This window comes from Saimiri boliviensis, chromosome 1 (genome assembly GCF_048565385.1).
Source record: "Saimiri boliviensis isolate mSaiBol1 chromosome 1, mSaiBol1.pri, whole genome shotgun sequence".
NCBI classification, from domain to species: Eukaryota; Metazoa; Chordata; class Mammalia; order Primates; family Cebidae; genus Saimiri; species Saimiri boliviensis.
The window spans coordinates 102,306,410-102,367,357 of record NC_133449.1 but is presented as its reverse complement, the minus strand read 5'-3'; the positions used below and the strand labels follow the sequence as shown (position 1 = coordinate 102,367,357).

Below are 60,948 nucleotides of genomic sequence, written 5' to 3'. Positions count from 1 at the left end.
GGGGCCCAAGGGTGGCAGAGCCCAGGTCCCCATGCTCACCCTCCCTCAGCCCTGCCTTCTCTGTGGATAAGGCCAGCCCAGTTGCTCCCTGGGCCCCTCATGATGCTTCTGACGTGGGGGAGGGGCGCCAGGACTCCTCAGCCTCCCTTCTGTTCCTCCTGGGGAGTGTGTGAGGTCCTCAACGAGGATGGCAGGGTGGGCTTGCCCCTTTCTGGAAAGCCTGGGCCACCCCCCCACTGCTGAAGGGGTGTTCTTAGGACACGGCCATGGCCCACAGTGGCCCAAGAGTGACTGCGGCACAGACACCCCGGGAGCCACGTTCTGAGGCTCTGGGAGGTGCAGGTGAGGTGGGGACCGGTGGGAGGACAGACGTCACACAGCTGGGAGGTTTTCTGCGAAAATAGTGGGAATATATTTGAAAAGACGAGTCACTATGACGTTTACAGTACAACCTCAGGGCCCCTCCGTGCCTGCTTTACGACACTCCAGAGGCAGGAGGCATTGTGAATGGCCCACAGCACCTTCCAGAGAGGCCATCTGGGCCTGATTTGGTCTCTTTCAAATATCAAAATAAAAACTTTTGACATATACATTGCACCCAAGATAAAAACTAAACAACAGAGCAAAACAAACCATGAGTCTTCAAGATACTTATGGAGAGAAGGAAGCTCTCCTGCCTTCTACCCACCTTCACAGACACGGCTGGCTCTGTGAGCGGACATGTGCGTCCTGGGCCTGGGTCAGTCCTCGCCCGAGGCCTCCTTGGCTGGGCAGCGCCTCAGCATCCCCGTCTGGCCACACAGACCTAGGGCTCACAGCCTGGCAGGGGAGGCAGGGAGAGAGTGCCACACGTGGGTGCCTGTGCCCTCCATGCAGCGGTGGGGGCCTCTCTGACCCCATCTGTCTCACCTGATCCCCTCATTAAAAAAAATCAAGGAAGCCTGTATTCACATTACAACACCAAAATAGCACCAGAAACTTCAGAGTAACATTGCAGATAGGCAGAGCCCAGAGCTCCGTACAGCAGGTGGGCTCCAGAGGCGGTCATGGAGGCTGGGGGGCACCGGGAGAACCCGTGGGAGCTGGCACAGGCGCTGTTTCTTCCCAGTTCCATATGGAAACCTGGTTCCCAGGATCAAGGTGCGCTAGAGATGGGCTTTTCTCTGGCAGCACAAACAGGCTAGCACGACCCTGTGGTCAGAGGGAGGAGGCCTGTTGTGCTCTTGGGGGACCAGGCGGCTCAGAACCAGCTCTTCTAAGTGGCGAGCACTGCCTTCCCCTACGTGGTTTCTAAGGTCACTTTGGAACTCCAGCAACAGCAGCAAGACTAAGGGGGAACCTGCCATCATCCCATGGCTGCCTCGACTTACTTCCCTGCTTCGTATGGGGAATGGGAGGCTGTGCAAATCTCCAATTATTGGCTTCTATGGTGTCGGTGCCTTGCCAAGAGGGTACAAGGCTGTGGGTCGGGGGGATAAGGTGCTGTCTCTTCAAGTACTTGGTACCAAGAAAGCAGCTGTGTGGTCTCAAAGGGGCTGCAGTGGCCCCGTCTTTCACCCGCAGCCTTCCAGCAAGAAAGGGCCACCCTGGGCCCTGTTCAAAGTGTCACAACCTCAGCTCTGACATCAAGGCACAAGAAGTCAAGTGGCCACAGAGTAAACCGTCTCAGGGAGCTGGAGCTGGCCACCCCCAGCTCTGCTCCCAGGCTCTTGCTCCTGTAAATTACTCAGAAGGATCTTTCTTTAAAGGGATTTTGAATCCAGTTAGTCTTTGCCCGAAGAGCTGGCTAAGGAGGTCACTCTGGGCCTCGGCGGTCTGGCGGGTGTGTGGCTCTGCAGGTTCAGCACCGCGGACAGCTCTGCCCCTCTTGGGGGGCCTGAGCAGGGGTCGCCCCTGGGGGAAGGCCTTGCCCAGTCTGTCCTTCCTGTGCACATGGCCCGGCTCTGCCTTCCGCTGCTCTGAGGGTGGTGGCCTGGGTTTGTTCTGGCTGTTGAGTTTGGGCTTGGCCGGGAGCACACGGCTGGGAGTTGCCTGCTTCCGAGGGGTCCGGGGGGGCTTGTCAGGGGCCGAGGGGGCTCTCCCGAAGCTCCCCACACTCTCAGTCCTGGCTGCCCCCGGGGCCTGGCTCTTTTTCCTCTTCATGCTGATTTCTCCCTTCTCCTTGGGACCCGGGCTCCCGTGGGGCCCCTGCTCACCAGCTTCCCTTGGCCCCTTGGTGCAGCTCTTGGCCTGGGCTCGAGGCAGGAGCCTGTCTGGTGCCGGGCTCTGGCTGGGGAAGCTAGGCTTGGCTGGGGTAGTGGCTGTCTCACTCTGGAGCTGCCCACTGGCTGGCTGGGGCTGGCTGCCACCGCCCGTCTTGGTGCCAGGGCGAGGGCTTCCACTGTCCTGGGGGCTGGGGCCTGGTTTGGCTTTGGGGGTGTCGGGCTTCATCCCGTTCTCTGTGCCACGGGCCAGCTCCCCAGGTGGCAGGCTCCCCACCGCCTTCCTTGGATGCACTGGGAACTTGGGCGCTTTGCTGGGGGTGGATGCTGCCGACCTGTCCATTGATGAGCTCTGGCAGCCCCCAGGCTTGGTGGCACTGCCCTTGTGGAAGGGGCCTCCAGGACCCCCCTCAGATGCCATGTGGCTTGAGGACACCTGCTTCTGTTTTGGAAGCAGGGTAGGATCTTGCTGGAAATGGTCAGGGGCACCTCTGCCTTGGGCAGCTGGGGCCCTGCGTTTCCCTGAGAACAGGAGGGGAGCCCTCTTTCCCTCTGCATCTTGGTCTCTGGCTCCTGGCCTCGGCACAGATGCCCCCAGTGGAAGAGCTTGCTGGAGAAGAGTCCCAGGGCTGCCTGCAGAAGCCTCATCCTCTGGCCTCTCTGGGGCTCTGTCTGGCTCGCAGTCCCCTCTGCCCTCAGCCAAGGCAGCTGGGTACGGAGACAGAGACGGCGGGGGACACTCCTGGTGGTCAGATGGCCGATCGCAACCCCTGATTGGGAGGGTCCCAGGGTCTGCAGGCCTCTCTAGGGTCTCGGGCCATCCCTTGGTTGTGCTGGGAGCCACCTCCGGGCAGAGCTGGAGCAGGGCTGGGAGGGACCCCTCGCTCAGGGTGGGGCTGTCCTCCTCGGGCCCGGGGGCACTGCCGGGCATGGCCACTTTACGCCGTTTGCTGGGCAGTGTGACCTCGAGGGCCCGGGACTTCTGCCCCGGTGCTCCAGGCCTCCGCACACCGCGGAACGTGAAGGGCTGCCGCTCTCTCCGGGGGTGCTTGTCCATGTGGCGGTCAAACTGCTCCTTCTTGGCAAAGGTGTAGTTGCAAGAGCTGCAGGCGAAGGACTTCTTGATGATGTGCATGACCGTGGCGCAGAGCTCGCAGGCGTAGAGTGGTGTGTGCTGCAGCTCCAGCGGCTCCCGCAGCCCGTGCGCCCCGCCCAGGTGCACCAGCAGCTCCCCGTGCTCGGAGTAGACCCGGGGGCACCGGGGGCACAGGAAGACGCGCTGTGGGCTGTGCACCGCCAGGTGGCGCTGCAGCTTGAAGGGCTTGGGGAAGCGCTTCCCGCAGTGGTGGCAGTCGCGGGAGGGGTCCTTGCAGGCCTGGTGCACCGGGACGGCTTGCAGGAGGGGCTCCCCGCCGGGCCAGGAGCCTGGGGACGGGATGGGAGTGGTCTTGGCGGGACCCGGGAGCAGGGTCGAGCCGCAGGCCCGAGCGGGCTTCTCGCAGGCTGCAGGGCTGCCCAGGTTGGCCAGTGTGTTGGCACAGATGCTGTCTGGTGTCACGGCCCTGTCTGGGTGGCTAGGGGTGCTGAACCAGCCAGGTTTCGCCCTCTGGCTCCTGCTGTCTTTCCCGGCCTCTCCCTCCGGCCCCGAGGAGTCTCCCGGGCTCCCGCCTGTCTTGCCGACGGAGTGCTTGTCCCTGTGGGGTTTGGGGGTGGCTTCCATGATGCCACTCAGAAGCTGAGCAATGGCACTGCTGCCCTGCAGGCCTCTGGGCAGGTCCCCCAGAGACCTCCGCGCCTGCCCCTTGCGGGCGAAGCGGGCGGCGTGCTCCCGCAGGTGCTCGTTGTACATCCAGATGTCGGGCACCTCCTTCAGGCACATGCCGCAGGCCCAGGGCCCCGCCTTGCTCTGCGCGTGTCTCTCTTGCAGGTGCCCCCGCAGCAGCTCCCGCGAACCGAATCTGCGCTCCACGCACATGTAGCAGGTGGGCGGTGGCGCGGGCATGTGTGCCAACTTGTGCAGGTCCAGCTCGCCCAGGCCGCGAAAGCGCTGGAAGCACACCCGGCACTTGTAGGAGGCCCGCTTGCCCTTGGTCAGCCGCCCTCGGCCCTGGGCCCTACCCGCCCCCGTGGCCGCCTCCGTCCTTCCGTTCTGTGGCCCCCGGGAGCTCGCCGTGGCCTCGAAGTCTAAGAAGCTGGTGGTTGGGAGACCTGTGGGGTCTTCAAAGGGTCTCAGAAAGCACAGGTCTCGCATCTGAAACTCGGAGCTCAGTGTCTCCCAGTCTGCGGTCCGGAGCGGCAGCAGGTGGCCATTCCCGGGCAGCCCACTGTCACAGCGTTCTCTCTCCAGGCTGGGGGGCTCGGGGCTCACGTCTCCAAGAGAAGAGGAGGCGTCATTGGCAGGGGCCGGTAGCTCTAGGCCTCTCCAAGCCGCCGGGACCATGTGCAGCTCGGGAATGGCCTCGGGCTGATCGTCCTCCGGGCAACGGGAGGGCAGCTGCTCTGCACTGGCTTCCTTGCCAGGCTCCAGGGCCCACAGGCTGAGGCCGGGGGCCCAGGGGTCAATGCCAGGCACCCGGCTGCTGAGGAACCCATCCAGGAGGAAGGACTCAGGCAGGCCTGCGGGGTCCTCGTCCTCCCATGGATCCTCATGGCACAGGCAGAGGGAGCCGGAGTCGCTGAGGTCCATGGGCAGGCAGGCTGGGCTGAGTGTGGGGCCCTCGTCCACGCTGGGCTGGGTGGGTAGCTGGGGCTCTGGCTTCTCACAGCGCTTCCCGTAGACGCGAGGGTTCCTCTTTCGGGTCAAGCGGCCGCCGGGAGGGAAGAGCTGGGAGAAGGAGACCTCGTCATCAAACAAGCTTGGAGGATCCTCGGCACTGGAGCCGGGGGCTTCAGGAGTGGGGCCCTCAGGCCCTGGGACTCCACCCTGGGTGTCTGGGTTCTCCGGGAGGCCCTGGAGGCAGCCGCTGGTGGTGCTGTCCACTGGATAGCTGGAAGTCTCGGGAAACCCAGGGGCACCCGAGGGGCTCGTGAGCTCCTCCCAGACGCCTTGCTCGGACCCGCTGCGGGCCCTGCTGCTGTCCTCCGCCGGCGTGCTCCCAGACGCTTTGCAAACACCCAATGCCTTGGTCTCTCTCGGTCTCCGGAGCCCCCTCGCCAAGGCTCCCTTCTGCCTAACTGACCGTTCCCCGAGAGCCGCACCGTCCATCCTCCCTGGACGCACCATCTGATCTCCAGGTAGCGTCTGGGCCCCAGGCTCCCCTGCGCACAGAGCCTCCAGGTCAGTCCCCGCAGCACCCTCCATCACCCTAGGCCCAGGCGTGGTCCAGCGAGGCGGCTGCTCCTTGTCAGCCTCAGGCCGTCCTTCCACAGGGAGGCCGTGGCTAGAGGGGGCGGTGGAGCTGGCTGCTGCGTGAGATGGTCTGGGGCCGCGCCCATCTGAACTCACTTCAGCAGAGACTGGAGGAGCGCTGTCCTCCCAGAGCCTTCTCCCTCTCAGCTTTCCTGCTTTCTTACTCGACTTCCCCTTGGAGTGGCTGGCGGAGTCCGCCATGGGCTCTCCACGTCGCCTCCGGCCCTCTCTTTTCTCTGCCTGTTTGGGATGGAGCTCATCTTCCCTGACCTGGTCTGGTCTTGGCTTGGAGGCTGGAGCTTTCACGTCCACCCCATGCTCAGCGGGGCTTGGCGGGTGCTGCTGCTGGCTGTGTGCGGAGCTGGGTGTCCTTAGAACCTCCTTCAGGCCCCGGGCGGTGTGGCCGGAGTACCCCCGAGAGTGGTTTGGTCTCTCCTTCCCAGGTGCCTTGCAGCTCTTCTTCCTGGGGGGCTGGCACTTCTGGGTTGGGGGTCCCGGAGGCTGCTGAGCAGGCAGGGCCGCTGGGCTCGGCTGTGGGGACGCTCCCGGGCGTGGCCGGTGCTTCCTGGCCTTGTGCCGGCTCAGGCCCGGCCGGGAGCGGAAGGAAGCTGTGCAGACCTCACAGGTCACAGGCCCGAGCGCAGCCTGGCCGTTCTCTGTAGACACTGGCTTCTTTTTATAGCGATGAGGCCCCTGTTTGAGGTCTTGGGGACCGAGGGGGTCCCCCTGGGAAGTCTGGTGGGAGGCATTTCTGTGGCTTTTGGGGGAGTCCGACTGGAAGTCACTTGCTGTGCTGCTTGGAGCTGTGGTTACGCCCAAGCAGAGCCCTGTGGAAGGGCAGGTAACACTGGGCACTGTGGCACCACCAGAGTGCCCAGCCTCAGGGGTCCCTGGGTGCTCTGGCCCCTTGCTGCTGGTCCCCGCCTCACCTTCCAGGCAGGTGGGGGAGTCCGACCTTGCACCCGGTGGCGTGGGAGGCACAGTGGGCACAGCTGTGACAGCGTGGGCTTCCCTGTGGCTGAGGTGGGCAGCGTTGCTTGGAGAATCTGAGTAGCCGCTGGGCATCCTGTCAGAATTGGTGTGGGATGGGGCTCCCCTGCTTTGGGGTTCCAGCCCTGGGGGTCCTCTGCCTGCCTGTGGCACATCTTTGTTGAGAGTGTTGGACAGGTCAGCAGCCCTCAAGGCCATGGTGGGGGAGACAGCCCCTGCCAGCGGGGGAGAGGTGGCTCGGCCAGGAGACTCCCACAGCTTCCCTTTTCTGGAATCCTCTGGAATTCTTAAAGTGCTGTCTTCGGGGCTGCCCCTGCCCTGAGTGTAGGCTACGGCACTAATTGAGCCAGGACACTGGGAGGAAGCGTCTTCCAGGGGGCTGTCCTTTCCCTGGAGGATGCAGTGGGCCAAGGCTCCCTTAGGATCACACGGGCTTGTGGTCAAAGGTGGGGGAGCTGCTGGGGGATCCCCAGCCCCAGTATCTGTGTGGGCTGGAATAGCATCTGCCTCTTCCAGAGGTGCCTGGGCAGGAGAATAGGCTGGCGGGTGCTGGGGGCTGGGAGGGTCCCTGCAGGATGGAGATGCTGGCAGCTGCCCCCTCAGCCCACCTTGGGCTCTGGTGGCACTGGAGGGAGAGGTGGGTGGGTCTTCATGGGGCAGGGGCCCGAGGTTGCAGGGCATAGGGGTGGCTGAAGAAGATGGTGAGGGGGCGCAGGCGGCCAGGTCCCCGATGGAGGGTGCTGGACTCTCCCCTGTGGCCAGCAACGGCTTGTTCAGGACCAGGCTGGACGCCCTCTGTAGAGCCCAGCCTTCGGGTGCATTTTGGGTGTCGGCTGCTGTCAAGGCGAGCGTCAGGGACTCCCTATCCGGGGACAGGAGGCTTGGGCGGTGCGGGGCCTCGCCCTGAAGGCTCATGGCTGCCCTAACTCCCTCGCATTTCTCTAGCAGGACTGCACCTGTGGCAGGCCTGGCCAGTGCTGTTTTGGGACTGGCATTGACAGAGGAGAGGTTACCCGCCCCCCCTGGGCTCCCTCCGTTCACTGACTGAAGCCGGCTGGCTCTGCCTTGGACCTGGGTTTTCTCAGCTTGGCCAAGAAAGCCTTGATGTCCATCTGCCTCCAGCCCCAGCTGATGTCCGGCCACTGTGGGGAGAGCTGTCACCTCCACACCCTCCAGAGGGCCCAGGGCGGGGCCACAGGCCACCCTCCCTCCTTTCACAGTGCCCCCTTCCAGATCTGAGGGGTTCCCTTGAGGAGGGCTCTGGGCAGCAGGTGCTGGCTCTTGCAAGGCTGGGATGCCATCTTTACTCTCAGCTGCTCCAGGCCCCAGGATGGAGAGCTGACGTAGGGGGCTTGAGGCTGGGTCCTGGGACCTCCTGCCGGGACGTGTGTCAGACACACAGGCGGGACTTGGCACAGGGACAAACCAAGCCCTCCTGCCCTGGGGGGTGGTCATCGAGGAGGCCCCCGCCGGTGCAAACGAATGACCCTCCAAGCCAGGCCTCCCTGATGCGGGGTAGAGGCGCCTGCCTGCTCTGCCTGCAGAATGTCCCTGGGCAGCATGGCTCTGACTGGCATCAAAAGGCCAAGTGGCATCCAGCGGTGGGGCCCTGTCACCCTGAAATGCCAAGTCAGGGGCCAGATGGACTGTAGGGCTGCCGAAGGCTTGCAGAGCTGGGACCTCTGGGCGGGGCCCGTCTTCGGTGCCGGGTCCTGGGAAAAGCCATCCTCTCTGTTCACAGGGAAGCGGCCGCAGGGTGTCTTCACTTTCTTGTGAGCTGGTGACCTCCTTATTTTTAGGAAACGAAAGCTCCTGGTCAGGGTTGTTCTTTGCTAAACTCCTGGCATCCAGTGGTGGCCCTGGCTGCTTGCTGGGCTCAGGCAAGCAGACACCTTGGGGGGCCCTACTGTCCCCTCCAGGCAAGCAGATATCTTGGGGGGCCCCGCTGTCCCCTCCAGGCAAGCAGACATCTTGGGGGGCCCCGCTGTCCCCTTCAGGCAAGCAGACATCTTGGGGGACCCTGCTGTCCTCTCCAGGCAAGCAAACATCTTGGGGGGCCCCGCTGTCCCCTCTAGGCAAGCAGACATCTTGGGGGGCCCCACTGTCCCCTTCAGATAAGCAGACATCTTGGGGGGCCCCTTTGTCTCCTCCAGGCAAGGAGACATCTTGGGGGGCCCCGCTGTCCCCTCCAGGCAAGCAGACATCTTGGGAGGCCCCACTGTCCCCTTCAGGTAAGCAGACATCTTGAGGGGCCCGGCTGTCCCCTTCTGCCTGGTGGAGTCCAGTCTTGGAGACTCTGGCTTTCTGCACCAGCTGAAAATGGAAGCTGGCTCCCGTGGGGCTGAAAGGAGATCCAGAAACCAGGTCTTCTTGGGCGCAGGGGAGAGGGGCTGTTTTTCCTGGGTGGAAGGAAGCTGGGCAGGGCCATGTCGCCGTGGGCCTTTGCTGAACCCCTTCCATGGTGGCCACAGCTGGTCCTGCACCCTCCCGAGGTGCAGTGGATTCCCCAGTGACTGTGACGTCAGCCGCCGAGAGTGTGTCCTTGTGGGGCATGGTGGCCTGGCAGGTGGGCAGCGGGGAGGGTGCCTCTGTGCCCGTGCTCGGCTCCACCCTGCCCCCAGACTCAGCTTCTCCGAGCTCTCTTGGGGCCCCAGGTGTGTCTTTGCTCCTTTGCAGTTGACTTTCTAATTCGGTGACCAATTTCTGGATCTCCAGTTCGTCCTCAGACAGGTGGCTCATAAGAGCAACGCTACATCCACTTCCCTTCCCAGGCAAAGCTGGGGCGCCGGGGGCTGCTGTCTGTTCAGGGGGACACGTCTTATTGAGCACCTTTCCCCCTGAGGGATCAGGAAAATGGTCGGGCAGCATCGGGGGTACTTCTTCAAGCAGCAAAAAAGTGGGGAACGGTGGGTCTGATGGGGGCTGCTTTTGGGGAGGGTCAGCACATGTGAATGGCACCTGGGGGCCCCTGTCTGCAGACAGGCTGCCGTAGAGGGGTGGGTCGAATCTGTCCAGCTGCAGTCCTGGAAAAAGGGACGTGGACTCCAAGGTCAGTGGCGACGTGGCTCTCTCTGGGTCCATTCCAGCCGTGCCGGGGAGGCTCTTAGGCAGCAGTGGCTCAAGGGAGCCAGCATCCTCGCCGTCCCGGCAAAGGCAGGAGCTGCTGGCCGGTGGGGCGTCCATGGCTGAGGGCTTGGGGTGCAGGTCTTCCAGGAAACAGCCAGCCAGGTCTTTAGGTCCAAGGAACAACTCACCATGGGGGCTGCCGTAGGCCTGAGGCCCCTTTTTGGCAACTGGAACCCCCATGGGGTCTCCGTTAAAACCAGCAGGGTCACAGCCAAAACTGGAGATCTTTGAAGACAGAATGCTGGGTCTGGGGTAGGCAGTACTCGAGGGGATAGCCGTGGGTGCCAGAAATTCTGCAGGATGGTGGGCAGGGGGTTCTTCTCTGTTGTGGCAGATGGGGGCCTTTGTGCACCCAGGGCCATCCAGCAGGCTGCCCACGCCTGGCGCTGGTGCACTCCTGTGAGATGCCACGGTGGCGTGGGGTGCCACGTGGTCGAGGCTTCCCGTGTCCTGTGTGCTGGGCTGCAGCTGCTCTGGAGTCCGGAGGCTGGGGCTTCCTTCCACACAGCTGGCTGGAGAAGAACTCAAAACCCCTGTGAGTTCTGAGGTGTCCACGGGTGACCCTTTGACAATTTCAGGCTCCTCGGCCTCCCGGGGGAAGTCCAGAGGTGGGTGGTTTTCCTCGGGGGTCTGGGTGTTGGTGGGGACCTGCAGGGGATCCTTGGGGGCCAGTGAGGGGCCATCAGCACACTTGGGGCCTCTCTCCCTGGCAGCCGCTCCGGCCTCCAGGCTTTGCGGTGGGCCGTGGGCCTCGGAGCTCCTGCTGGGGTCTGGGCAAGGCCTGCCTGGCTCCTCGGGGTTGTGGGGGGCTCTGTCCCTGCCGGCTTCCTGCCTCACTGCCTTCCTGTGCTTCCGCTGCTCTCCGGGACCCTGGGTCAAGTCCACTTCCTGCCTCTTCTCACCTCGGCACCTCCGGCCTCTGAGGCCAGGACCCCGCTGCGGAGGAGGCTGGTCCTCCTCGGACTCAGAGGCGTAGTCGTACTCCTGGAGCCTGCGGTCCCCGGCACGGGCCTGGGGCCTCTTGGCCGCCAGGGACCCCCGCCTGCCCACATGCCGCCCCAGCCGCTGGTAGTGCTTGTTCTTCTGCTGCACGATCTTCAGGATGAGCTCCTTGCCCCAGGCGCCGTCCCGAGCCTTCCTCCTCCTGGAGTCCTTCCTGGGGGGCAGTCGGAGGCGTGGGGAGCTCCTGGTCTCCTCAGGGAGGGTGGCGGCTCTCCGGACCTGGGGCATGGGGTCTGCATGGCTCTCGGGGGCCTGCGTTCTAAGGTCCCGGGGACAGGGTGGGGGCCGCTGCCCATGACTGCCCTTCCTCCTCCTGGGCCTCAGGGCGGCTCTGCCACCCCCACCCAGCCTCTCTGCTGCACTGGTGTCCAGATCCTTCTGGAACAGCTTCAACTGCTTCCCTCTTCTCTGCTGCCTGCCCTGGCTGGGCGCGTCCACCTCCGTGGGGGCCAGACCCAGGGAACGTGTTTTGGGCCTGCCTCGGGCTGGGCAGCCTCTGTCCCCAGGGCGGGGAGCTTGGGGGTCTGGTGTGGCTGTTGGGAGTGGGGGTGGAGCTTTGTTCTCCAGAATCACCCCCGCCTTCGTCTTAGGGGGCTGCCCAGTGCTGGGACCTCTAGGGCCGGAAGGCTCCTCGTCTGTGAAGACGTCGATGAAGCTGCTGTCGATCTCGGGGTTGTCTGAATGGTACTCCATGCCGTTGAGCGCCTCGGTGATGAGGCTGTCCAGCTTGGCGTCATCCTCCATGTCCAGGTCCGAGGCAGGGAGCGGGAAGGGGGTGGCGGCCAGGCTGGGTAAGAAGCCCGTTCTCAGGGGGTCGTCTTTGCCCTCGGCCTGGACATCCTCAGCTGGCAGGAAGGCCTTCGAGTGGTTGAGCATGTCGGGATGTGCGTCGGCGGGGACTCTGTGGGCAGTGGTGGGCGAGGGGAGCCCAGGGGGACCTGGGGAACGCTGGTGGCCATCCTTGGCCCTGGCCAGGAGCAGGCCGCAGAACTGCCGGTGTGCCAGGAAGGCTGCCAGGCTGCTGTAGTTGCGGTCACACTGTCTGCAGGTCAGCAGCACATCCAGCTGGTCCAGGCTGGCGCTGCTGAGGGAGAAGTGCTGTGCGGGGTACAGTGGTGGCACGCGGGGGAAACCCTGAAGCCCTCCCCGGCCCACCTCGGGGCCCTCGTGGTGGAATGGGGTCTCCTCCAGGCACTGGAAGGTACCCTCAGCTCCCAGCCCATCTGCAGGGAAAGGGAAAGCCTTGGCCGGCTCTGGCTGGTAGTGGGTGGGGAGGGAGTGGGGCGGCTCCGGGGATGGGAAGGGGCTGCCCGTCTCCTGGGGGTGAGTGGGTGGGTGGAAGAAGGCCGAGGGCCCGCGTGGGCCGGGGAGCTGGCTCTCCTCTGAGCTGGGGTTGGCCGGGCTGCTGGACATCGGTGACAGTGAAGAGCACGTGCTGCCGGCCGTGTTGGTGGCCGGTGACGGCAGTGGGGACTCGCTGGGGGAGGCTCCCACCACCCTGGGTGGGGGCAGGCTGGGTGTGCCATGGGGTGAAACCTGGGGCTGGGCCACCCCGAAGAACAGGGGCTGGGCTCCGGGGTCTGTCAGCCCATTGTAGGCGAACAGCACCGGGGAGGCGTCCGGGCCACTTCTCACGGCTGCCAGCTGCTCCCCGGGTCCCGGTGTCTTGCCAGCAGTGCTCAGGGCTCTGTGGCTGTCCTCCTGCCACTCAGGGGCCCCCGCAGGGAAAAGCAGCTGGCTGGGCATCTCCATTCCGTGGGGGCTTGGCCTGGCGGTCGGGAGCGCCTGGGGCCATGGCAAGGGTGCACTCTGGGGGAGCCGGAGCCGCTGGCCTGGCCTGGGCTGGCCATTGAAGAAGGCACTCCTGGTGGCAGCCAGGGTGCCCTTGGCAGCTGTGGGGTAAGGGGCTGCTGTGGGGTCCCACAGCTGGGGCAGCCTGGGGGGTGCGCAACCTGGGGAGGCCAGCTCAGTGTCCAGAGGCCCTGGGCTGGTGTCCACCCGGCTGGCTCCGTACGCCTGCCCTGGGAAGCGCCTCTGGGGCAGGGAGCTAGGGGGTTCCCTTGGGCTCCCCAGCCCATCCTGGGCTGAACGTGGTCTTTCAGGAAGGATTTTGGTCAGGCTCTTGTGCAAACTGTCGGAGAAGGGTCTCGGGGCCAAGGGAGCAGCTCCAGGCGGAGACAGGGCACCACTGAGGTTGCTGTGGGGGTTGACGCCACCTGGCTGGCCCTGGTAGCAGGAGAGGGGTGAGGGTGCAGACTGGGTGGGCAGGGGGTAGGCTGGGCCGGCACCCACGGCCTCTTCCGGCCATGCTCCCCGGGGCTGGTGGCAGGCAAACAGCAGCGGCCCGTCGGTGAATGCGTGGCCGGCCGCGTTCGCAGGGAAGGGTTTAGCACCAGCCCCGTGCAGGGCTGGGAAGGGGAACTGGAAGGGAGCGCCCGCGGGGCTGTCGCCGGGCCTGCTGCCTGTGGGGATGGGCTCCGACTCGGCAGGGGGAGCCCTGAAATTAGCACCTGGGAAGCTATTCTCAGCAGTGGGAGGCCAGGAGTCGGCCCCACTGGCCTGGAATTCAGGATAGGGGCTGGGCTGGAGGGGGCTGGTGCCCCTGCTCTGGGGGGGCCCTGTGGCTGGGGGCCTGGGGGTGGCACTCGGTGAGGTATAGTTGGTGGAGGTAAAGCTGGAGGGTGTCTCCTGAAAGCAGCTGTGGAAGCCGAGCTCTTCAGCAGTGGGCTGGGCCTCGGTCCTCGAGAGGCCGGGCCTGAGGGGAGCTCCCGTCCCAGGGCCCCGGGGGGCCTCCGCCTCTGGGGGCTGGGCAGCCTCCAGCGGTGGGTTCTCAGGCATCTGGTCCAGGGTGGCCTTGGCTCTCGAGCTGGCGATGCTCAGACTATAGTGCTTTGGGGGGCTGCCATCTGCCTTGCCCACCAGTCTTGAGGGAGCCTGCAAGGGGCTCCTCCCTGGTGGGGTCTGGGGGCCGCCCCCCTTCCTGGGAGTGCTGCTCAGGGCCTGGCCTCTTAGGGGTGGGGGCTGGGGCTCCCCATCACTGGCCTGCCTTGGCTGCGCCTCAGGGAGCTCCATGGACTGGGCCCGGCTGCCAACCTCCCTGGCACCCTTGGTAGTCCTGCCGGCTGGGCTGTGGTCCTCCAGTGGGGCCTGGGAGGGGCGTCCCAGGCTGCTGGCAACGTGGCAGGGCTGCAGGTCTCCTGTCATGGTGGGGGCTGGCGCTCCTCGGGGCCGTTCCCCTGGCATGGCCCCTCCGTCCTGGTGCTAGGGGTATGCAGCTGTCCGAGGGGCGCCCCGGGGAGTGGGCTGGACAGCCATCCTCAGCCCTCGGAGGGTCCCAGGGAAGCCTGTGCTCATGGTCCTGAGTGGAGCCTGAAAGGAAAGGTGAGGGGTGAGCCGGGCGGAGGGGTGGGTGGCCCCGTCTGGGCAGGGAGCTCTATGGGCTTCCTGGCTTTCCAGGCAGGAATGGCTGAGCCGGACGCAGTAGAGGTGGGGTGTGCGCATCACAGAGGCTCCCAGCCTAGAAGGGATGTTCAGCTCAGCCCCTAGGAGAAGCAGGCAGGGAGAGGGCGTCCCACCAGATGGAGCAGCCACCCTTCCTGTGTCAGGGAGAAGAGGGCTGGTGGGGGGCGGGGGGGGCGAGCGGAGGGAGAAAGGGAGGGAGGGAGTGGGGTGAGGGGTGAGAATGCCTCAGGGCATCCATCAGCGGGCTGTGGAGAGGACAGGCCCCTCCTCCCGACCTGCAGATGCTCCCCAGGGAGGGTCCCGGGAGTGTCTAGGAGGGCCCACCAGGTGGGTGCCTGCACCTGCCATGGGGAGGGCCTGGCGGCCGGAGGCAGGGGATGAGGCAGTAGGGAGGAGGGGCCTGTCCGATTTGGGCCTAGGTCTCCAGGGCGGGCAAGGCTCCAGCCTGTAAGCACCACACCACAGCACGAAGAAGAGTCATGGTGGGTGGGGGTCCCGGGGGTCCCTTCCTCCTCTGCCACCTCCACTGAGGGGCCTCCTGTCCCATGACCCTGGGAGGAGGGTCCCTTTCCCTCTTCTTGGCTCCAATGCCAGGGAACAAAGGCCTGGGGGTCCTTGGGGCAGGACTCATGGGTGAGGTTTGTTGAATGAATAAATGATGCCGACAGCAGCAACAGCAAGGCCGGGCAGCCGAGCCCTTTCCTGCACTGCCTCCCTCGTGCCCACGGTGGCTCAGAGGTGACTTGGTGATTGTCGCTCTGAATTTATGGGGAGGAATCCATAAACAGAGGAGTGGGGAACCCACTGGAGGCCTCAGGCAGTGTAGGCGGGGTCCTCCCAGGAGGGCCAGCTCCTGCCCTGCACACCTCTCGCTCTGCACCGGGCTTAGCTGTGTCCGGCGTGGCTCAGACACCCACTGGGACCAGGCTGTTGGGGGTAGGAACAGCAACAGCCAGGTCCCACATGAAGCCTGGGTCCCATGGGCCAGACCCCCTACCCACGGCTACAGTCCTCCAGAAGGTGATGGAGGAGGAGGGGGCTCAGAGTGGGGACCTCAGCCCAGAGGGAGCATCAGAAAGGCTTCCTGGAGGAGGTGGCTTTCACTGAGTCCTGGATGGTGGTGAGGAGTGCTGGGAACACAGCTGTGCCCAGTAGCTTTTAACAAGGGCAGGAGTTGGTGTGCTTCCTTGAGGTCTGCTGGCTGGGCGGCCACCGTGAGGAACCCCAGGGGACACGCCTGCCTGCCCGGCTCAGGGTTGTGGCTGGAAGCCCTGCTTGGCAAGCCCAGGAGAAGGCTCTTGGGAGGCAGTGGGCAGGCCCAGTTACTGTCCTGAGAGGGAGAAGAAGGCCGGGAGGGTGGGGGTGGGCCTCAGGACCAGGGCGCCTCCCGCCAGCCTGGGAGCAGGCTGCTGCCTCTACATACCTGGGGAGTCAGGGGCCCCTCAGCTGGGACGCCGCACAACTTCCTGAGGAATGAGAATTTCTTGGCTGCAAAGAAAATGGAAAGCATGTCAGGGCCGATGTGGTGCTTGGCTCTGGACCATGAGCTCCAGGAGCCAGGCGGGAGTGAGGGCTCCTGGGCAGAGCCAGCTGCAGCCTCAGGGCACCAGGAAGCCACCAAAGGCCACCGGGAGATGGGCGAGCTCCTCCCTGAGGTCAGTGGGCAGCTCAGCTGGCCCAGGGGACCCTGGAGGGTTTGGGGGTCAGCTGGCTGCCTCAGCGGCAGCTCTGACGGTTCTCTTACGTTTCTTTTTGTGAGGCCTTTATGGATGCAGGCTGTATTCACGGGGCTCCAAAACCTGAGACTTACATATCGAGACATTGCGGCGAGAATGCTGCCCCTCCTACCCCTGCCACGATCTCTCCCGCCCCTGCCACGATCCCTCCCTAGTCCCGCTGGGAAAACCAGAGGAGCTTCTGGTGTTTCCCTGCGTCCCCTGGTGCAGATACCAGCATACAGGACCGCACACTCCCTGTTCCTCCTTCCCTGAACACAAGATCGTCCGCTGCCTGCACGGTTCTGCACCTGACTTTTTCCATCCAAGGACATCTCCTGTAGATAATTCCACAACATTCCATGAAGACGTTTCTGACTCTCTGCCCAGCTGTCCTCCCATCTGGGGCTGCAGAGCACCCAGGCCTCTCTGGATGGACACTGGGCCACTGCCTGCACTCGGCCCTTAGAAACAAGACAGCAGTGGCCACCACATGGGCCACAGCCTGTGCTCCAAACGCTGAGCATTGGCTGCGTTTGATGTCTGGAGGGAGACTGTCCAATTATCAGTCTCTGGGATGGTTTTAAAATATAGCCACACATTCTTTAACCCTCCTCCCTTCAAGAGGTGGAGCCTCGTTCTCTCCACTTGAACGTGGCTGAGCTTACCGACTCACCACTAATAAACAGAATATGCTGGAAGTGGGGGCGTTTGACTTTAAGATTGAGTTCTAAAAGGCATTTCAGCTTCCTCCTTGCACACTGAGATCACACAGGTGGGGAAGCAGCTGCCATGCTCTCAGGGCACTCAAGCAGCCCATGCATCTATCCATCCGTGCATCCGTCAATCATCATCCATCCATCTACCTATCCATCCACCCACCCACCCATCCATCTATCCATCCATCCACCTACTTACCCATCCATCTATCCACCCACCCACCTATCCCTCCATTCACCCATCAACATCATCCATCCACCCACCCACCCATCCATCTACCCATCCATCCACCTACTTACCTATCTATCCATCCATCCACCCATCAATCATCATCCATCCATCCACCCACCCACCTAGCCATCTACCCATCCATCCACCTACTTACCCATCCATATATCCACACACCCACCTATCCCTCCCTCCACCCATCAACATCATCCATCCACCCACCCACCCATCTATCTACCTATCCATCCACCTGTCAATCATCACCCATCCACCCACCCACCCATCCATCCACCTACTTACCTATCCATCCATCCATCCACCCATCAATCATCATCCATCCACCCACCCATCCACCTACTCACCCATCTATCTATCCACCCACCCACTTACCTATCCATCCATCCATCCATCCATCCATCCATCCATCCATCTACCCATTCATCCACCCACTTACTTATCCGTCCATGCATCCACCCACCCACCTACCTATCCATCCATCTACCCATCAATCATCTATCCATCCACTCACCTACCCATCCATCTATACATCCATCCATCCATCCATCCATCCATCCATCCACCCACCTACCTATCCATCCATCCATCCACCTACCCATCCATCTTCATCCATCCATCCACCCATCCATCCATCCATTCATCCATCATGAATCACCTACCCATGCATCCACCCACCTGCTCATCCATCCAGCTACTCACCCACATACCCATCCATCCATCCACCCATTCATCCACCCATCTATCCACCCACTTACCCATTCATCCATCCACTCAGCCATTCTCCCATTTACCCATCCACCTGCCCATCCACCTATCCATCCGTCACTCACCCATCTCTTCATCTACTCATCCATCTATCCATCCATCCATCTGTCACCCACCCACCCATCTACCCATCCATCCACCCATCTATCCACCCACTCATCCATCCATCCAACACCCACCCACCGACCCATCCACCCTTCTACCCATTCGTCTGCCTATTCATCCATTCATCCATCCACCCGCCCATCCATCCGTGAGTCCACATGTGTGTGGGATGCCGTGTCAGGTACTGGGCACACAGTGGTGTGACAGATTCACAGCCTTGGGCTGACCAGAAAGTGAGTCAAGAAATGGCTGCAAATGAGGAAGTTGCAGCCCAGAGAGGTGGTGTGACGGGTCCAAGGTCCCATGGCCGACACAGCCGCGCTGAGATGTGAAGGCAGGGCTGCCTGTGACTGTGCTGCTTCCGTGCTGAACAGAGAGCGGCCCCGCTCCACCGCCTCCACACCCTGTGCCTCTGTCCTTCCCATCCCTGGGTGGCCCTGCCTCTGTGGGCCTTGCCTGTCCCAGTCCCTCTTTCCTGTGTCCCAGGATGGCAGCGATGTCTGCCTGCAGCACGCTGGGGCACTCGAGGGCCTGCTGCCACCTCCCACTTCAGGGGCACAAGGACGTAGTCCTCCGACCTGGGGTGGACCTGGGGGCAGCATGTGCCCCAGGCCTCAGGTTCTGGCCCTGTCCAGGCTCTTGGCAAAGCCCCTTGGTGCCAGCCATCGGTGTGGGTTTCAGCAGGCCGGGTCACTTTGAAGTCAGGAGATTCTATCCCCCAGATCTAGGGCCAGCCCCAGGGAGACCCCAGAGGAGTGTGAGTGGCTCCTTTTCTCTCAGAAACAGGAACTGACCCCTCTCTAACTGGCCGAGCGCCCTGGTAACTCAAGAGCGGGTTGGGCTGGCTCTGGCCGGGGGTGTGGGGGCCGCCAGTGCCTGAGGTGAGGGGTGCCCCTGCCTGGGCTCCTGCCCACACCTCTGCTCCACACCTGGCCACTGCTCCCAACCCTCTTCCCCTCACCTCCTCTTTCAACCTGCTCAGTTTCAGCTATGGCCTCTCCACCCTTAAGAGCCAGGAGACTGCCCCCTATCCCCACCCCCGGCCCTTCCCCCCCAGCCCCTCTTGGGGCTTCTGCCTGAGAAGCTCCCTCGGGCTGCCCTGCCCCTCCTTTCTGCCCTCCAGACTCCTACTCACTCATGGCCCACCATGCAGGGGGGCTTTGGGGCTGGCTCTGCCTGGGCTTCACTCTCAGACCCGGTTCTCCCTGACTGTGGGATCCAGGCCCTGTCTGAGACTGTTTCCCCACATGTAAAATGGGGATGATCAGAGTCCTGACCTCACAGGGTGTGGTCAGAGGGTTAAACAGAACAACGCAAGCCGCCTTGTGAAGCACACAAACCAGCACACAGTGAGTGTCCCATAAACACTTGTTCTGAAGCATGGCAACCCTCTTCCAGGAAGCCCTCCTGGATTGCCCATGGTGAGAACTCCTCGGGCATGTGTTTCCACAATCCTGCAATTCTCAAAAGGTGCCTGTCCTTCCACATCCTGGTGGCCGTCCCCTAAGCACCGGGCCTGGGAGCCCTGCACACTCGGCTACCCTGTCCGATTGGGGCTCCTGGCTTCAGTTTCCCCTACTGTAAATGGGGGTTGGATCCAGTGGGTCCTCGAGCCTGCGACACCCTGATGTTAAAGCTCACAAAGCCCCACTGTCAGGCAGGCGTCCTGATCAACCCACTGCCCCCGTCCCTGTGAGCAGCCCCAGCCCTTTCAGTGGCAGCCGTCCCTGGCATGGGGTGGGTTTCATTCTGCTGGCTGATTCTGCCGTGTCAGGGCTGGCCCCTGCCTTCCCCAGCACAGGGACCAGCTCCCCTGTCTTCCCGGCCCCTCCATGGGGAAAGCAGAGGGTGTGAGGCTCCCGGTGAGCGGGGAGCTGTGGGAGCGCTGCCCTTTCTTCCCTCGTCTTAGTGTGGGGCTGCAGCCTGGTGCACCGCCCTGCCTTCCCCACACGTGACCCCTGCGTGTACCCCCTGCTTTCTGGACATGGCACCAAGGAAGGATGGCATGGCTGAGAGCTGATCCTGCAGTTGGGGTCTGCCACGGCGTGCTGTGTGGCCTCAGGCCGGCCTGCACCTCTCTCTGTGCCTTCCTCCCTTTGGCGAGCCCCACAGGCCTCTGAGCCCTGCCTGGCTCAGTCCCAGCTCCAAGGCCCTGGCACATGGGGCCTTCTAGGGGACCTGAGCAGCCGCTCTGGTGATGTGAGCCTTCAGGAAGGGCTAGCCTTGGGTGAGGGTCTCTCTGGCACAGCGTCAGGGACATTCCTGGCTGTTGGAGGAACACTGAGGAGGCGGTGGAGTGCTACTGGGGACTCATGGTACTTTGGGAGATGGGGCCAGCACAGGCGTCAGGGGCAGGGGTGGGAGGCTGCCGGGGGTCAGGGAGGCTGCCGGGGGTCAGTGAGGCTGTGCACGTCTGAGCCCTGTCTACACCCACTCCCAGGGCCCCGCCTGTCCCATCCTGGACACCAAACAAGGGCCAAGACATATGTGACATGGGGTGGGACGGGGCTGGGAAGAGCAGCTGGATTCCCAGGCCAAATGGGGAAAATGAGGCTCAGAGAACCTGGCCAAGGCTACGCGGCAAGCCTAGGAGCAGAGCTAGGGGCAGGACGGAGCCTCCCATGCTGCGCCCTCCCAGCTGTCCTGGAGGCACCGGCCCATCCAGGGATCGGCTTGGTCCGCTCTGTCGGTTCTGCTGCCCACCGGGGTTGAGCCTGTCCGAGCTGTGTCACCCTGGGCACCATCCCCTGCTGTCTGCCCCCCCTTCCGTGGCTTGGCACAGCCCCTGCAGCCAGCTGGCCGCTCCCCAACGGGCGTGAAGCACAAAGCCAGACGCCATGTGTGCCAGCGCTGCTGGGCAGGGGCCTCCTGTCCCAGGTCACCCGAGACAGTGAGGCTGGAAGCAGGGAGGAGCTCGGCTGTGCCCACGGCCTCCGGGTCCCGGCCTTTGTCCTGAGCACTGTGTCTACCCATCACACCCGTCCGGCCCCATTCACAACTCGGGCGGGCAGCCAGGCTCACCCCAAACCCCGGCGGAGCCGAGCAGCCCCGGAAAACGCCCAGGGGCCTCTGCCTGCCGTCCTCGCCGCCAGGGGCTGTGCTGGTGCCGTCTGACGTTTATTTCACAAACATTCTCCTTTCCTTTTGCTTCAAACGCTGCCGCTTTGCCTAAAAACTATCTGTTACCTGAGTGCTCAGATAAACCTTTGCAGGTAAAATTATATCTGAGATATGGCCCGGAGGCACGTTTAAGAATACGGTGCGAATTATCAACTGCATTTATCTTAATTACTTTGGGGGAAAGTGGAGGCCAGTGATGGAGGGGCTGGGGAGCGGTGTTCATCCCGCCTTATCGGGGTACACATTTGAGATCCCTTAACAGGAGACAGATAAGGGGCACGTGGGGAAAGAAGATGATGTTTTCGAAAATGACAGGGAAGCGGCTGGGGGGCGGTGGGGATTTGTGCTGAAAGACGGAGCCCTGTCACCTCCTGAAATTGCTGAGAGCTGGCACACAGCAAGAGGCAGGCAAGAACGGCAGCCCTCCGCTGCCCCTCTGTGCCACAACGGTCAATATTCAGGGGATCATTACCCAGAAGGAAGCCAGGACCTCACCAGTGGCCAAGCCCCAACCCAGCTCTGCTCAGTCTCCTAGACAACCCTGCACATCCTCACCAAGATGGGCCTTCAGCTCTAGCTCCAATGCCACCTCCTCCAGGAAGCCCTCCCTGACCGCAGAGCTGTTGCTGTTGGTCCTGGCTCTGTAGATGGTATCTACTTGCTACTGTCCTCACTGCTGGCCTCATACAGGCAGGGGCCGCAGGTCTGCTGCTTGCCTTGGCCCTGGGCCTGGCAGGGAGTTGGTGCTCAGGACCCTGAGTGGGGTCCAGCTCGGGCAGCTGTTATTCCTGGGGTCTCCGGGAGCTGCTCCTTGAACCTGGGGCTCCAAGCTAGGGTAAGGGACCAATCTGGGTGGGATGCAGGGTGGGGACGGGCCTCCTCTGTCAGCACACGTGGACAAGGGTACACACTTATGCTCATCTGTGCCCACGTGTGAACACGTGCTCATCCTTGTCTACGTCCACACACGGGCGCACGTGCACACGCACATGTGGGCTCCCCTGCCAGGCTGTGGGGGGCTTTGGGGGCTCATTTCTACAGGAGGCTCCAAGAGCTCCCTGGCACTGGGAGGTGGAGGCGCTGTCCAGCAGAGCTGAGCGTGTGGCCGTAGCATGCTGCCTGGAAATGACTCTGGAGACACAGCCTACCCTCTAAACGGGGATGCTCTGCCAGACCCCGCCACGCTAGCTGCCTCCATCAGCGCGTGTGTCTGAGGTCCTTCTCTCCTGGCCAAATGTGTAGGAAGCAGGGCCACATGTGGGGGCATGAGAACCGTCTGGGGGCCGCCCTGCCAGGCGTCTGGCATGGAGGGACTGGACTGGGATTCAGTGGCCCCAGGAGCCTTCTAGAACAGCCAAGGTGAATAAAGCTAGGCGGGTGTCCCAAGGCTGAGGCGGCTTGTCCAGGGTGCAGAGGCGGCAGGCGGTTAGAACCACAGCTCCAGAACCCCCTTTAAAAACCAAAGATGGGGGCGCCTTTCTCTCACTGGCTGGCCGAGCAGCCCTGCTTGGATTTCTGGAATGAGGATGTTTGAGGGTGCCTCGTTCCAAGTGCCCACCTTACAGATGGGAACAGTGGCTCAGAAAGGGCACAGGCCCGCCCCAGGCCACACCATGGTGGGGCCTGGGCTCTCTTGGCTTTGAGCCCCCTTGCTGTGATGCTCAGGGCAGGGTGGTTGGGGGCCTTGCTCTTGGTCCCCCGGGGAAGGCAAGAAGATGCCCTCCAGATGCCAAGCAGCAGCTCTGGAAAAGGGCAGGTAGTGCCCAAGTCTGCCTTTCTTTTGGAGCTGTCAGCCCTTACCCCGTCACAACGAGAAGGATGCTGGGTACCAGGGAGACTCCGGGGAACCCCAGGAAGATGCCCTGAGTGTGCGGCTGTCCCCAGGCCCTGGGACAGGCAGCTGCTCAGGCCCGAGCACCTGCCGGGGACGAGCGTGGCTCTTCCTCCTCTTCCTCCACAGGATCCTTCTGCAGGCTGGGCACCATGGAGGAAGCCCCACGATGGTGAAGGGTGCGAGGCCCTGCCAGTTGTGATTTTGCGGGCTGTTACCATCCCTCCCTAAAACAACCGATCACCACGTGATGGCTGCTTGTTGATTATAGAAACCATAGTTATTTTCCATGACTTTCCCAAGAAAGCCAGCATGCCAGTTCTCATGCTAATGGCGGTGCTATCTGAAGGGGTCAGAAGCTTCAGGCCAGGTCCAGAGCTTGCCCTGGAGATCCTGCCGACGTCACACACCGCTATGATTGCAACCTGTGTGTGAAGCTGGTCTGGGCGGGAGGTCGGACGGGAGACCTGGCTGTCTCCTCATCTTCCAGTCTGGGGAGTTCCAGCAGGCCCATCTCACAGATGAGGACACCAAGGCTGCCAGTGCGTACATGAACTCTGAGCAGCCGCCCGGACTCCCCTGTGCCGTCAAGTGACCTCCTGAGAAGTTCGCCTCCTCTGGCTGAGGTCTCTGGATGAGAAACCCACGTGGGGGTCACCTGGTCCTCCTGCTGCCCCCCACACGTTTAACAAGCTGTCTCCTGAGTGACATGATTAATGAGCTCCTCTGAGGCCCGGTGGCTGTGTTAATTACTCTCCTGCCTCCGTGGGGTTTGGAATCATATCAGCCTCCTTTTTCAATTAAAAGTGATGATAATTTTGCCTCCTAAGGACAGAGGATTAGTGAAGTGCCCGTGGTGGGAGCTGGGTGGGACGGGGTGTCCGCACTCAGGCTCTGCCGTGCTGGGAAGGGAGCCGCCCTAGGAGGGGCTGGGCTGCGTGTCTGCTGCCCTGGGTTGAGGAAGGATGCTTATGGCCGTGTGCCGCGTGTGGGCTTTCAGGCAATCGGTCCCGGGAGATGCCAGGCTCAGGGCTACATGCCCGGACGAAGCCCTCGGTCCCTGTTTGCAGAGGAGGAAACGGGCTCGTGTCCGTCCTGGGCTCCAGGGCACACGGCTTAGATGTGGGGCTGCGACGTGTAGCCAGCTCTGGCCACTGCCGGGCTTTCTCCCTCCTCCTGGACAAGCTGGCTGCACGTCCTCCTGTCCCTGGAGGACATCCTGTCTGGGTGACCACCTGGAGTGCCAGCTGTGATCCTGCAGACGCTCTGCAGAGGGGCCCGAGTCACCTGATTCCCACTGTGCTGCCATTCCCAGGCTGGGGGCTTGGTCTCAGTGTGCTCAGCTGGAAAATGGGCACAGCACTGCCCCAGCAGCACAGGCCTTGTGGGTCCCCAGGATGCCTCGCCTTCCTCCCTCATGCAGCTGGGGACGGAGTCTTGCTGAGGATTGAGGAGAGGCTTTGGGGAAGGGCCCTGGCTCCTGGTGGGGAAGTGGGGTCAGCCTTCGGTGGTCAGAGGCCCTGATCGACAGCTGGAGTGTGCTCCCGGCCTCTCTCCAGGGCCCTTGCTCGGCTGTGACCAGTACTGGCCGGACAGACTCAGATCCTGGAGGGTCCCTGATGTCCCGGGTGCTCAGTGGGCCAGCACTGCCTCGTGAATCCTCTCAGGAGTTGGTTCTGTTCCTCCCCATTGCTCAGATGAGAAACTGAGGCTCAGAGACGGAAAGGGACTTTTCCAAGGCCACACAGTGGGAATCGGCCCCTGGGACAGAAGTCTCTGTGAGGCTGGTACAGAGCCTTTCTCTGTCACAAGTGTCTTTCTGAGGCTATCCGGGCCCTGGTGCGGCTGGCCCTGCTGTCCCCACTTGCTCTGTGGCCTCAGCTGGTTTCTGGGCAGCGGGAATCCGGAGGCCTGGCTGACTCGTAGCTCTGAGAAGGCTGGGCAGGGTGGCAGTGGATGTCTGGGTGGGGCTGTTCTGCATGTGAACCACAGCGGCCTGGCAAGGGGTGGCCTTGTGCCATCTGGGCACTCAAGAGCCTGGGGTTCCTTGGGGTGGGGGAAACTGCCCACCACTGGCACTTCTTGGGTTTGGTCCATTCCTGAGAGCAGGAGGCCATGGCCAGGACAGAGGAGGCCTCTACAGTGCCAACCTGAGGCCATGGGGCCTGCGTCTCCCATGGACCTGCCTGCTGTGGGTCCTGCCCTCAGGTCACAGCTTGCTCCCAATCTAGGCCGGCTCTGCCTGGCCTGGGGGCCTCAGCCCTCACAGCTGCCTCCCAGGAGGCTGCCGCCACCCTTCAAATCCTGGCTCCACAGTATCCAGGGTCTCTGGTGCCTCAAGTCTGTGTCCCCGGAGCTTTTCTGGGTGGAGGTAACAAGACTGCCCTCCTCCAGGCGCCCTTGAGGCCAGATGTGTCCATCCTGTACCCACGTTTGTTCCCGCTTCCTGACGCCCAGCTGGTGTCTGTGCTGGGGGCCAAAGCGTGGGAGTGATGGGATCTGTGGCCGTGTCCGACCTGGAGGCTGTGGCCTGCATGCCGAAGCCTGGGAATGAGGGGATCCGCGGCCGTGTCTGACCTGGAGGACCGTGGCCTGGGGGCCGAAGCCTGGGAATGACGGGATCCGTGGCCACGTCCGACCTGGGGGCCTGTGGCCTGGGGGTTGAAGCCTGGGAATGAGGGGATCTGTGACCGTTTCTGACCTGGGGGCCTGTGGCCTGTGGGCCGAAGGCTGGGAATGAGGAGATCCGTGGCCGTGTCTGACCTGGGGGCCCGTGGCCTGGATGCCGAAGCCTGGGAATGAGGGGATCCATGGCTGTGTCTGACCTGGAGGACCGTGGCCTGGGGGCCGAAGCCTGGGAATGACGGGATCCGTGGCCACGTCCGACCTGGGGGCCCATGGCCTGGGGGCCGAAGCCTGGGAATGAGGGGATCCGTGGCCGTGTCCGACCTGGAGGCCCGTGTCCGATCTGGAGGCCTGTGGCCTGGGTGCCGAAGCCTGGGAATGAGGAGATCCGTGGCCGTGTCTGACCTGGAGGCCCGTGGCCTGGGGGCTGAAGCCTGGGAATGACGGGATCCGTGGCCACGTCCGACCTGGGGGCCCATGGCCTGGAGGAGCGGCCTGAACCCAGGTGGGGGCTCTGGGCTCCCAAGGTCGGACTCTGTTCTGCCTTCTTGTGGATGGGAGCTGCTGCAGGGAGCCAGCCCCAAGGGCCTGCAGCCTCCAGCCATCCTCCAGGGAGTCCCTGACGTGAGGGTGTAGGGAACGCCCGGATGCTGAGGGTCCCAGACGTCTTTGCCGCACGGTCCTGGAGGTGTCAATGGCCCGGCGGCAGCAGAGCCCTCCTCCTCACCCCTCTTGGTGAAGGCTCAGGGTCACTGTCTCTGAGCGCCTCCTCTCCCCTCCTCCACGGCACCTGCCACCACACACACACAGCCCTGGGGGCTGGCCCTGTCACCCTCCCTGTGGAACGTTGCGGAGCCTGCGGAGACCCCTGCGGCGCTGCCCAGGTGCTGAGGCTTGGAGCCCAGGAGCGGGATCTCTCTGGGTCCTGCACCTTCTGGACCACGGCTGTGGTCAGCACTGCCATTATCACCCCATTTCACAGCTGAGAAAACTGAGCCGAACGCCTAGCTGGAGGCAGTAGCAGGACTGACCGAGCCCTGTGGCAGCGCTGCCCCCAGCCCTGCAGGACACCCTCTGAGGCTCACTCCGACGCAATCACTTCTCCAGAGGTCTGGGTCACAGGCGGGCAGGATGGCGGGGCCTGGTGGGGCTGTGCAGGGCCGCCACACAGCCCAAGGCGCCCCGCTTTCAGAAAACACGTCTGTGCTGGGAAGGCCACGGGGCGCTGGGCCTCGGCCTGCCTGGGCGCCTCTGCCGGCCTTTCCCGAGCTGGCTCCTCCTCCCGCCACCGCTGCCTCCAGGGCCCACGGGCGGGCGGGTGTTTTGTGGGATAAGGGAAGGGAGGGGCTGAGGGAGAGACAAGACAGGCCTGTCCTGGAGAGTCACTGCCCAGGCCACCGCTTCAGCACCCAGCCGTCTCCGGCCACTCTGCCTCCTGGGTCCCGGTCTCTCGTGCACACCAGAATGCCACTGCTTGTCCCATGTATCACTTGGGTGTGGACACCCAGATTTTAATTGGCTTTATGCACCACTGTGCCCCTGTGCCTTGGATAAGGCAGAGACATCGCCCAGATTTGTTCAAGGAGGGAGCAATGGGGACACCACATCGCTGGTGCCTGGCCTGGCGGTGCCATGGGGGGCCTGGTCTCCCGGTGACCCTCCCACTCAGGTGGGGGTCGCAGGGCTCCCGAGCCCACAGCTGGATAAGCACCCACGGCTGCTCGGGCCCTGGCTGGCTGAGGCTGCCAGGAAATGCAGCATGGCAGCAGGTTTTCTGATTTTTCAGGAAAAGCCAGAAATCCAGCTTTTCAAGTGAAATCTGCCCATTTTAAAACTTTGGCAAGAATCCATGTAAAACAAGTAACTGCTACGTGGGCCGAAGCCACAGAGGCAGACTGGCCCAGGGTTTACGGCGTGTGAGCTCCCTCTCCAGGCTGTCCCCACCCCAACGAGGTCCCCTGGTTCACCCGCTCATTCTTTCGGGGTTATTCCGCGAGCACTGGGACGTCGCTGCGGAAGAGACAGACGACTGCCCTCCCTGCTCCCACTCCGGCAGCACACAGGTATCCGAGAGGGCCCAGTCTGGGGCAACTTCAGGACAGAGCAAAGGTCCCTGACACTATGGCTGGGTCTAGGCTGCTGTGCCTAGGAAAGGTCAAGGGTTTCTGGAACCACCATTGGAGCAGGAAAAGCCTTTGTTGACAAAGACCCTGTGAGCTATGCGGCAGGCTCAGAGAGGTGAAGCGAGGTGCCCACAGTCACACAGCAGGCTGTGGAGAGGGCAGCGGGAGGGTGAGCACCGGGCAGCTGGGTCTGGCTGTGTGGAGAGGCCTGCGTGGCCGAGTGGGGCCGGTGGACGTGTGTCACCTGGGGCCTGGGACTGTACGGGGGTTGGCACGGCAGGCTGGGCCTGGGTCGGGGGGTCTGGCGGGCTCGTGATGGAGGGTGGGGCTATATGCTGACCCCTGCCTCCCCACCACCTCTCCGGACCCCCACCCCCTTCTCCAGAAGGAGACAGAGGCAAAACCAACAGGGACAGGGACCCCAGGTGCGCCCAGCAGGGCAGCGGCCCCCAGCTCCTTCCCAGAGCCTTTGGCCTCCCCTCCCAGGGGGCAGAGGGTGGCAGCCCCTCACCCAGTCTGTCCACAGACAGCAGCTGCATCTGGACTTGCTGTCCCACACTCTGTCAGGGTTCCACGAGCACCAGGGTTTTGTCTCTTCAGGGAAGGCAGGGCAGGCGGCGGAGGCCCTGCGAGGCCCCTAGGAAGCTGAAGGACAGAAGGAGACCCCAAGCATGACCCGGTTCAGCTATGACAGAAGAAGAAACCAGGTGGGGACCTCACACACACCCTACAGATAAAGAAACCAAGCTCAGAGAGAGTGAGACACTCGCCACAGACACAGCGAGAGTGCCCAGGCCCTGAGGACTTGGGCTGGTGTCTACCCTGCGCCACCTCAGGCCTCCACCATCTCCTGCCCAGAACATTTTGACACCGGTCTCCAGCCTCCCAGGGCTCCCTCCACCCCATTCTCCCTGAGGCCGGCCGAGGGGTCCTTCCAAACACACCTGAGTCTGCGTGCATGTGGGACTGCCACGCTTGTACCCCTGCCCGCTCACACCCCTGCCTGTTCACACCCCTGCCCACTCACACCCCTGCCCGCTCACACCCCTGCCCGTTCATACCACTCACACCCCAGCCACTAACACCCCTGCCTGTTCATACCACTCACACCCTGCCCACTCACACCCCTACCCGTTCATACCACTCACACCCCTGCCCATTCACGCCACTCACACCCCTGCCCACTCACACCTCTACCCGTTCATACCAGTCACACCCCTGCCCATTCACACCCCTGCCCACTCACACCCCTGCCCGTTCATACCACTCACACCCTGCCCACCCTCACACCCCTGCCCGTTCATACCACTCCCACCCCTAGCCACTCACACCCCTGCCTGTTCATACCACTCACACCCCGCCCACTCACACCCCTGCCTGTTTGTACCACTCACTGCTGCCCATTCACACCCCTGCCTGCTCACACCACTCACACCACTCACACCCCTGCCTGCTCAGGCCCCTGCTCACACCACTCACACCCCTGCCTGCTCACAAGCACACACGCCTCCTGGCCTTGCCCCCACTGCCCCCACCACCTGTTGCTCCCATGGCCCCTGCTGCCCCCACCACGCCTTCTCGCCGCTCCCCCTGGACCCCCGCCAGGGCTGTGTCAGGCTCTAGAGGCCGCGGCCCAGACGCTGGCTTGCTGGGGTCTGAGAGGTCACCCCACGGAGCCCTCGCCTGCGCCTCTGTTTCATCGTCTGTGTGGCACCTTCACCCTCTGAAGCTGTCACTGCCGAGGTCAGGTGGAGGGTGGGGAATAGCGAGGTGTGGGCTGAGGTGTGTCCCCCAAGAGCAAGTCCTAGCCCCAGCACCTGCGAATGTAACCTTATCTAGAAACAGGGTCTTCGCAGATGCCATGTGCTAAGAGGAGCCGGGCTGGATCACACGGGCTCTGCCTCCGAGACAGGTATCCTCAGGAGGGGCCACAAAGGAAAGAGACAGACGCAGGAGGAGTCTCACCCAGTTGGAGGCAGAGGGGCCGATGCGGCCACGAGCCGGGAATGCCTGTGGCCACCAGGGGCTGGAGGAGGCGGAAGGGACCTTCTCCTGGGACTGAGCAAGGAGCTGGCCCCGCCCACATCTGTCAGTCATCAGTCGCTGCTTCACCGTGACCTTTACCATGAATGTGTGAACGTCACTCTGAACTGCAGGATCCGCAGTGGGGCTTCCCTGACTTGATAAATCACCTTCCCTCCCCCACTCACATCCCGCCCATCAGCAGCTCCGCCTTCTAGAGGCCCGCCTTGCCCAGGACCTGCTCTGAACCCCTGACTCTCATCTCCCACTGGACCACAGGGCATCCCCTTCCTGGGTGCTGTGCACGTGCTGCCCTGCCACCTTCCAGCAGCCAGAGCCGACCTGGAACACCTGCGCCAGGCCCACCCCGCCCGGAGCCCTGCGACACCTGCCCCGCCCCTGCCGTGGCCGCCGCACCTGCTGCACTCGGGCCTCCGCTCACAGGCTGCTGGGCGAGGCCCTCTGACCTCCGTGCCCAAAGCTGCCTGGACGCCCTGCCCGCGCGTGGGCCCCGGCCTGCTTTCCTGAGCTTCGTTTGCATTTTCCTCATGAGTGCCGCACACACGTGAACACGTGTGTTTTGTGTCTCCATTCAAAAAGCGTCTGTGAGGGCACACGCTGATGTATCGTGAGTGTGTGGAGTGTGCACGGCATATGAGGGGAATGTCCCCCAACCTGAGCGGCCAGGACCCGTCCCTGGCTGGCGCCCTGCCCCTGGGAGGGTCTCCCACACTCCCAGCAGCTGCCCCGAGGACTCAGGTGATGGTGCGTGGGGTGCTGGGCACAGGTGGTCCCTCTCTCGGGCAGGCTGGAATCTTCAGGGACGGGGGGCAGCCTGGGCAGCCTGTGTGGCACCGGCAGTAAGCCTGGTAGAGAAGATTCCAGAAGGAAAGATGGAGAGACCAATTCAGCCCTGCGAAGTCAGTGCTGGCGGGTAGTGAGGGGCCGGCAGGGCCTTCCTGAGCCTCGCGCGGCCTGCTGACCCCAATTCTGGGGATGTCTCCACGGTGACAGCCCTTCCCTCTCATTCCTCTCCTCCCAACTTTGTTTCATGAAAACTTATACCGCCTTTGTTCCAAAAAGTACAAAAGGGGGCCGGGCACAGTGGCTCCCGCCTGTAATCCCAGCACTTTGTGAGGCCAATGTGGGTAGATCACTTGAGGTCAGGAGTTTGAGACCAGCCTGGCCAATATGGTGAAACCCCATCTCTACTAAAAATACAAAATTGGCCAGGCATAGTGGCACATGCCTGTAATCATAGCTACCTGGGAGGCTGAGGCAGGAGAACTGCTTGAACCCGGGAGCCTGAGATCGCGCCACTGCACTGTAGCCTGGGTGACAGAGTGAGACTCCTTTGCAAAAACAAACAAAAACAAAAAACCTCTAAAACCAAAAGCAGTAAGGGGACTTAGGGAGAACGAGGCCTAACCACAAGAGGCTGAGACACAAACCACAAACCAAAAACCCTACAGGACGTCTAAGCGCTGAGCTTCCTGGCCACCAAGGCAAAAAGGGAACAACACACAGTGAGCTTGTCTCTTCCATGACCTGAACAAGGGGCCGTGAGTGCCTGTGGGTCAGACGCCTGCACTCACGCGATGCGGCGGGCACATGCATGAAGGTTCGCCCGAGTCCGTGCACGTGGCTTCTTATGCCCCGCCTGTGATATTGTCTTAATTTGCACAAACGTGTACTCAGAGGCAGAGTGGGCACCAGCAGGGCTCCACAGGAGACGCCTGCACACCCAACTCACAGGTGGCAGCATCTGAGCACCAGCAGGGCCGTGGAGTCACCACCCTGAGAGTAATCGAAACCTGGGCCCACAGGTGGGACTTGCGGGTAGGAACCATCTCGAAATGCATGCCAGCCTGGAACCCAGGCTCTGCCACACGCCAGCCATCTGGGCAAATGACTTGCCTTTGCCCATGCCTCAGTTTCCCTTGCACAAAATGGGGACGAGGACACAGCCACACAGGGTTGAAGTGAAGATGAAATCAGATGTCTGACGCGCAGGGCCCTGTTTGGTGTCAGGCACCTGGTGAGTCCTCATTGAGAATGACCCATCAGGATACTGAATTAGGGGTTATCCGCCACGCTACAGACACAGAGAGTAACGGGGATCTGGGTCCGCCTTGTCCCTGTACAGCCCTGCTCCTTCCTTGGCATAACACTGAGAAGAGGGGACCGTGAGCCCTCCATGACGCCAGCTCCCCGCTCAGAGCTGCCTGCAAGTTCTGGCGACAGGTTCCAGATGGTCCCTGTAAATGTGGAGGCAGCTGAGACAATTCCCGGTGACTCCGGAGCTCCCACCTGGGGGACCCAGCCCAGCCTCGCCTTGCCCTTTTGGGAGCCCTGAGCTGCAGCCACCGATGAGGGAGAGCTAGCCTCAGTCCTGGGACGCAGAGGGTGGAGAGAGCGTTTTTTTTTTTTTTTTTTTTTAAAGTCACAAATACATATGTACACATGCACACCAGCCCCGCTGGGGACGCCAGGCTGTCAGGACACGAGGGGTGCAGGTTCCCAAGCGCAGCAGGGTGGCGGATGGGACCCAGGAGTGGTGGTCATGGCAGTCAAGGAGGTCAGAGAGGGCTTCTCAGGTAAGCACCATCACCAACATCTCAGGCGCAATCTCCTGGTCTTTTAAAACATATGTTTATGCTGATTTTTAAGGCAGAAAGATTGTAGGAAATGAAAGAAAATGTCCATTAAGGGGGACCTACATGGCACTGAGCCACCTGAGGGGCACTGAGCAGCTGTGACGCAGAATTCGGAGACCTGGGGGCCAACGGGGGCAGGGGGGTGCCAACCCTGTGCCATCCCTAACTGAGAAGGCAAACACTATAGCACTCGGGGCACGATCCCATCTTTGTAAAAAAGCCAAGAAAAGCCACCTCTGTGCCCAGGCGTGCACACATGGAGAGGACTCTGGCCCTTGGAGGCAGGGGCTGCAGGCGCGTGGGAGCAGCTGTCTTCTCTTCTCACTACTGACCCCTCCACATTTAAGTCCCTCACGCTGTGCAGGGACAGCTTTTGTAATGAGAAGAAGCCAAGCATAGGTCCTTCTGAGAAACTCGAGATTCTCTGCTGAGGTGGAGACAGTTGGCGCAGGCCACCTGGACCCTGGCCGTGCAGCCCCGTGGCAGGGAGAAGGACAGGAAGGCCACAGGGGGCAGTGGGGCTTCCCAGCGTAGGGGCACCGCATGGCATTCTTGGATAGCAGGTAAACTGAGGCACATATACAGGGCCATCCTAAGACACACGCCACACACACAGCTGCCCTGGGGCACACGTGCATACAGATGTACACACAAGTGCACACATACACGGCCACCCAAGACACATCCACGTTTCTGCCCCCCCGCCCCATTTCCCGTACTCAGCTCTGAGCCCCACCGAAGGGCAGTTTCCTGGGCAGTCCCACCTCTGGCGAGGCCGCACAGGTTGTGGGGCCTGGCTGGACACCGTGGCTCGCCGTGGCGTGGTCAGCTCCAGGCTGCTCCCTCCCGGGCCCTGTGGAAAGTTGTCCCTGGCTCCCGTCACCTTCCAGCTTTCCCATCTCAGCTGGTTTTAATTAGTTTCCTTCAAAGTCCCCAAAAGCAATTCAGCCACGTTAGCGCTCACCAGCTGCCAAGACGCTCTGATGTGTGTGTGTGTTTTGGGGGCGGGGGTCCGGAGGACGCAGAAACCATCTTGAGTTGCTAACTGCAGAGGCCTTTCCGCTTCTGAGGCCAAGTACTGCAGGGCTGGAGGCGTTTCTGGCCTGGGCTGTGGGGCGGGATGGGCAGGGCTTGGCAGGGCAGGCTATGACCGGGACAGACGCTGTGGCCCCACTGAGCAGGCTCAGAGTGCCGGGAGCCTGCACGCCCCATGTGTGCTTCCTGGGGTACTCTGAGCACCCACAGGGTCCGCGGGACCCAGCTGCAGCCTCCACTCTGCTCTCAAGAGGGTTTGAAGAAAGCTCCTTGGTGTTCCCTTCCCTGGGGGCCTGTGTCCACTCTCTTCCCAGCCCCTCCCACCAGAGTCCCCTCCAGCCCCCAAGGCCCAGATGCAAATGCCCCTGTGGCTAGGTGTGGATGCCAGGGAGGCAGTTGGGCTACAGGGCACGCTGGGGAAACCCATGGCCCATCCCGAACGGCAGCAGTGCTGGGCCCCACCTGACTGTCGCAGGGAGACACCACGGGCCACGTGGCCACTCACCCCTGGTTTCCAAGAGAAGCTTGGATATTCTCGTATGCTTCGAATATTTAAAAAAAACAGCAGTGGCCAAACCACAGTGGTAGCTCAGGGGCTACCTGTGTGCCAGCCTCACCCTGTATGAGGCCACACCCCAAGGCTCAGGGCTCAGACGCTCTTGCTCTGCTGTCGTCCTCCTTTCTAGCCCTGGCCCATCCTGTGGCTGCCAGTGTTCCCTCTGTGTGGACATCTGCTCCTTGCCTGCCCGCCACCAGCCTCCCGTGTTGACAAGCACTCTGTGTGGAGCTGACCTTCCTTGCCTTGTGCTCATGTGTTCCAGGGGGCTGACGCCCTCCCTGCCCTGTTAGACTGAATCCTCATGCCACTGTTTGGGCACCTGGATCCAGCTATGCCTGAAGTTCCCCTGCACAGCCTGGCTATGTGAGCCAATAGATTCTCCTTTCTGCTAAGCCTATTTGGAACTGAAGCTGAAAGGTGTCCTGACCAATGTGATCCCACGTGGGGACTCACAAGTGACCCTGTTAGGTGCTGATCTTGTCCTGGGTCACTGTGCATCTGCACTGGCTGCCCTAAGGGCCTGACTCAGCCCCGTGGCCCCTAGCTACCTTTCTCCTTGTAGTCCACGCTCACCGCTCTAGGCGGTCAGTGCCCCCTTCCTGCAGCATCCCTCTGTGCCCGCCGCATGCTCACCCCTGTAGGTGGTCAGTGTCCCCTTCCTGCAGCATCCCTCTGTGCCCGCCACACGCTCAGCCCTCTAGGCGGTCAGTGCCCCTTCCTGCAGCGTCCCTCTGTGCCCGCTGCACGCTCACCCCTGTAGGCGGTCAGTGTCCCCTTCCTGCAGCATCCCTTTGTGCCCGCCGCATGCTCACCACTCTAGGCAGTCAGTGCCCCCTTCCTGCAGTGTCCCTCTGTGCCCGCTGCACACTCAGCCCTCTAGGCAGTCAGTGCCCCTTCCTGCAGTGTCCCTCTGTGCCCGCTGCACGCTCACCACTCTAGGCGGTCAGTGCCCCCTTCCTGCAGCATCCCTCTGTGCCTGCCCCACGCTCACCGCTCTAGGCGGTCAGTGCCTCCTTCCTGCAGCATCCCTCTGTGCCCACCGCACGCTCACCACTCTAGGCGGTCAGTGCCCCCTTCCTGCAGCGTCCCTCTGTGCCCGCCGCACGCTCAGCCCTCTAGGCCGTCAGTGCCCCTTCCTGCAGCGTCCCTCTGTGCCCGCTGCACGCTCACCGCTCTAGGCGGTCAGTGCCTCCTTCCTGCAGCGTCCCTCTGTGCCCGCCGCATGCTCAGCCCTCTAGGCGGTCAGCGCCCCCTTCCTGCAGCGTCCCTCTGTGCCCGCCGCATGCTCAGCCCTCTAGGCAGTCAGCGCCCCCTTCCTGCAGCGTCCCTCTGTGCCCGCCACACGCTCAGCCCTCTAGGCGGTCAGTGCCCCTTCCTGCAGCGTCCCTCTGTGCCCGCCGCATGCTCAGCCCTCTAGGCAGTCAGCGCCACCTTCCTGCAGCGTCCCTCTGTGCCCGCCACACGCTCAGCCCTCTAGGTGGTCAGTGCCCCTTCCTGCAGCGTCCCTCTGTGCCCGCCGCATGCTCAGCCCTCTAGGCGGTCAGCGCCCCCTTCCTGCAGCGTCCCTCTGTGCCCGCCACACGCTCAGCCCTCTAGGTGGTCAGTGCCCCTTCCTGCAGCGTCCCTCTGTGCCCGCCGCATGCTCAGCCCTCTAGGCGGTCAGCGCCCCCTTCCTGCAGCGTCCCTCTGTGCCCGCCACACGCTCAGCCCTCTAGGCGGTCAGTGCCCCTTCCTGCAGCGTCCCTCTGTGCCCGCCGCATGCTCAGCCCTCTAGGCGGTCAGCGCCCCCTTCCTTCAGCGTCCCTCTGTGCCCGCCACACGCTCAGCCCTCTAGGCGGTCAGTGCCCCTTCCTGCAGCGTCCCTCTGTGCCCGCCTCACGCTCAGCCCTCTAGGCGGTCAGTGCCCCCTTCCTGCAGCGTCCCTCTGTGCCTGCCGCATGCTCAGCCCTGCAGGCGTTCAGTGCCACCTTCCTGCAGCGTCTGTCTGTGCCCACCCCCAGCAGAACATGCACTCATTTGCATATTAGCATGTCCGTCTGTGGGCACTCACCCCATACTAGAACCTTCCGGCTGTTCTGAGGCCTCCTCGTTCTTCCTCTGCAACCTAGGCACAGCCATGACGGCTGCCCCATCCACTCCCCACTGCAAGGGCCCAACAGAACATGACCAGAGGGATGTGTGGGTGGCCGACCTCAAACCAGTCCCAGTTTAAATCACACACGTGAACAACTCACTCACGCTGCTGAGTCGCTCACAGCACACGCCCCGCCGGCAGCCCTCAGAGCCAGTCTGTTGTGCCTGTCAAGGCTGGCTGTGGTTCTTGTTGAAGTCCTTACACGCAAAACGACCTGGCGTCTAGAACTTGCTTTAAAAAGCACAGCAAGGATAAGCATGCGGGCAGAGACAGCTGAAGCCAGAACGCCCAGGGGTCAGCACCGCCCGCGGCCCGTGCCGGGGGTGTGTGGCCGTGACAGATCTCTTGCTGCTTTTGTGTCTGTTTAAAAAGATTCACCATTAAACTGTAAACACAAAGGTCCTGTGAAACAACTGTCCCCAGAAACACCCCAGCTGCTTTTCTAAGGATACCGCAATGGCGGGGGCACTGACAAGCGGAGGGCTTGGCTCTGTCCACACCGTCAGTGTTAGGGAGGAGAGGCCTCGGGAGCACCAAGCCACAGAGCAGAGCAGGTGGGCAGGGCGCTGTCCCTTCTTGCCCACCAGGAACCCTTGAATTTGCTTTTGAACCAGGCTGAGGAGTGTCCTGGTACTGAGGGGGGGCACCTGAGCTGGGCACGGGTTGGGGGGCAAGTCCAGACAGACCCAGGGCTTGGCCTTTGGGGAGGCTGGAGAATGAGAGGAAAACCATTCAAGTTATGGGTTCGGAACAAGTGCAGGATGGAAAGCGTCCGTGGTCAAGACAGAAACAAATGCCACAAACTGTGGCTGCCGAGGGCAGGAGGCCGGGCTCCCTGTCCCAGCACCTGCTCTGCCACCCTCGCCGGCCCCAGTCCCACCCTGCCTGGCGTCTGCAGACTTCGGCCCGGATGGCAGCTCACAGGCCCGCTGCTGACCCCCAGGCCCAGAGCCCTCTGCTGTGTTTCTGTGGCTGCTCCCGAGACAGTGGTGGGAGCTCTGTGGGGCCTGGGAGAGCGGTGGCCTGCACAATTCCACCACCATCTAAACGACAGTGCATGTTTGCTGCATTCAACAAGGGCAACACGGAACCCAGAGCCGCCAGAAACCCACCCGGAGGATTTTAACACAACCATTAATAATACTGTGCTGAAAAATGAGAAGTCCAGGGGAAAGGCTCCCCAGCGGGGAGGAAGACAGCAGGGACCGTCCTGGGCGGGCAGGATGCATGGCCACCCTGGGGAACAGGGCCCTGGCAACGGACGGACGGGAACGTCCAGCACGGCCACTGGCCACAGGCTTCCGGCCACGCTCGGCCTCCACCCAAGATTCTCTCCTGGACTCCCCGATCCCTCCCACGCCTCTCCTTCTGAAGTTTCTGGGCCTTGTAAAGTTAAAAGCCCCTCAATGCACATGTGTCTCCCACGCATTTGCACCCTGGTGCTCAGGCCTAGGTGCTGCCATTAGCTGCCTCGTCTTCCTGGGCCGGGCCACCCCTGCGTGGGGCCTTCCTGTTCCCAGCGGGCTTCTCAGCTGAGAGAGTCAGCACAGCCCAGGGAAAGCCTGACTGGTGGAGTGACCATGGGCCAGCCGCTGCCCCAGCCTGGCCTGCCTCAGTTTCTCCACTGGTAAGATGAGGTGCATGAGAGAGTCCGGTGGGAGATGAACCCAGCTCAAAGGACCTGGATCCAGAAGAATGCCCAGAGGCAGGCGGGGGCTGCGCCCCATTCTGTGCCCCCAGATCCTGGCAGGGCTGGCCTGGCATTTGAGAGGGCCCTGAAAAACCGGTGAGGGTGGGGCAGATGCAGGTCAACTGCAGAGAGGTCTGAGCTGCAGCCAGCGTCCAGTGCAAGTCTCTACTCACAGAGGGAAAGCGAGGCGCCTGCAGCGACACACCGTCCCTCTCCACAGGGCCCTTCAAACACAACACGGCCTGGGGGTATCCTCTCCCCATGCCCCCACCTGTCTGATCACCACCTTCCTCTCCCCACGCGGAGCCCCCACCTGTCTCATCACCATCTTCCCCTCCACTGCACTCCTGTGTCTTCACGGTCCAACCGTGGTGCTGCCCACAGCACTCAGCATCCTGAGCATAAATGGGGTCAAGTTCTTGATCCACCTGTTTGCCTGGGTGAATCTGCTTCCTGCACTAGACGGGACAGTCTTGGACAGGGAAGAGTAGGACAGGGTCACCACTGTGCTTCTGGTGCCTGGCACAATGCCTGGTGGACTGCAGTCACCATCCACCCATCCATGCACTCACCCATCCATCTACCCACCCACCCATGTATCCATCCATCCATCCATTTACCCACCTATCTATCTACCTATTTATCCATCCATCCACCCACCATCCATCCACCCATGCATCCATCCATCCACCCATCCACTCACTCAACCACCGATCCATCTATATATTCACCCATTCATCCACCCAGCATCCATCCATCTACCCATTCACTCAACTATCCACCCACTTATCAACCCATCCATCCTTCCATCCATCCATCCACCCATCCATCCACCCACCCATCTATTCACCCATTCATCCACCCAGCATCCATCCATCTACCCATTCACCCAACCATCCACCCACTTATCAACCCATCCATCCTTCCATCCATCCATCCATCCACCCACCCACCCATCCACCCACCCATCTATTCACCCATTCATCCACCCAGCATCCATCCATCTACCCATTCACCCATCCATCCTTCATCCATCCATCCATCTACCCATCCATCCATCCATCCATCCATCCACCCACCCACCCATCCATCCACCCACCCATCCATCCACCCATCCATCCATTCATCTATCCACCCACGCACCCACCCACCTATTCACCCATCCATCCATCCACCTACCCACCCACCCATCCATCCATCCATTTATCCACCTATTTGTCTACCTGTCTAACCACTGGTCCATCCACTAATTTGTTGATCCATCCACCCATACATGCATGCATGCATCCACCCACCCATCCATCCATCCATCCACCCATCCATCCATGCATTCATTCCTCTATCCATCTGTCCATCAGCAGGACTATAATCTGGGTCTTGGGCCCCCAAGTGCTCTCTTCTAGCCTTGGCTTACTGCAGGGCTGAAGGTGCTGTGGGATCTTGGCGTAAGCAACTGCCCTACCGTCCCCTACTGCCCAGCCTCAACCAGAGAGGCCTTGACATTGTCAGGCTGTACAGCACAGCGCCTGTGGCACTGTCTACACTGCTTCGCATGTCCCAGTGCTGGAGAAGGGACAAGCTGTGCCTCTCTTGCATTTACTGTTGGTCATCTCTGGGTCCCATGGGAGAAAAACTGTATTCAGCCTTCTGGGGTCTAAACCCACTTTTCTGTTTGAGATTACTGAGTGTCCAAGGGCCTCATGAGCCAGAGCCAGGGAGAGGCTGGGGTGGAGGGAGCCAGGCTTGGCCTCGTCTTTTTCCTGGAGTGGCTACTCCTGCATCCCCCTCCAGTCCGCAGAAGCAACCCCTGGCCTATTGTTCAGCAGAGCTGTTCTGCGCCCCTACCGTCTCCTGCCCCTGGCCACCCCAGGCCCTCTGCTGAGCCTCCAGTGATAGTAACCATTGTCTTGGGGTCACTGAAGATGCTCCCAGGTGATCCTGTCAACAGGCTCTGAAGAGATTCTGCCCATTTTATCCAGAGGTGGCATGACCTGCCCAGAGACAGACAGACTGCCGACCCACGGCCTGACCTTGGGTGCAGTCCCAGCTTGCCCTCAGCCTCTGGAATGGGGCCTTGCACTGCCAACCACCAGCTGACCCATGCCTGTGGGGACAGAGCTGGCTTTGGTCCAGCCGCTGCCGCTGCTCTGTTTTCACAGCTGAGAGGATGGACTGATGTGAGAAGTTGGGTCGCAGGCCCCAGGAAGGCCGTCGGGGCTCCATGGGCTTAGAGGCTCCGGAAAGCAGGGATGAGAAAACCGCTTCCAAGACCCATAGCAGCTCCGGGCCTGTGCTCCTTCCTCGTGTGGTCAGCTCATGGGAGCAGCAGCAGGAGCTCTAACAGGTGTGAGCCGGCAGGGCCTCAGTCTCCCCCTCTGGAAAATGGAGCCACTGTCCCAGCAGGTCGATTTTGCAGCAGGGCTTCCAGCTGCCAGGCCTGGGCAGAGTTCGTTGGGCTCAGCAGTTGGGGTCACAGGACACTGAGGCTCCAAGGAGGGCAGATGAGGTCCCGTGTGAGCTAGGGCAGAGCCAGAGCTCGAACTCAGGTCTGCTGACCCAGAAGCCCCACTCCTTGCTGGGTGACCATCCCCCTGTCCCAAGGGCTGTCAGGTCTGTGCCTCCCCAGTGATGGCATGATGGTGCATGCTGCTGATGGACAGCTGGCCCGGACACTGCCCTCCTTCACCCACATCCCCACCATGCTTCAGCTGGTCCTCACTCGCCCTGTGATGCAGGCATGATGGTGGCCCCCATTTTCCCAGTGAGGAGTCCAGGCCCAGGAAGTGGAGAGACTCGCTTGGGGTCCCAGTGCTCCTGGTGTCCCTCTACCTCTCCAGGGATCTGCTTTTCCTGAGATGGCCCCAGCCCTGGGTAGAGCCATGGGGAGGGAACAGCAGGCAGAGGGGCTGCTGTCCTGGCTGCTGTCCCGGGACTCCATGCCCCCTGTGTGCCCCCTGCGAGATCAGGCATTGGCCAAGGAGGAAGGACTGGGAGCTCCATCCAGAGCAGAGAGGGTGCGCAGCTGGCTCAGGCTGCTGGTGTGAGGCTAGGGGCAGGCCATATGTGGGGGCTGCAGCTCATACCTGGCCCCAGCAAGGTCGTTCTGCTATTGAAAGTGTGTGGTTTGTGGTGATTTTGAGCAGCTGGAAGGCACCACAGATACTCATTTCTGGCTCATGTGACAAGGTAGTCTACGCCCCCACCCAGCCCACCCATGAGAGTGGCTCTGTTTTGCCTGACGCTCACACCTGGGCTTCTCACACAGCCCCTTTCTGCCTGGCCCAGCGGCCATCTGCCTTTGTAACCTGTGGGCCCACAGGCCCAGTTTAAATTCCAACACTATTATCTTGTAGCTGTGACTCTGGGCAAGTAATTAAATGTGGTCACAGTCCCATCCAGATGTGGAATTTATCCTTGTCCCCAGAATCTGGCTGGCCCCGGACTTGCTTTGATCACTGGGATGCAGCGGAAGTGATGTCAGGTGAGTCTGGAGGCTTCCCCACCATATAAGGGAGCAGAGGGGAGTGAGGGGCCCAGTCCCAGCCCCAGCCCCAGACAACCGCCAGGCACACACACAGAACCTGCTGGGCCCAGTGGGCCACCTGCCCAAACCGCCTGCCTACCAAAACCGCCTGCCTGCCAAAACCGCCTGCCTGCCAAAACTGTCTGCCTGCCGAAACCGCCTGCCTGCTGAAACCGCCTGCCTGCCATACTGCCAGGCACACGCAGCCCCTGGGTGGCCAGGCAAGACCTGCAGAAGTATGGCAGCCAACCTCAGATTCTCAGAACAGAGGAAACCATTGCTGTGTGAGCCTCAGGGGTGGGGCTGCTTGTTACGCAGCAGTTGAGAGCTGCCATGGTTAATGTCTCTCTGCTGTGTTTTCTTATCTGTTAAACAAGGTTAGAAATAGACCCCTGGGGTGAGGGGGTGTTGCTGCAGAGATGAAAAGAGGCAGTGCAAGTCACAGCAAGGGCTGACAAGTGACTGCCATCCTCTGCTTTGTCCATGACCCATGAAATTGGCACTTTCCTCGGATCTGCCCTGACCTTTGGTTACGAATACCAACCCAGATGCCCTGGGCTGCTGCAAAGGATCCAAATCCAAGTCCATCATGCTTCCCCGTGTATCCCTTCATCTGGGCTCATGTGTCACCTCACCTGTGGCTCACATGCCCTTTTCACCTACGGCTCAGTGTCCCCTCACCTGTGGCTCACATTTCTCCTCACCCATGGCTCACATGCCCCCTTCATCTGTGGCACACATGCTCCTTTGTGGCTCACACATTCTCTTCATCTGTGGATCCCCCATCTGTGGCTCACATGTGCTCTTATCCATGGCTCATGTGTCCTCCTTCATCTGTGGCTCATATGTTCATCTGTGGCTCACGTGTCCCCCTTAATCTGTGGCTCACATGTCCCTTTGCCCATGGATCACGTGTCCCTTCATCTGTGGCTCACACCCACATCTGTGGCTTGCATGCCCTCTTGTCCATGGTTCCATGGCCCCATGGCTCATTTGTTCCCTTCTTCCGTGGCTCACATGGTCCCCTTCATCTGTGGCTCACATGCCCCTCTTCATCTGTGGCTCATGTGTCCACCCTTCATCTGTGGCTCATCTGTTCCCATCATCTGTGGATCATGTGTCTCTCATCTGTGGCTCACATGCCTCCCTTCATCCATGGCTCATGGTATCTTGTGTGCATGGCCTGAACACAGTGGTCAGGAGTATGGTGGAGCCCCTGACACCACGAGCCTGTGCCCTTGATGGGAGGCTGTGAAGCAAGAGCTGAGTTCCTCTCTTGACCTCGACTCTCACTCCCAGGCATAATCTCCAAAGTGTCTGGGATGCAGAGTCAGAGGCCGTCCAGGGTGGGGATTTCCAACATTCTAAGGCACTGACACCTGCGTTTAAATGACCAGAAGAGGACACCTTACAGAGGAGGATCACTCTCTCTCTCCTCACCCATATATCTACGTGTCTCTATCATATCTATCTATCCCTTATTAATCTCCATCCATCCATCTACTGCATGCACACGCACATACTACACACATCAATATCTATACAAATATTCAGATTTGGATTTATATGACGGGGCACAGACTGCTAACATTGAGATATATGACTTTGATAAAGATCAGGGAGTTAAAGAACTCCCTGAGAATCCTGAAATTTACCAGCCTCATTGATCTCCTTCCTCAGCCTGTCTTCCCTAGCAGTCTTCTTAGCTGTGATGAGGGCAGGCAGACCTATGTGACAAAGGGAGGGAGATGATGAAGGAGGAAAGGCACTCCCAGGCCATGAGCCCCAAGTGGGGCTGACCCTGTCCCAGGTCCCATGGGGGTGCACGGCCCAGTCTCACCAGCTGGGGCACCATGTCCATCCCAAGGCCATGGTGATTGCTTGAGGGTAGGCACAGGGTCTGCCAATGAGAGGCTTCCCTCGGACCTTTGCTGGAACTTATAGAAGGTGATTTCGCTGTGCTGGCCGGATGGAGGCCTTAGCCCTGGGGGCCACTTGGCCTCCCTGCAGGAGGGTGTCTTGAGTTTGGAGCTGATGTGTAGAAGAAAAGCAGAGCCAAGAGATGAAGAGAGACACCCACTGGCACTGTCTGAGAACCTGGATTTAGCTCTCCCTGAAGCCCATCATTCCATGGACTTTTCAGTCTCACAAGCCGGGAGATTATTGTGCTCTATGAGTTGTTCTTCTGTCCCTGGCACTCAACAGACCCCAGGCACAAGCACCTGGAGAGCACAGCTTGACCGTCACACTGGGAGTGGGGTTATGGGGAGAATGGACGCAGAGTAGACATGACTGAGGGTCCCAAGTCTGCCCTCGGACCTCAACTCTGCCGCCTGCAGGAAGCCTGAGCACGTGGCTGGGAGGGCCTCACCTGCAGTGGGATGGCTCCAGAGTTCACCTGGGGCGGCCCCGGGTTGGAACCCTGGGACAGGGGCAAAAGATGGGCACGGGGCCTGCCTGAACACAGCATGTGCTTTTGACCCATCCAGGCCAGAGTGTGGCCTGATGTGTGTCAACATCCCATGCCACGGACACCATGCGTGGCTGTAGCTCTTACAGCTGGGGAATCGCCCAGCACAGAGTGAAGGGTCACACTCTAGAGCTTCTGCTTCCAAGTTTTAATCCCCTCTCCTTGCTGGTCATGCAGCCCTGGGTGAGCATTTAGCCTCTGAGCCTCAGGTGGGAATGATGGCATCGTAATGCTATCTACCCAGAGGGCTTCCCTGAGGGTGCCTGACACCAGTGAACCTAGGCAGGTCAGAGCATGGCACCTGGCATGTCATACCCACAAGTGGCACACCGAAACCCAGAAGCATCAGATATAGAATTTGTATTGTACATACTTGCAATTATATATTATTTATACAATAATACATATTACAGTTACATAAGTATACATATAATAATATCTGTGTATCTACCTACCTATCCATCCATCCATCCATTCACCCATCATCCACCTACCCATCCACCTGCCCATCCATCCACGCATCCACCCACCCACCCACCCATCCACTCACCCATCTATCCATCCACCCACCTATCCACCCATCCATCCACCCATCCATCCACCCATCTATCCATCCACCCATCCACTCACCCATCTATCCATCCACCCATCCACCCACCTATCCACCCATCCATCCACCCATCTATCCATCCACCCACCCATTTATCCATCCACCCATCCACCCACCTATCAACCCATCTATCCATCCATCCACCCATCTATCCATCCACCCATCCACCCACCCATCTATCCATCCACCCATCTATCTGCCCATCTATCCATCCATCCACCCATCTATCCATCCACCCATCCACCCACCTATCAACCCATCCATCCACCCATCTATCCATCCACCCATCTATCCATCCACCCACCCGTCCACCCATCTATCCATCCACCCATCCACCCACCTATCAACCCATCCATCCACCCATCTATCCATCCACCCATCTATCCATCCACCCACCCATCTATCCATCCACCCATCCACCCACCTATCAACCCATCTATCCACCCACCCACCCATCTATCTATCCATCCATCCACCCAACCATCTATTCCATCCATCCATCCATCCATCCATCCATCCATCCATCCACCCATTTATCTATCCACCTATCCACCCACCCATCTATCCATCCATCCATCCATCCACCCACCCACCCATCTATCCACCTACCCACCCACCCATCCACTCATCCAGCCACCCATCTATCCACCCATCCACCCATCCATCTGCCCACCCACCTACCTACAGAGCTCCCTGGCTGGCTGTCCAGGGCCATAAGAAAAAGTTCCTCTTGGCTTCAACTTTCTGAAGTTCTCCCTACAGAGTTCACATGGAAGTAGAAGGGTCCTTGGGGTTGATGCACTCCTTGGGGTGGGGGGCACCTGAGCCAACCTGAGGCTGAACTGGCCAAGACATGGCAGATACCTGGGCCTACCACTGGTATCGCAGCAAAGCCCAGATCCCAGGGTGGGAAGGCTGACACGGGCAAAGCTGTTGCTGGGGCCAAGGCAAGGAAAGCTGCCCCAGAGAGCAGGGAGGGACAGGGTGAGTGAGTCCAGGTTGGTACAGAGGTTCGGGTGCCTGCCCAGTGGTGGGCCCAGGTATCTGTGGGGACCATAAGAGAAGGGCCGCATGAAAGCCATGGTGACAGGGCTCTGAAGTGTCCAAGGGGGACTCCACATGCTCTGATCACACGCTGAGAGGCCCTGAACTCCCTGTTTCCTCAGGCCCTGCGTCTTTTACTCTCTGAACACCTGGATGCCTCCTGGCCTCCAGGGCCAAGAAAATGACAAGGTACCCCCAGCATTCAACAAGCTCACCAGCCGGCAGAGCAGACACCAGGCCTGACCTGGGGAGGGGCTGGGAGCGCAAGCCCCGCCTCACACCCCACAGGCCTGTCCTCTGGGGCCCCTGGCCATGTGGACCACGTGCGCCTCAGTGCTCACAATGTGATTGAGAGGCACCCTCAAAGACTGAGTCCAAGAGAAGGTGACATGCTTCACAGATAATTTTTAAAAATCCAGACCACATGCTAACACTAAACTACTGTGGCTATGCTGGACTAAATGAAACGTATCATTAACGCTCATTTCACCTCCTTTCTCATCTAAAGCATCTGCGCAGCTGAAACCACTGAGGCTCAAACCCTGCTCCTCCCCGACAGCGCTGGTGTAAATCTGAGCCCCTCCCTCCCGAGGCGCCAGCTGTCAGGGTCCCCGATGACCTCTCTGGACACATGTCCACCTGCTGTTGGAACTGTGACCGCCACTGCCACATGCCACCCTGGCCTCTGGCTTCCAGACCAATTCCCAGCCGCGCTGGTTGCCACCCATGTCCTGGAGGCAGGACTTGTGACGCCTGGGTACAGGTGGGGAAAGTGAGCGTGTGAAATACCTTGACAAAGCTCACAGCTCCAGGGCTGACCCCCACCTGAGCCCCTGCGCCTGCCTGGGCAGCTCAGTGCTGGGATGAGCCCACCCCCGCTCTTTCCTCCATGGGCTCCTGGGCTCTGCCCACCCTGGGCCACAGGGCACAGCAGGGCCTTGGGTCCCAGGCACCTCCCACCTACGGCAGGCCCCCCGCGTGCCCTGTGGAGACTCTAATTATTCCCCAGGCACTGGTCCGGCATAAACACAGCCCAGACATCCAAGGAAAGCAGGCAGCCGGCGCGGACAGCCTTTCCCAGAGCTAAATGCAGCTCCCAGCTCCGGGCAGGTCCTGAGTGCTCAGCTAACAATCAGATGCCATGGGCCCTGGGCTGACCCTGCTGTGGGCATGCTCCCACTCACTGGGAGTGACCGCTTGGCCAGGCATGGAGGGCGGCTGGCGGCCTTTCTTCCGCTGGGAGGGCACTCCGGGGCGGGCGAGGCAGGAATGCACATGGGCTGGTCCGCGTTTACAATGTATTTATAGACTGGCCACAGCTGCCAGCCGCGTGGTACCCACGAGGTCAGCTTCCTGCCAGGCTGTGCAGCCAGATGTTTACTGAGATTGCAGAGACCAACACACCCACACACGCCTGGACTTATCCCACATCCACGCTCCGTGGCCTCTCTGTGCCAGGGCCTGGCGGGCTCCGGGGCTCAGAGAGCTGGTGACAGTCACCACCCTCAGCAGGTGTCACTGCCTCAGGGACTTGGGGCACATGGGACTTGGGACCAGCAGGGCGACTCAGGACCAGCATGCAAACCATAGATTTACAAGGGGGAAGAGAGGTGGGGGAGGGCACCTGCCTGGGAAGGGAGTCTGTCTCAGAGGAAAGGCAGGGTGATGCTAGAGGTGGGTTTTGAAGGGTGAATAGGAGTCTTCCAAGAATTCCAAGTAGAGGTGAATAGCATGAGCAGAATGATCTGGTGGTAAGCACGGAAGTGGGGTGTCTGGGGACAGCAGCAGGTGCCTGAAACATAGCATATAGGGATGAAGAGATGAGGATTTACAAAGGTCTCAAACCTCAGCGTGGGTAAAAATCACCAGGGCAGCCTGAGAAGCAGGCCCCAGGCCCGGCGCCAGTGATTCTGATTCAGCTGGGAGTCCGCAGCTTAACCAGCCCCTGAGGGGGTCTGACACAGGCCCATTGATCCCATTTTAAGAAACTAACTCTCAGAGAAGAAAGAGGTCCGTGATGGCCACAAAAGTTGGGTGCGGTTTCCTGGAGAAAACAGTTAAGAAGGCTGTCAAGTGTGAGAAGGCTGGGCTGGCGACGAGGCACCTAAACTTGGCATTTGGCATCAGGACTGCAAGGCAGAAGGGCACTCAGAGATGCTGGGAGCAGGCTGAGCTGCTCATGCAGCGGCCACGGAAACATGTGGTCACAGAGTGCTTGCACGGGGCGGGCCAGAGTCAGGATGCAGTACTAGAACAGAACGCGGGCCACTCTGGAGAGCGCAGCAAGGAGACTGTGCACTCACTCATCTTTGTATCGATTACACGGTGGAATGAGGGTGCTTTGTAGATATAATTCATTTCACCTGTTTCTTTACATCTTTTTTAGTGTGGCTGCAAAGTTGCTTGGGTAGCTTGCATTTGTAGCCTGCATAAGACACTGTATCATGTTACACACCCGTATCATATAATACTGTATCATGTTATTACATAACCCATGTTGTCATACATATCTTTATATTAATTACGCTTTATTATATTATGTTGTATATCATATTATACTATATTTTTCTAGCTATTTCTATCGGTGAGCTCTGACCCATAGACTGCAAACCCAGCCTGCACAGGGTTCAAAACACTATTAAAAATGTTGAGCCAAGAGAAGTTACGCAACAGCTCAGCTAGGCGTCTCTTGAAAGCCGATGAGATGTGGCCGCCAACAGCCCCTCCTTTCATCTCCCCTGAAGATGTGCGGGGCACTGGCTGTGGGCCAGACCACACTGCTCCCGCTGCCTCCTGTCCTCCAGCCCCACCTGCCCCAGCAGCCTTCCTACCTGCATAGGTCAGAGGCTCCCACCCTGAAGCATTGAGCCTGTGCCTCTGGGGACCATTCAACCCTTCACTTGATAAAGAGGACACCACGGCCAGAGAGGGATGCCCCTTGCCTTGAGTAGCAGAGACAGCGGACCCTCAGAATCTGTCCAAAATGATGGCCTGAATTCGCTGTTCCCCAGGGCTTTGCCCAGGGTCAGACTTAAGCCTGTGCGTGGTGGGACTTGGGAAATGTGGCCAGCCAAGCGCCGTCACACGGAGCTTGCCCCTCCTCCCAAGCGAGAGGTGGCAGCTTTGAATCCCAGGAGCTCCAAGCCCTGGGTGCCACCCAGCTCCTTCCATTCCCCATTGGTGCTCGCGTCCAGACCTTACAGGTGGTGCCTGTCTATGCCAGCTCAGCACCACTGGGGTACTTTCCACATCTCATCACTCCACTGTGCAGTGGGGAAACTGAGGCTTTGGGGAGCTTGCCCACAGTCTCGCAGGCAGCAGCTGGCACAGTGGGATTCTGCAGCACACCTCCCAGCTGCTATTTTATGATGTGGGTGGAGGGCAGGCGGAGCTGGTCCTATCTCCAGGGCGGCAGCCCGGTTTGGAGAAGCTGGTGCAGGTCATTCACCTGGGCCTAGTGTGGGCGGCTGCCTGGGTCGGGTCTTCTGGGGCTGCTGACCATGAGACGCCAGGGGTTCCGGTTCAGGCAGGAGGACTGTGTCTCTGTGCCTTTGCCTATGCCTCTTGCTTTGCTTGGAATGCCCTCTCCCATCTGGAGTGTTTGGAGAACTCTCAGTCACCTTGCAAAACTCACCCAGCTCAGAGGCACCTTGCCCCCGGAGCCTGCGTTGGCTCCTCACACACAGGACGGTCTCCCTAGTCTACCTGCTGGCTTCTGCCGTCTGGAGGGGCTGCTTGGGGGCAGTGCCCGGTGGTGTCCGCAAGTTGGCACTGTGGTCGTCCCTGCAAGGAAGATTTTTTCTCCAGCTGAGCGTAGCTGACAGCACAGGAAAAGTCAGCCTGCCTAGGAAGGGGACACGGAGGCCTCCTCGAGGGTGTGTCCAAGGGAAACCCGGGTCAGGAGTCGCAGTGGGGGTTCCCAGGCAGAGGGGCCTCCTCCTGTTTGGTTGGAGATGTACTTGCTCGTGGACCCCACGTCAGGTTACACAGTCCGGCCTGCCTCCCCCAACTCCTGATTGCTCCCCACTGGGTGGGCTCTGGGCGGGTGCCCTGACATCTGTAGGGTTGGAACCATGGGTGCTCAGCTGGTGGGCACCCCTACCTATGCCCATGTGAATCCAGAACTGGGGAGGCCCCATAGGACAGGTCCCGGGACCGGCTGGGCCCACGGTGAGACAGGCCTGAGCTGAACCCTGTGACCACCCGCCCTCCGTGCACCCCTCTGCCTGGAGGACACAGGAATGTCGTGGATTTCCTGGAGTAAGGGTCAGTTCAGAGCCAGGGCCTAGTGGTCCCGAAAGGTCTGATTATTTCTTTCTCATTGACACACAACCACCCTGGAAAAAGGCCGGGGGTCCCCGGGGAGGAGGCTGTGGAAGGATGAGAGGCATCGTCTCTGGCAGCGCAGCAGGGCCCCCTCCCCAAGCTGACTCGGCCTCACTCAGGGCTTTGCCAGGGTCCCTGTGAGGAAGACACTGTGCCCTGCCTGCGGAGAGGAGACTGGACAGGAGTGAGGGCTGCACCGTCCTCAGCACTCCAGGGAGGGACAGCGGGTGAGCCCTGAAGACTGCACCACCATTCAAAAACACAGCTTTGGGGTCCTGATGGCCACTCACTCGCTTGCCTTGATTTCCCCACTCAGGCAGATTTGATCCTGGCCCCATTCCCCGTCGTGTGGTCCTGAGCCAGAGCCTCACCCTTGCCGGGCCTGGGCTCCTCATCCACAGAGGCGGGGTAAGAGGTTCCCGCCACGGACGCACTGGTGGGAACGGAATGGTGCTGCTGCCGTGGGAAACTGCCCAGCATCGTGAAGGCCAGGGTGGTGGTGGGACATGGGCTTTCACTCCTAGGAACCCGCCCAGGAGAGATGAAAACGGGTGTCCGCACAGAGGCGGGACACACATGCTCACACAGCTCGATTCACAACAGCCAGACAGCGGGTCCAAGCCAGGTGTGTGACGGACGAGGAGTGTGTGCACAGGAGGCCCACGCACAGAACAGCGCTCAGCCTCAAAGAGGAAGGACGCGCTGACTCCCACCACGCATGGATGGACCCTGACAACGTGATGCCGAGTGACAGAGCCACTCACAAGAGAGGAGGGTGTAGGAACCACGTACTCCGAGTGTCCAGAGAGGACAAATTCACAGACCGGAAGGAGCGGCTGCCCGGTGCTGGCGGAGGGGAGCAGGGAGTGACTTCTTCACAGCCACATGGTTTTTTTAGGGTGATAGAAATGTTCTAGAACTAGATGGTGGTGGTGTTTGTACAACCTTGTGAGTATCCTAAAAGCCACTGAACTGCATGCCTTATGAGAGTGGTTCTGCGACCGAGAGCTTTACAGACGCCTCTGTGTGAAGGGTTCCTCCAGCGAGGGGCTGGGGAAGGCACAGAGACGGCCTTGGCACCCGCTCCCCAGCCTCTGCAGAGGGGCCGCTTCCTCCATGCGCAGACCCGGGTGTGCTGGCTCCCATGCCGCTCTGCTCAGGATCTTAGCAAGCCCACATTCCTGTCCTGCCCGGAATGCAGAGAAGCTCCATTCTGAGGCCTCCCAGTGGGCAGTGCCCGGCTGGCTTCATCCAGGCCTGGAGAAGCAGGCTCTGTTTACGCACAGCTACCTTGGCCCGGCAGCCCCTGAGGAATGCGGAAAACCCCGCTCAGGGACGTTCCCAACGGTCACATTCTGCAGGCGGCCACCGTGCCCGGCCGGTCAGAAAGCCTCAGTGGCCGCTCATGAATGTGGACTCTGTTTGGCCGCTGGCTGGGATGCTAGCCTTGCGAACAGCCCAGAGACAGGACGGACACTGTGAGCAGGCGGCCCGGGGATGGAACGTCCCCCGTCCTGCCTCTGGCTCCGGCCGGCCAGCCAGGAGGGGCTGAGGGTGGGGAGTGGTGGGAGTGGCCCCGGGCACAGCTCCCCGCTGCCCTCGTTCATGCTGGCTGCTCATTCACTCCACTCACCTGCCGCTGGGCTGCCTCCTCTCCAGGGAGCCACTTTGGGGGTGCAAAGAGACTCCAGGGGCCATGCGCCCGGCTTGGTAATGCGAATGGCTGCCCTGTCCTGGCGGCGTGGCTGGGAGGGCTGAGTGAAGCTCGGCCCCAGAGCTCCGAGGCCTTCAAACCTGTGTTCTTTCCACCTGAGGGGCCGCCCAGCCTGATGCGAGGCGCAAGAGCTGGGGACAAGATGGGCTCTTGGCCCCTAGTTCTTCCAGTGCAGGGGACAGAGCTACTCTTGCTGCAAGAGCCAGGTGACAGGGCAGACAGGGTGGCGGGGGCCCCAGGTCCACCAACCGGGGTGGGCAGGTGAGTGCCCAGTGCTCCCCAGACGCTGAGGCCCCTCAGCCTGGCTGTGGACTCTCCTAGCTGGTCACAAACGGAGCTTATATTTGGAATTCTCCTCCCCAAGGCCAGCTCCTGTTAAACCACTGTGTGATTCTGAGACCACTTTGCTCCCGGCAGGGCTGGGTGAGTCATGAGAGGAAGCCGATAGTTTGACGCCGGTCACAGGGCCCAAGACCCCATCGTCCTCGCTGATCTCACTTTCTGGTCCTCTGGCCTCGGGACCAGCGACCGCAAGCAGCCTCGAGGGGGTGGGGCGCGCTTTGAAGAACATCTGGAGGCCGTGCGGCCCCTCCTGAGTCTCCGGCACCCGGGGCGTGTCCTGCCGGCTTCCCACCCCGCCCCGAAGCCGGCCTGGTGAACCCAAGCGGGGAGAATCGGGAGTGGCCGGACTCACGAGAATGAGGGGCCTGGGCAGCTGCCAGCAACTGGCTGCCAGCAACTGACGAGGGCTGAGGGGACCAGAGCTGGGAATGACAGCCGTCACTCTCTGGCCTCCGGGAGCAGCTGTTGCAGGCACGCGGGAGGGGGTGGCACGGAAGGTCTTCAGAGGTGAGGACGGCAGTCCACACCTAACCCAGGGCCGCCTCGAGGGCTCTGGGTGTCCAGCACACGGCGCTTCTCTGGGTGGACACAGTCCTAGAGGGTGTGGAGGCCGCCGAGTGGAGAATGGACTGGGTGTCCGCGTGCAGTGAACTGTGCGGGCTCACCTTTCCTTCTACCCAGGAAAACAGAGGTCCTTAGTTCTGATGTAAAAGACTGTGCTCAGTCCTGAGGACAGCACCTGCCACCCCCACTATGGCCTTGGCCAGTGGCAAGCATGGGGAGGGAGCGGCCAAAGACACAGGCTCTGGGCAACTCCAAGGCCACCTCACAGAGCCCCATGCTCATGGGACCACCCCCCGCCCTCCTCCATGCTCTGTCCGGCTCCCTGTGCATAGCAGGTCAGCTCCATCAGAGAACCAGCCTGGCTCCTGTGGCTCAGTCACGAGGCCTGGGAGCTTAAAGCCACTTGGATAAGGCTTGACCTGGGAGCAGCTGGTCTGTCTGGGTTCGTGAATGGAGCTGCGTCTGGAAAGGAATCACTAGAGGGCCCTGGCCGGTGCCTGCTGAGCCGGGGGAGAAGAAGTCTGGCCTGAACAGGGCCCCTTCATCAAGGGGACGGCCTAGCAGGGTGATGGGCCACCAGCAACGGGAGGTGGGAGGCCGGATGGGTGAGGGCGGCTGGGAGAGGAGGGGATGTTCCCACGAGGGTGGGGTGACATCCAGGGGAGTGGCACAGGCAGTGTCTCGTGGCGATGGGGCGGACGGTGGGGTCCCAGGCAGGAGGCGGGGAGACAGCACGCATCCTGAGATGGACCCGTGGGGATCCTCGTTGGAGAGGAGCCTCCAAGGCAGGACACTGAGCATGGCCGCCGCTCATGGGGAGCAGAAGGACGGCGGTCACTGTCTCCCAGGTCTCCTCCCTGCCTGCATGTCTAGAACGAACCAAAGCAAAGTGGGGCCGGCTGGGAGGGAAGACCGGGCCATGCGTGCCTGGCCAGCATTGCTGCTCACTATGGTGGCTTCCATCTGGGCTTTTAGCTGGTACCCGGCACTGCTCAAGTCTTTCCCAGCTTCAGAACCCTCTCCACAGATCCCATGGAGTCTCCCCAAACCTACGGGGTGAGGCCACAGCAGCTGGCAGCTCCTGAGTGCTCGTGGTGTGCTGGGCCCGCACCAGGGTGCCCCCCACACCAGCTGATCCCACGGACGCTTATGAGGACTCCCCAGTTTTCTGATGAGAAATCAAGCCCCAGAGAGGTTTGGTCACTCACCCAAGGCCACACAATCCCTAAAAGCTGTTTCCAGAGCTGGACTCTTAACCACTGTACGGCTGTTCGCCACATCGTCAGCCCCACATTTTGGACGAGGAGGCAGGCAGGGTAACAGATTTTTTTTTTTTTTTTTTTTTTTTGAGACAGGGTCTCACTCTATCACCCAGGCTGGAATGGAGTGGCACAATCGTCATTCATAGCAGCCTTAAACTCCTGGGTTCCAGCGATCCTTCCCCTCAGCCTCCCTAGTAGCTGAGAGTACAGGTGCATGCCACCATGCCTGGCTAACTTAATTTTTTTTTTAGTAATTTTTTTTTAGTAGAGATGGGGTCTCGCTGTGTTCCCCAGGCTGACCTCAAACTCCTGGGCTCAAATGATCCTCCTGTCTCAGCCTCCCAAAGTGTTGGGATTACAGGTGTGAGCCACCATGCCCAGCTGGTAACCAAATTCTTAGTAGGACTCAGACCCAGAAGGGAGGGTGAGGGGCCTGCCTCGGAAGCATCTGGGCTACAGTGTGTCTACAGTGGCCTGATATCGAGGGCACCCCAGGTGGTTGTGAGACTTCAGGAGAAAGGAGAGGACATCTCTGCTTCCAGGCCACCCCCGTGTTCAGGTTTACTTCCGTTCAGCAAATTCGAGGAAAGGGCAGAGACCCACTGAATTTCTCCCAGGGAAAGTGGCAGGATGGGCCCTGGTGTGGAATGTCAAATCAGAAATGAGCTGAAGAGATCCGGCATAAAAAGGAAGATCATCCCTCTATTAAACTCTCCACAGGCAGCCACGTGTAAGAGCTGAGCTGCTGTGCGGTGTGCTGCCCCAGGACAGTGGACCAGAGTCAGCAGAAACAAGTAGGAGGTTGTTGGCGCGACCTGAAGCAGGGCGGTCTCATCACGTTCCAGCTTCCCGTGCATTCCAGCTGTACGACTGCAGGAATGGCTGGAACAGGCTGCAGTGATGGGGAGTGAATTCCCCATCACTGGAGGTATTAAAACAGAGTCAATAACCCGAAGGCAGCAGGGTCTGGTGGAGACCGAAGCACTGATGAGGGGGTTGAAGTTTATGACCCCCAAATTTCCCTTGACCCTGAAATCCTGGGACTTCCCGGTTTGCACACTGCCCAGGGCTGCCAGCCTCCGGCTGTTTCAGTCACACACCCATCACCTGTGCTTCCCAGCCTGAGACTCTGCAGGGGCCCTGGGTGCCCTATGAGAAGACCTGGGCCTTCCTCTTTGCCTCAGATACCCTCTCCCTCTTTTCTGTTTGCAGGGAGGAATGATTGGCTCTTGGTGAGCTCTGTCCTGTGGTATGGGACCTGCCAGGCATATTGCACATCCCTCCCAGGCCACCTCCTCCGAGGCTGCCCGGGCTGCCCTTCCTAAACCTGCGGCTCCGCCCCAGCTCCGCCTCCTGCTCAGTCCCCACGGTGCCGTCCAGTCACTTCCCTGTTTATCTTGTTTACTTTCAGGAATGCAGGGCTCCTGGCTGTGCTGGGGGCATCTAAGACAGGCTGGACACTGCGAGGGCCTTGGGACGCCTTTGTCTACCCAAGGGGCAAAAGGGAACCAGAGTTGGTCTTGGCAGAATGGGCAGGGGCTGTCCACCACGTGCTAGCTTCCCAGCATGGGCCCACCCTGACCGCCTTCTTCATCTAGAACGTGGGTTAATACTGAACTCAGGACGTAAGGATTAAATGCAATAACACGTGGCACAGCCTATGCCCAGTATGGCTCAGCTGGGGATGAAGCAGTTAACCGCCTCGGCCGCAGGAGCGGACTTGGCAGCCTAGCGGCCCCAGAGCCTTTGCTGCCCGCCCCCGCCACACCCGACCTGTCCCTCCGCCCTCGGCCCAGGGTGCAGGGACAAGGTCTGGGTGGCTGAGGGGTCCCCCCAGCCCCGCTGGCCTTCCCTTCCGACCGCCGCCACGCGGGGCGCCGCGTCCCCACGGGTCTAGACGTCCAACCAACTTCCCGGCTCCACAGGAGCCTCTGGGGGCGCACGGGGATGGGTGGGGGCACAGCGTGGCCTCCCCGCAGGAGCCTGGCAGCGTGGATCCCCCAGGGTCGGCTTCAAAGCTCCCACCCCCGTTTCGGGCGCTGACACAGCCGACCCGCCAGCCTGTGCCGCGCTCGGAGCGCTGCAGGGCCAGCACGCCCGGGGGGCGGCCGGGAGGAGGCGGCGGCACGGCACGGCACGGCACGGCACTGCCCGGCCCGGCCCGGGCACCCACAGCGGTTCCGACCCGCGATGAATGGGCCGCCAGCGCCCCGTCCCCGCGCCCGGCTTCCCGCAGCCCCGCCGAGAGGCCCCGCTGCCCGCGCTGAGCTCCCCGGCCCCAGCCAGCGCGGGCGCTTCCACACTGCCCGCGGAGCCCGCCCTCGGCGCTGCCAACGCTCTGGGCAAGGCGGCGGCCCGTCCCGGCCCCAGGCGCTTGCATCCCCGCACGTCCGGCCCCGGCAGGCGAGGTCGGGGTAGTGGGAGCCGGCCGGGCGCTGCGAGCGCAGGGAGCGTCCCCGAGGGCGCAGGAGCGGGAGCCGGGCCGGGACCCTCGCGGGGCGCGGCGCAGCCCAGTGACACCCCCGCCCGGCATTACAGCCCCGGCTCCCCCGGGCACCGCGCGCCCGCGCAGCGCATCCGCACTCACCTCCTCTCCGAGGCCCGCTCCGCCCGCCACGCCGGCCGCCGCCAACGAGCTCCCGGCCCCGCCGCTCCAGCGCTCAGCGGCAGAGGCGCCGTCCTCATCCCGACCGCAGGCCCGCCTGGGCCGCGCAGACGGGCCGCCCGCCCGCCGGGCACCGAGCCGCCCTGCCGCGCGCTGCGCCCCGGGGCGGGGTGGGAGGAGAGGGAGCGGCCGCGGGTGCCTCTGGCCAGCCCTGCAGCTCCAGCCCCGGGCCGGGTGCTGGGAAGGCCGGACGCCGGCCGGGCGGCTGCGGGGTCTGCCCCCCGGAGGCCTGGGCGGCTTAGGTTACAAACTCCGCCGCCCCCGCACCCTCCCCCACGGCTATTTTTAGCGCTGCTTTTCCTAGGTGTTCGTTTCAGGGGACCCACCGGCGATGGGGGGCCCCAAGGCATTGCTCCCTGAACCCCCTCTCCACCCTCCCCGGCCAGCCCACCCCCAGACTGGCAGGCTTGCTGCTCAGATGGAAACGCTGGATTTAGCACAACTTAAAAAACGGCTGCCATAATTCTACCAATGTGGCTTCCAGTGGCTGCTCCATCCCCATCCCTGGGCTCCGCAGCAGCCGCCCCCCCCCCCCCGCCCGCCCCGTACCCACACAGGACACACTCCCCTGTGCTGCTGTCTGGCGGTTGGAGAATGTCTCACCTGGCACCTGGCACCTGCCTGGTCAAGTTGGGTTTGAGTGGCCTCCGTTGGCCCTGGAAGGCACCGTAGGGAGGGGCCCATGGGGTACTTTCTCCTGGGTGGGGGCTAACATTGCCCCAGACCTTCGCGTCTCCACTCAGGGTCCCTCGTCCAGCCCTGGGACTGCCCCAGACTGGCCCGTGAGTTCTGCAGCATTGCTCCCAGGGTGGGGAGGGGGGAGTTGGGGAAGGCCGGGGTACGCTGGGAGCCATGTAGGCCCCTAGACAGGGAGAGGGCCTCACCGGTCAAGCGTGCAACAGCTCCATTCGCAGCCAAGGAAACCAAGGCCTGGAGAAGAGAAGGGACTTGGCCAACCCATCCCCAGCTATCCCAGGCAAACAGGAGGGAGGGCTGATCCCACACCGGGGCGAGTGGGCCTCCCCCAAGGTCAGGGGTGCAGCGTCAGGGGCAGCATCTGGGGACGGATCACCCTCCCCCACTTCAGAGGATCCCAAGTCATGAACTCGGTGGGCTTCTAAGAAATGGGGTGCCCCTGGGGGGACCTCGAAGAAAGGAATGCTTTCAGAATTAATCCTTCAGACCAAACTCCCTGGGGAGCAGGTCAAGCATGCTTTATTCACACAAGTTCAAGTCGCACACCCTTTTAGGGTCACCTTTGTTATGTAAAGCAAGGCGCGGCCTCACCCAAGGGCCTTCCTGTGGAGCCGCTGAGTGAGCCTGCCTGCCGCCCCCCATTCTGGTCTTCGTCCTAAGGCTGTTTCCAGACTCTCCACACATGCTGTAGAATAAACCAAAATGAACCCCCGCACGTCACAGCGGGGGTTTCTGTCCTGGGCATTGCAGCACACGACGGTTCTGCCAGTGTCTTGAAAACGGGAACTGAACCCGGGGCAGGGCTGAGAGGCCCCAGAGGCTCCAGGCTGGGCTCACGTTTCTGTGGCATCGTCTGGGGCCTCCAGCTCCTGGGAGCTCCCTTTCTATGGAAAATGGGGAGGAACTAAGAAACCCTCGCGAGTTAATCAGGATTTCAATCAAGTAAGTTTCTTAAAGTTTCAAGTGCTGGGGTCCCCTTGGCTCTGGACAAAGACTGCAGCGGGCATTTCCTTCCCTGTCTTTTCCACTGGGTCTATTCTTGTTTCTAAGAAAGACTTCAATTTCCAAACCCATGTGTGTGTATTAGTGTGTGTGTTAGTGTGTGGGTGAGCGCATGTGTGTGAGTGTGCGTGTGTGTTCATTTGTGAGTGTGTGAGTACACTGTGTGTGTGAATGCATATGCACGTGTGAGTGCATGTGACTGCGTGTGAATGTGTGAGCGTGCATGAATGTGTGTGTGAGTGCATGTGTGTGTGCGTGTGTGTTCATTTGTGAGTATATGAGTACGTGTGCGTGTGTGAATGCATATGCACGTGTGAGTGCATGTGTGTGAATGCATGAGCGTGCATGAATGTATGTGTGAGTGCATGTGTGTGCGTGCGTGTGTTCATTTGTGAGTGTGAGTACATGTGTGTGCGTGTGTGAATGCATATGCACGTGTGAGTGCATGTGAGTGCGTGTGAATGCATGAGCGTGCATGAATGCATGTGTGTGACTGTGTATGAATGCATGTGTGGGAGCATAAGTGTGAATACGTGTGTGTGCATGAGTGCATGTGTGTGAATGCGTGTGACTGCATGTGTGTGGGTGCATGAGTGTAAACGGATGGGAGTGTGCGAATGTATGTGTGTGTACATGTATGTGTTAGTACATGTATATGAGTGTATCTGTGAGTGCGTGTGAGTGCATCTGAGTGCATGTGTGTGAATGCATGTGTGTGCATGTGTGTGCATGTGTGAACGTGTGTGTATGAGTGCATGAGTGCATGTGTGTGCATGACTGCATGTGAGTGCCTGTGTATGTGAATGCATGTGTGAATGTGTGATTGCATGTGTGTGAACACGTGAGTGAATGCATGTGAGTGCATGTGTGTATGTGTGTGAATGCATGAGTGTGTGTATGTGAATGCATGTGTGTGAGTGTGTATGTGTGTGTGCATGCATGTGAGTTCTTTCCCCAGCTCTGGGATACCTGAATGCTGCCTAGGCATGAGAAATGACAGAAGCCCTCACTCAGGGCCCATGCCCAAGACCATGGTGCCAGCAGGGGATGACCCTGTGCCCACCCTGGGCCAATCACTGTGTGAAGGACTCTGACAGCCCTGCGAGGGGGACTGCCTCTCCCCTCTCACAGGCAGGACTAGCAGCCTGGCCAAGGCATGCAGTATGCCTCCCCTGCCCCAGAGCCACCGTCCACCCCTCACCCTGTCCCCATGCTCCACACCCACCTGCTTTGACTAACCCAGTGGCAGCGTCAGGAGCCACTTTGGGCTGTTGTGACTGGGGGCTGCCTCAGGCATCTCGTGGGTGAGCAGGGCCTGCTGCCACACCTCCCCAGTGTGCAGGAATCATCCCGCCCCAGGTGTCTATGGTGGGAGGTGAGAATCCTGGTATCAGTGCCCTCCTGGGGATGGCTTTGCCGCAGGTGTGGCTTCCTGATTCCTGTCACTCCCAGGGTCTAGCCCCTCCAGTGCCTCTTTCCCCTGTTCGCAGGCCTCAAAGCTGTGAGAGAGCACTAAAGGGGGCCATGCCCACCCCTCCTGGGAGGAGCTGCCCGACGGGGTACCCTGTGGGGACCAGGGCTAGGAAGCCTTCCCTGTGTCTGTGAGCTCAGCAGAGCTGGAAGGCTCCCAGGTGGTCCCAGCCCCTGCCTTCCAGAGGAAACCAGCCCAGCAGCCTGCTGACTAGACTTACCTATGGCCACAGCCACAGAGCCCAGGTCCCTTGCCCTAGTCAAGCCCTCATGCTGCCCAGAGCTCCAGGCCAAGCCTGGGTCGGGGGAGGTTTCCTGGGTCCCAGTGGACGTCAGGAGAGCCAAGCCGCATGAGTCACCCCCTTGACTTTCGCCTGATGTAAAAATGAAACCGAGTAACCAGCGTCAGCGTGGTGGGGGGCGCGAGAGGCCGCCGACACATTCCAGGGGCGACTGTTCACTGGCACGCGAGCTCAGCGCTGATGGCAGGGATGTGGACACCTGTCCGTCCAGACAACCATGCACCTTGAGAGCAAGGCTGCACCCCTGCCGCACCTGGGCCCACACCTGCCCCAGATGAGCCCTCCAGAGAGGAGACCTCCACGCGAGGACCTGACCTGTGGCCGAGATATGGCATGTGGGACGGTTAAATCCTCCAGTTTTCAGAGCAAGCTTCCCCTGTCATCTCATGGGCTCCTTAGTCGCATTTGCTAGACAGGGGAAAGTGAGGCTGGAGGATGAAGAGCCCATCCCAAAGACGTGGCGGTCAGTGGTCAAGCCTGTCCCAGGCTGCCACCTTCTCCCTAGTCCAGGGCTGGAGTGGAGGGGAGAGCAGCTTTGGGGGCCTCTGAGCACTGGGGTCTGCACGACATTTGGGGGTCTGTGAGCAGCCGGGCAGAGGTACAGACTCCCACTCCCCATGAGGCAGGAAGCCCGCCTGGATGGCCTCTGATGAGCTCCGCCTCCCGAGGATAGCTTCTGGGTGAGGTGGAAAGCTGGTGGTGGCTCATAAGCCCTCTCTTGTTACGATGTGTGCAAGCACAGAGGACAGCCATCAGGGGCCTCTCCAAGAACATGCCACCTGGCTGAGAAGGCGCTAATTATTTTACCACCCTGGAATTTCTGGAACAATCAATCACCACTGTCCTCAGTGAAAACCTATGGATTTCACCAAGCAGACCTTGAATTTGGGTCTGGGGGCTGCAGAGAGAAGGGCTCAAGCAGACACAGCCCTGATGCCCCCTGCTCCCTGCCTGCTTTGTGTGCCTGGGGGAGTCAGTGGGCTCTCTGGGTCTCCACTTGCTTGTCTGGGAGATGCCATCATGGCACCCACCTCTCAGGAGGGCAGAGCTGGCCCCCAGAGCCTGTGGAGCTGCGGGCCCCCTACTCCCTGGTGGTGAACTGGGGGTTCTTAGGGTGTCTAGGGCAGTTGGACATAACACGCATGTGCAAGGGAGGAGGGGCAGTGGCTTGGACTGGGGGCCCTTGAGGATGCAGCACCCATCCCAGGGCAGCCTCCCTCTCACCCTGCGGTGCCCCGGACTTCCCTAGGCCTGCTCAGGGCTGAGGCCAAACACCATTCTTTTCCTGGCATCAGAAAAAAACAAAACAAAAAAAAACAAAAAAACCCCAACCAAATTCTAGAATACAAAAGTGTATTCTAGAATAAATCTTCATCTACAGAGCACAGCGCCCACAGGCCAGCACTCGAGGGGTGGCTCGGGTTGCGCCCCGAGGTGGGACAGTGGGACAGGCTCACCCAGAGGCGGCTTGGAAAGTGAGA

The 60,948-nt window shown here is 61.1% G+C and overlaps 1 protein-coding gene across 1 annotated transcript; it reads right to left on the bottom strand.

Annotated features, from left to right (window-relative positions):
• Positions 1 to 203: 203 nt before the first annotated feature.
• ZNF469 (zinc finger protein 469) lies at positions 204 to 56,004 on the bottom strand. The gene is made up of 3 exons (XM_074401249.1): positions 55,920 to 56,004; positions 15,554 to 15,618; positions 204 to 14,037 (listed from the first exon to the last, which is right to left on the bottom strand). Exon 3 carries the CDS (start codon positions 13,909 to 13,911, stop codon positions 1,723 to 1,725), a length of 12,189 nt encoding a protein of 4,062 aa, XP_074257350.1. The 5' UTR covers positions 13,912 to 14,037; positions 15,554 to 15,618; positions 55,920 to 56,004; the 3' UTR covers positions 204 to 1,722.
• Positions 56,005 to 60,948: the final 4,944 nt, after the last annotated feature.

Excerpts from the sequence above, each read along its gene's own strand:
- ZNF469 (XM_074401249.1), bottom strand. The coding sequence starts at position 13,911 with ATGCCAGGGGAACGGCCCCGAGGAGCGCCAGCCCCCACCATGACAGGA.